Below are 54,082 nucleotides of genomic sequence, written 5' to 3'. Positions count from 1 at the left end.
ATACCCACTCCCCAGATCCATATACCCCCACCCTAAGTCGAAAACTATAGATGATGGAGGGACGGGGTGGTTTGCGCCATTGAATTTCTCGACCCCAAAATAGGGTAAAAAACTACATCACAACCCCTCATACATCCCAGAACACGTATTTTATACCCACTCCCCAGATCCATATACCCCCATCCTAAATCGAAAACTATAGATGATGGAGGGACGGGGTTTGCGCCATTGAATTTCTCGACCCCAAAATAGGGTAAAAAACTACATCACAACCCCTCATACATCCCAGAACATGTATTTTATACCCACTCCCCAGATCCATATACCCCAACCCTAAATCGAAAACTATAGATGATGGAGGGACGGGGTTTGCGCCATTGAATTTCTCGACCCCAAAATAGGGTAAAAAACTACATCACAACCCCTCATACATCCCAGAACACGTATTTTATACCCACTCCCCAGATCCATATACCCCCACCCTAAGTCGAAAACTATAGATGATGGAGGGACGGGGTTTGCGCCATTGAATTTCTCGACCCCAAAATAGGGTAAAAAACTACATCACAACCCCTCATACATCCCAGAACACGTATTTTATACCCACTCCCCAGATCCATATACCCCCACCCTAAATCGAAAACTATAGATGATGGAGGGACGGGGTTTGCGCCATTGAACTTCTCACCCCGAAAATAGGGGGTATCCATGGTTTTGTACTGCTTTATAGACAAAATTTCGAAAGCTATATACATTTAGTAAATGGGGGGGGGGGTGTCGCCCCCTTACAGGTCAAGGAGGGCAATATAACTGTTGTAAAGGGTGTATTTGTATTTAGGAAAACATAACAAATCAATATAATAGGGAAGAAAAAATATTTTGGCTGGGGGGGGAATTCCCCCCCTTGTAAGTAGGAAGGGGGGGGGGTTAGGTCGTCGGCGATGGTTCCATTGGATTTCTCACCCCAAAAATAGGGGATATTTATTATTTTTGTACTGATTTACCGACATATTCTCCAAAATTATATATATTTAGTCAAAGGGGGGGGGAGGGTCTTGCCCTTACAGTACAAGGGGGCAGTATAAGTGTTAAAATGAGTTTATTTGTATGGAGGATAATATAATAAATAAATACACATGAAAACAAATATATTTTATTCAAAGAATATCCATCTACCCCTTGTAATTAGAAAGGGGGGGCTCGTAGGGGGACGGCGATGGTCCCATCGAATTCCTCGCCCCAAAAATAGTAGGGCTACATGGTTTATACAGCTGTAGGTACAAACTGGAGAAAATCCCTGAAAGGGATCAAAAGTTTGAAAAAATTTCCCCGAATAGGGATAAATCTCGCTTAAAAAATCCCACTCCCCAGAGCCATACACCTACCAGGCTTTAAAATAATGTGTTGTAAATTGAATATAAGCCTACTATGAAGTTAAGCTGTTATATTGAAAGGTATTACTAGGGTATCTGTAAACAAACTAGCTGAATCAAGAACCTTTTTTGTAAGTTACGGTAGTAACTTACACGTAATATGTTAATTTATTTGCAAGGATTAGGACATAATTTGAAAGCAAAAATAATCTTTTGCTCTCGGCAATACTGTAAAGTTCCAAAGCACCCACACTACCCATGTTTTAGCAAGAGAGTTACAAAAGAACCTGTCGAAATTGAACTATCATCAATTCGTTACTTAGAAAGACTGTCACTAGTTAATTTTGGAAATAAAGAAGGAATTCGAATACTAGCATCTTCAATCAATTTTGCAGAAAACCTCCTGCAGAAAGATACAACAGGAATACAACCCTTGTCTACAGTCTTAGAAAACAGGTAGGCCTACAGACCATCACAATTATTTACGGGATAGGTAGATAACACAGGCTTTTTTCCTTTACCGTCAAACCAAAAGCCCCATACCATGTTAAAATGTGTTAAAACCAACTAGGCCTAGTTCCTAGGCGTTGGTAGCAAAACCGACTGAGTTTGGATTGCCATGTTGTAGTGATGTGCGATACGGGTCAATGTATCGATACTGCGTATCGATACATATCGGAACGTGGTGTATCGTATTGTATCCTCATGTATCGATTTTGATCTGTATCGGATAAAATATCGGATTGTATTGTTTATTTATAACTTAATAAAAAAAAATTAAAGATCTCAAATATACAAGCTGCATAGACAAATACTATGTTACTTACAAGCTTGTAAAGAGGGTTAGTGCTTGTATCTTACCTCAGAAAAGCCGTTTCCTTCCTGTGTCTTTTTATTTGTATTAAACATACATAACTTACATAACCTCCAAATTCCGGTAAACCCTCAAAATTGAAAAACATTTTGTTATTCTTTTCTTAGTTTTTACACAGGGATAATTAATTGAACGAGTTAATTGAAATGAATTAATTGAATTAGCCCAATTGAAAAAGTACTAATAATGATGGTGGGTAGGCCTATGCCACTTACTCATTAAATAGTATACCGTAATATGGATAATGAGGGTCCCCACTTACATTAATGGTGGCCCTAGTTTTGAGGTTATTTGCAAAACATAGCTGAAAATACATGTTTTATCAGTGTTTTTGAAGATGCTAGGGTAAAATATCAAATTTCCACTACTAATTTTGAGGGGAGGAAGATGGGAAGACAAATTTCTTAGCATAAAAATAAGATTTATATTAATAAATAAACAATACGATATTCGATACGATATTGGCTATAGGTGTATCGATACGGGCATATCGATACACTCCCACGTATCGATACAAAATATTGATATTTTGCGGTCCTTGTATCGATATCTGTATCGATACGCACATCAATACCATGTTGTGCAGCTTAGGACCAGCGCGCACTATCCGTGACTCCGACTGGTCGAATACGGCCAGTTTTATTATAGGCGTAAATGGAACAGCGCACACTGGTCGACTGGTTGGAAGGAAGAGTTACTAAGAGACTTTTGAGCTAACATTGGATGTACCCTCCAGTATCGTTTCTTCTTCCGCTTAACGTTCCTACGATACAAATGCACCACAGCAGCTACTTCTTAAACATCCATCTTGACACTGAAGTTTATATAACATTCGTTGCCTTGGTCGGGTCGTGGTCTGGTCGCATGGTGACGACAACGACTGGTCGGGCCTTTGGTCGTGGTCGGGATAGTGCACGCCGGCCCTTATTTGGTTAAGCGGCTGGGAAACATTCCCTCGCCTCTTACTTGCAATGTGCTGATACAGAACCTAAACACTACCCTCTCTGACCATTATTAGGATTTCAAGAAGGATGCTTTATTCTCAGAGTTAAAAATAGCCTAGATATTTATTTCCCTAGCTTGTATGGTAAACTTAAACATAGCCTAACATTAATAATTAGGCTAATATTATTGTTGATATTATTAATTAGACATATTTTATTAATAACTCCAGGTAGACTTGACTTTTAGCGAATTTCCCTATAGGGAAGTAGGCTAGCTATTGCCGTAGGTCTCATGGTAAGACCTAGGCCCGGGACCGATTTACTTTATCATTTTGATGTCCCCAGAGGCCAAAAACACCATTCGTTCAAATTTTTATATATCTATATACCTATATATGTGTGTCCATCCGCACGATAACTTGAGTAATTTTTTCCGATTTTGATAACATTTGGGTAATTATTTGGACGTAGTGACTACTCGCAAAAGTGAAATTTTTCTTTTTCATAATGACCTAAATTTCACGCTGAATCCGAAAATGAGGTTTTTATTTTTCGGAAAATACCGGAAATTCCCGAAAAAAGGGAAAAACGGGAAAAATATTTTTTTACTCAAAATATGTCATGTGGGTACTCAAATTATGCGGAATATTGTGTAGATTAAGAATATGCAAGAATTGTTTTGATCCGATGAAAAACACCGGAGATATGACGAAAAAACTGAATAATCTGTTAGGTTAGGCTTGGTTAGGCTAGGTTAGGTTAGGTTAGGTTAGGTTTGGTTGGGTTTGAATAGGTTTGGTTAGGTTAGGTTTGGTTAGGTTAGGTTAGGTTAGGTTTGGTTAGTTAGGTTAGGTTAGGTTTGGTTAGGTTAGGTTAGTTTAGGTTAAGTTTGGTTAGGTTAGTTTATCAATAACATGAGTATTGTAAGTAAACTAACCTAACCTAACCAAACCAAACTTAACCTAACCTAATGATGAGGTTAGGTTAGGTTTGGTTAGGTTAGATTAGGTTAGGTTAGATTAGGTTAGGTTAGATTAGGTTAGGTTAAGTTTGGTTTGGTTAGGTTAGGTTAGGTTTGGTTAGTTACTTACAATACTCATGTTATTGATAAACTAACCTAACCAAACTTAACCTAAACTAACCTAACCTAACCTAACCTAACCAAACCTAACCAAACCCAACCAAACCTAACCTAACCCAACCAAACCTAACCTAACCTAATGATGAGGTAAGGATAGGTTTGGTTAGGTTAGTTTAGGTTAGGTTAAGTTTGGTTTGGTTAGGTTAGGTTAGGTTAGTTTACTTACAATACTCATGTTATTGATAAACTAACCTAACCAAACTTGACCTAAACTAACCTAACCTAACCAAACCTAACCTAACCAAACCTAACCTAACCTAACCAAACCTAACCTAACCTAACCAAACCTAACCAAACCCAACCAAACCTAACCTAACCTAACCTAGCCTAACCAAGCCTAACCTAACAGATTATTCATCGTTTTTTCGTCATATCTCCTGTGTTTTTCATCGGATCAAAACAGTTCTTGCATATTCTTAATCTACACAATATTCCGCATATTTTGAGTACCCACATGACATATTTTGAGTAAAAAAATATTTTTCCCGTTTTTCCCTTTTTTCGGGAATTTCCGGTATTTTCCGAAAAATAAAAACCTCATTTTCGGATTCAGCGTGAAATTTAGGTCATTATGAAAAAGAAAAATTTCACTTTTGCGAGTAGTCACTACTTCCAAATAATTACCAAAATTTGGTTTGAAGGTGTAAGGCGGGATAAACTAGAATGAGTTGGTTGAATGATCGGACTATGGGAACGGGGGGGTTTACGGGGGGTTTTATGGGGTAAAAATAGGTTTTTCCCATTTTCGACCCTAAAAACACAAAATTTCACAATTTCTTTCTAAACCATTTTGTAGAGCTTAAAAAAACAAACAATTTACTGTAGTATATTGAAGCGTTTTTATGCGCCTAATTGTTACGGATAAAATTCAAAAAAATTGTAATTTTAAAATTCCCATGTTATTCTTATGGAGAATAAGTCAACTGTTGTAGTTTGCTTGTTTATGAACATATTTTGATAAAATTTGGAAAATACATTAATTTCTTACTAAACTACAGTACCTTTTAACATTTTTCATTAAAAAAAACTTTTACTCTTCCTGTTGCAGCAAACCTAAGTACTCGTTAAACTAATTCTGTTTGAATCTAGGAGAATTAAACATTAAGGAGAGGGCACGCGAATAGGAATACACATGTTGCGGTGAAGCCAGCTTTAGCAGAACACTAGAGGGGCACGCGGAGCCGTAGAGTGGCAAAAAGCCGCGGCTATAACATAGGAGAGATAGGGAAAAACGCGACGCGCGCTGTTTCGAATTAAAATTGTCGCTAAACTAAAACACCTGTGTTATTCACCGATGGCATTCTTAAAGTAAATTAAATTTCCTATCGAACAGTGTCAATCATTTCTATAAAAACTATTGTTTATTATTTATTACTTAAGATCAAAGTTGAAAGAATTGGCCTGTATTTTGAACATATCATTACTTTAATGAAGTTTTTGAAAAGAATATGATGTATCTATACAATTTAACAATTTATTCGTATTCCTTAATAGTTTCGCGAAATAAAAAGTATATGTTTACCTATATTTAAGAGTGGTATTTAGAAAAATAATTACAATAAATCTTTTTTTAATTTTTCCAGTTAATAAAACAATCTTACTAATTATAGGTTAAAATGAAAAATTTAATTCGGGTGGTGAAATACATTTTAAATTTGCATTTTTCATAGTTCTCTCGATTTGTAAATACCATGTTTTACTAGTTTTAAGGGATTTATGTGCTAGGCAGGTGATTTTAAATAGCTAAAGTTTAGAAAAAATGTAAAGCCGCTCTAACTTTTTTTACACCAACAGCCGTTACAATTAAATTACAAACATAAAAAGTAAAACAATTTCTTGGCAATCAAATTCTAGATTTTTTAATATCATATTGAACTATATTTGATCTGTTTGCCCAAAGAAACTTCAAGTAAAAAGTGTAAAATGTTCAACAATCATCGCGTCTTCTAACGCCAAAGTGCGTTTATCATTCTTTTAAAGGATTAAAACTTATTTTATATTCTAATATTATGGTTAGAATTTAAGTTTTTAATTTTCGTATCATGATGTAGTCTAAGTTTTAAATAGTTAATTGATATTTCTGTTACCAAATCTCCCACTCCCAGTAACCCATACAACGCAGTATGAGAGGGGGAGCGGGAGAGTAGCTTCATGTTGTATGTTGTTTTACTGAATCACTGATGATAATATATATATATAAGGTAACATTACCTTGATCGCCAAGTGATCCATGTGTCCAAAAAATAGGATTACGCGCGTTTCGACGTCAAAGCGTCATTGTCAAATCGTACTACAAAAACTTTCTAAACCATCACGGTCACGTCACGGTCTTTCCGACACACACAAAAACACATTACCGGTACAAAAATACATTTAAAAGTAGGCCTACTAACTAATTCGTGGTGAACGCGACAGATCTGCTCGCATGCCGAGACTCGACTGATGGTGCGCCGCTTCCTGGTTTATCAACTTGAACTTTGTCCTCTGCCACCTGTATCATCTAGTTGTGAGCTCTTAAGTTTTATGAAGGATTCAAACAATGCATTTGACTGGAAAACACATTTGTCATTCAACAGATTTTGAGCCTGGTTCCTTGTAGCTTTATAAATCTCATAGTTTTCCAATGCTGTTAGTCTATGTCCTTTTCTGCAAATGTGTAATGGTTTTAAATTCGTATTTATATTTGTATAATTGTGGTTGCTATTGGTCAGATGGGCTGCGAAGTTTGATTTCTGTACACTGGTGGCTTTAGGCAAATGTTCTTTAAACCTCTTTTCAAATGATCGTCCTGTTTGACCTATGTAGAACTTCTCGCAGTCGTCACACGTTATTTTGTATACACCACATTTCTTATTTACATCAGGGGTTTCTTTCTTTTTATTCAAAATATTACCGAGTTTGTTCGATGTTCTAAACGCAACAACCTTACCATGTTTTTGTAGTTCATTTTTTAATGTTAAGGGGAAATGGCTGCCGAATTCGGTTGCTACATAACCTGTTATATTGGCTGTGCTTTTTGAAATTGGGTTTTTGGATTTTCTGGAATGTTTGTTTATTAATTTATCTATTATGTTAGGATTGTAGCCGTTAGATACTGCAATATGCTTTAATATGTTTTTCTCAGTTGTGAAGTCTTCGGGACAGAGTGGTACAGATAACAACCTGTTTACAAAGCTGTTATAAGCCGCCAGTTTATGTGACATAGGATGATGTGAAGATGCGTGAATGGTTGTATCAGTTGCTGTAGGTTTTCTATAAATCTTGAATGAGAAGTTGTTGTTGGTTTTGGTAAGAGTTAGGTCCAAAAAATTTAGTGAATTGTTTGTTTCAATTTCTGTAGTAAACTTCATGTTCGGGTGGAGGCTGTTCATGAAATTATTGAATACCTGAACCTGTCTGGGGTTACCGTCATATAATAGTACTATGTCATCGACATACCTGTAATAAAATACTATTTTATTTCTGTAACGGTTGTTATCGGACCATAAATGTTTGTTCTCAAACCTGTTTAGGAAAACTTCTGCAAGAATGCAGGACAAGGGTGAGCCCATAGCTAAGCCTTCGTGTTGTATAAAATATTCGTTTTTGAAACAGAAATAATTTTGTTTCAATACTATTCTTAGTAATACCATAAGCTCTTCACGTTTTTTACTGTCCATTTTAGAATGTTTTTCTAGATTATCTTGCAGGATATCCAAAGTTTCGTTTACTGGGATGTTTGTGTAAAGGTTTGAAATGTCTAATGAGGCCAAAGTCTGTCTATTGTTAAAACCTACGTTCTTAATATTATCTATTAGTTCTAAGCTATTTTTTAGACTTCGACTATTTTCTAACTTCAATTCGTTTTTAATTGTGCGTTCCAGTTTTTTGGCTAGTCTATAAGCAGGTGCAGGCATGTAGTTTACCAAAGGACGTATCGGTACACCATCCTTGTGCAGTTTAGGAAGTCCTTTTAAGATTGGGGCTTGAGGATTGATTGGTTTTAAGTATCTGATTTCATTGTCAGATAAATAGCTCTTACATTTTGATATAGATTTGTTTATCTCAGCTGTGAATGATGATGTTGGGTCTTTGGTTAATCGTTCTATGTTGTTTTTATCTATAAATTCAGTGACTTTTTTGTTGTATTCTGTAATATGCATGATTACTAATGTGTTCCCTTTGTCAGCTTTTGTGATATGCAGATTGTTGTTATCTATTTTTTCTTTGATACTTTTTAGTGCCCTAACTTCATGAGCTTGTGGTCCATATTTCTTAGGCTTTTTCAAAATGAGATTTAGTTTGTTGTTTACCATTACACGTGCAATATTTTGGTTGTTGGAGTCACTTATAGTTTGGATCGCTGATTCAGCATCAATTACTTCCGAGAATAGACTTTTTGGGCCCTTTCTGATGAAATTGTATTTTAAGCCCTTGTTCAAAAGAGCAGTCTCGTCTGGATCAAATGTTACATTTGTTAAATTAATTGTTCTAGGGAAGAATTTGTGATTTATTTTTTCAATGTCATGGACATGTTTCTCATTCAACAAAACATTCAGTTTTTTTATTTGAGTTCTTTTCTTTGCTGCAATATCTTTTGTTATTTGAGGTTCAATAACTGTCAGTACATTTTGCAATTGAGCTGGATGGATTTCAGTCAAAAGATTAATATGTGCTTTAAATAATAATTTATTTAACATTGCCTTTTTCATGTGTTGTTGTTTTAATTCATGTTTTAACCAAGCTAACTCAGCCGTTGCTTTGGCCTTTTTAGCTGCTGCTGACTTGTTGTTAATTTTAATACATATGTATTTAGGAATTACTTGATTTTTAATGCATTCATTGTTAAATATTATGTTTTGTGCGGTCTTCAAAACCCTTGTTTTCAAGTTTTTGTATGTATAAACAACTTTTGCCTGGCTGGCTGATAACTTCATGTTGTATGTTGTTTTACTGAATCACTGATGATAATATATATATATAAGGTTACATTACCTTGATCGCCAAGTGATCCATGTGTCCAAAAACATGGGTAGGGTGAACATGGGGGTAGCGCTGCCTCTCCCCCTCCCCAGTACGCTGGCTTCAACGAAACTACAGCGTGTCCTCTCCTTAATGTTTAATCCTCCTAGGTTTGAATAGGGAACTAGGGCCCTATTTTTGAAATGGTTGACTGTTGAGTTGAGTGTCGAGTCATTCTATTTCCAATCGTTTCGTATTTTTGAAACGGTTGACGGTGGACTTAAACAACCAAAACTACTCAACACCTATCGAGCTGTTGAGTGGAGGTTGACTGCACTTTCTTCTTCCTCTCTTTCGGCAAAAAATTACTCTTTTTGAGACGACGCCATATTGTTTTGTTATTGCTTTAATTTACTAATTGCGATTTAGAGGTTATGTATTTTGTTGTCAATGTATTAGCACCCAATTATGCGATTGTTTTCTGTAGAATAATCGCATTTTAATTTTATTTACTGTGTCAATACTAGACTATTTAATCAAGGGTTTTATTCTTGTTGGAATGTTTGAAATAGACTAGGCATACTAATTGAACTTATTATAAGATAATTATTGTTATTAGACCTATGATTTAAGGTATTAAAGATTGTGGTAGAGAGAAACAATATCATAGTTTGTTTCAATACCATTCGCCTAATAAAGGGATCAAATTAAGTTACGATATGCTTTCAGTGCAATGGCAAATAGCCGCTTTAACCTAAATAAAAAACAATTAAAAATAACATAAAACAAACCGATGAAGGAAATAAAATAAGGTGATGTGTTCCGAAATAGAGACGAAGAAAGCAAATAATAATGTATTTAGGATGAGTGTAGGACCTAAAGTAAAGTGCAGCCTATGCCTAAACTTATAATTAGCTACACCCTAAAACAAACATCCATAGTAAATTTGATTTTTTATACTTAAGTTTATTACTTTATTTAGTTTACTTTAGTTAATTACTTAAGTTAAGGTACTTTGCAATCACTAAGATTAAGCAAGACATAACCTCAATCTCAATCTCTCAAGAACGGAGTTGACAGTTTACCTCAGTGTCTCGAAATATGGCAGATAGGCAGATTGAGATTAGCTGCCAGATTTTAGAGTAAGAAGAGGTTAAATCGAAGTCCGCAAGAACTCTGCATTGTGATTGGTTCAGAATGACGTCATCTGAATTTTTGACGGTCGTATGCTCTACATTTCCACCACGAGTCTCTCAACTAGTGATTCCCAACTCGCTTCCCAACTGTTGGGTTTCAAAAATACCAAATCATGTTGTTGGTTGAGTTGAGTGCTGACGATTGACTCAACTGTCAACCATTTCAAAAATAGGGCCCCAAATGTGATATTTTTAAGGAGACATTTTAGTGTAAATCCAATCAGGCAAATGGAAATTCGCTAAGTCTGCAGGTTTGCTGCGGCGGGGTTATTTATTATTTTTTACCAAGAACTGAATAATGTGTCTTAGCAACCATAAAAATAAACGGTATCAGCATTCTGACACATACTTTCTCCCATAAGTTTGTCAACAAACTTTATCATGTGCAAGCGGTGAGAGTAAATTTACAGAAATGGCATTTGTACAATTTTGTTCAGAATTTAAAGGACTAGGTATAACATACTAAATTTTTATCAAAATCGTTTAGGCCATTTTTGGGAAAATCCTATTTATCTGTTATTTTATGGGGTTTTACGGGAAAATGACATAATTTACAATAACTTTTGAACCGTAATTTTTACAGAAATGGGATTTGTACAATTTTGTTCAGAATATAAAGGACTATAACATACTAAATTTTTATCAAAATCGTTCGGGCCATTTTTGGGAAAATCCTATTTTTCCGTTATTTTATGGGGTTTTATGGGAAAATCCCCATTAAAAATAAAAATTTCAAAAAAATTGAAAAAACTATCAAAATTTTATGGACCATAACATACTACCCTATGTTAAATCAAAACTGGATTTTTTTCTAAAATCCTATTTTTTGTTATTTTATGGGGTTTTTATGAGAAAATAACATATTTGACCATAACTTTTGAACCATAATTTTTACAGAAATGGGATTTGTACCATCTTATTCAGAATTTAAAGGGCTACAACATACTAAATGTTTATCAAAATCGTTCAGGCCATTTCTTTTTAAATCGGATTTTTCCGGTTTTTTGATGGGAAAATCCCCATTAAAAATCAAAATTTCAAAAAAATGAAAAAAATACCTGGAGATACCATGGATTAGAACCTACATACCAAATTTCATCGAAATCGGACCACAGGTGTAGTCCCTAGCTCTGTACACATCCAGACACACACATAAGGGTCATTGCCCGCGATCCTCACGTCGTCTTTTATTAGTGTAACGATTTTTTTACATGCAGTTTTTCCAAGCTCCAATAATTTTGACAATTTAAAGTCAATGGACCAAATGAAATGTCGTGAGGATTACATAAAACTACATGCTATGTCGTTGGTATTTTATCGTCACATTATATGTATGGTTTACAAACTTAGATACTTGGATTAAAGGCCTTAATGTGCTGGGTAAATTATCAGTTTCATGGGAATGTACAAGAAATTTACCTTAAAACACGCAATAAGAGTGACTCCGTTTTTTCTGTATGAATATAATTAATTCATGGTAATGTAAAAGTATGTGTAACGAATTTTTCACCACACTATGATGTTTTAGCTGTTTTACATACGTTAATTGGTGGCTGAAAGTTATGTTTTTCTGACCATGCCAGCTGTCATCGTCATATAGGGGCCGAGCATGCGTTTACATCCCTAGGGCCGCAAAATCACTTGTTCGCTTATTTACTTAAAAGATTAATGTATATTAAATGCACAAGCTGTATCCATGGCATTGCTATAGACTTGTTTTTTTTTTGTCACAGCTGCCTAGACAACTATTTATTGTTATTTTTGATTTTGCTGATTCCTCAAAATATTTCACATAAATAAGAGGGACGTTTTATTGCAAAACATAATTGGGTAAAAAATAGCGTTCGTACCACGAGCCAAAATGGGTTTGCAGCTCTCGATCGTTTCACGTTCTCGAATTCGTCTCGAACTTAAAACCCGATCTCGAGTCGGCAAAACCTCGCTTTCGGCCCTAGGTACGAAATATACTATTTTTAGGGTAGATTTAGAGACCCAAAGATTCTCACCCCGTTGCGAAGCACGGGCAGAAACACTATAGTTAATTATAAGATTATAAAGTCTTAACTGTTTTGTCTGTACATTGCGTAGATTCATGAAGTGTTTGGTTATTTCTACGTGTTATATAATAAGAAAGCCGAAACACGAGTCTTCTGTCAATATCTGTACGTTTGTTTGATTGTTTCTGTCATTGTGTCTGTAATGCCAAAATTCGAATTCACGTGTCCTACCTTGAGAAAACTAGAGTACTGTTCATGATCCAAATAGTTTTGTAATTGTTTAAATAAATTTGCCAAGTTTGATCAAAATATATCCATAAACAAGCAAACTACAACATTTTACAATATTCTTTATAAGAATAACATGGGAATTTTAAATTTACAATTTTTGAATTTGTCCTGTTACCAATAACCGTACAAAAACACTTTGATATACTAAATTATTTGTTTTTTTAAGCTATTTAAAAAGGTCTGGATATAAATTGGGAAATTTTGTATTTTTAAGGTAACGTTTTTCTCCATTTCATATATTTGTAACAATATGTATAGTATCAAATTCAGTAATAGCATTGACTACTGTATTTAAACCTTAACACAAGTGTTTATATATTCATTGAGACAATAGATAGAAATATGCAGTTTGCGGGAATCATCTATTGACGTAGAGGGCCCAATTGTTTTGAATTCTACGTTACATTCACATTCCCCCCCTTTCCCCCCCTGCCCCCAACTTAATTTTTTTAAATAGCAAGGTACCCCTTGTGACATATCAAATAAAAGAGCATGAAAAAAGAAAATGTTTGATGAAAAAATTGAAAATCGGTTCACAAATTTGCGAGATATTTCCCCCTACCCCTACCCGGAACTTAATTTTTTTTAATAGCAAGGTACCCCTTATGACATATCAAATGAAAGAGCATGAAAAAAGAAAATTTTTGGTGAAAACAAAATTAAAATCGGCTCATGAATTTGTGAGATAATCCCCCCCCCCTTTCCCCCACCCATAATTTGTTTTTTAATAGCAAGGTCACCCGCCCTTGTGACATATCAAGTGAAAAATAAATTTCACCAAACATTTTCTTTTTTCATGCTCTTTCATTTGATATGTCACAAGGGGTATCTTGCTATTAAAAAAAATAAAGTTCCGGGGAGGGGGAGGGGGAAATATCTCGCAAATTTATGAACCGATTTTCATTTTTTTTCATCAAACATTTTATTTTTTCATGCTCTTTCATTTGATATGTCACAAGGGATACCTTGCTATTTAAAAAAATTAAGTTGTTGGCAGGGGGAGGAGGCGGGGGAATGTGAATGTAACGTAGAATTCAAAACAGTTGGTCCCCCTACGTCAATAGATGATTCCCGCAAACTGCATATTTCTATCTATTGCGGTTTTTCCATAAATAAAGATGCAAGTTTAAAAAAAAAAACACCCTGTATAGTCAATGAGTACTGGGGCTACCGCTGATGGCTTATGCATGTGTCTGTAGTAGCTAGCAGACAATTTGCCAACTAGGAACATGAAATCAGCTGTTCTCCGTCCTCACTGTCGCGATTGCTCGCCTAGCATGTCAACAGCTGACTGCTGTAAAAATTGGATGAGGCGACAGTAACTTTTTCTAGTACGCTTCTTTACCATGATATCTGCCAATTCAATTTTTTCCTAAAAAATGTATACACATCTCTAAGATTTGTTGCCAACTGACAAGCAATTCAAATAAAAAAAAAACTATTGTTTATCGTCCCTGCAAAACTGCTAATAATTCATGTTCAAATTTTCATCAGAATTCCGTTAGTTTAAATCAACGATCACGTAAGACCAATAGATGGAGCACGCCTATCTAACTAACATACAAGCAGTTGAAGCCAGGTCCGCCATCTTAGTGCAGGTTAGAAGTGGTAGATGCCAATGAAAACGGCACCAAAACTCAATGTCCAGCTTCAAAATAACTTGACATTTAGACTAAATGTAAATCGTTGAAACTTCGTATGAAAGATGTTAATTAGTCTAGGACACTATTGATTCTAATTAAAAGCTTAAAAGTTTATATTTTCTATTTTAAATCTTGAAATAAAGTCGGTACTTTTAAATGAGTTTTAAAATATGACATCAGGCCCGGTCTGGCTCCATTGGAGGCCCTCGGCTAGATGTTGATTTGAGGCCCCCAGCCAGAAATAAAACAAGGACCATGGGGTGCTCTCACGGCAAAAATTAGTTAGCATATATGTTTGCTGCATGCCGCAGGTTCATAAAAGAGGCCTAATGTGGTTTTAAATGATTAAAAGTTGTTGTTAATTTTGATTAAATTAATAATTGCTAAATTTCCATAAATTAAAATCTTTGTATTTATAAATTTAATTCCAAGGTATCACAATTTAAATTTTATATAAAATTTGCTCGTATTTCTATTCATCTCTACAGCTGCCATAAAATTTAAAGGCCTATTCTTAAAATTGTTTTAAGTCTTCAATTTAAAAATAAGACCAAAACCTAGTTCTTGGAGTTTTTGCCATACATGGTAAAAAAGCATATCACGTACCACTTTTGAATTTTGAATACATCTATGAATGGACCACATTTACTGTTTATCACACACTTTACTCCATAGTTGTACTTCAGCAACAAAGACAAACAGAAATAATCTAAAGTATTTTAATTTAAACGTTGTAAGGCTTACAAAAAACTTTTGATGATTTCTGCCTGCCTGTTTGCGACTTCTCATTGTTAGCAGAATCGGAACTGAAACCAGCTAACCTGCTAACCATAAGTTCAAACAGTTTGAATTTAATTTGTTTTTATTTTGAAATATTTCCTATCCATTTTTATTTTACTTACGCCACTTGGGTGCACACGTTTCATTTTATAAACTGAACGATTCACGTGTTAGTAATCTTTCAAACAATACGTCATAACCCACTACTTAGGAATGACTGGAAACAGTCGTCTGTGATTAAACTAGTTGTAACACCATACTCGACCTTTTGGTGTTGAGGCTGACTGGTCGAATAAAATCAGTTGTAGATAAACTGACGGATAGGAATTGGGAACAGTTTTTAGGGATGATACATAAAATGTAATTGCATTTATTTTTGTTGTTTAAAAAAAATATAAAATTGCCAAGACACTGTGTTTTATATACTGATGATTTAGATTTTTATGCCTGTAGTAAAATCTGTTTTAAAAACCAGGTAACAAATAAATAGGAATATTTGTTATACTGAGTTAGAGACATTAGGTCTACTGAATAATTTAAATCTTGCAGTCATGTAATAAACTAAACATTTTTAATTAATTGTAAATGTTGTCATTCTAGTACGTTTTATACCAAAGTAACAAAATATTAATGCAAATGACAACAAACAATAGGAATCAATCGGGAAAACTCCAATGTTTAAAGTAAAATTATATTCGATAATTTTATTTTCAATGACTGAAACCACTGCACCGATTGAACGCCACCAGTTGTTGTTGTAGTGGAATTCTCTCGGTTTTTCATTCAACTGAAAAAAAAACCACTGGTTTTAAAAACAACCGATTGACAAATTGACTAGTCGATAGTTTTTTCCAGTTGGTTGTCCCATCACTATACTAGTACAAGCGCTAAGCTGTCTGCTTGAGTCCAGAAACCAGACATATCGCAGACGCGCCGGCACGGCAATGTCTCGTCACTACCGCGGAGCGCTGGGCACTGAGCTGATTCGAACGGTGCGTTGCAGTGAGAACGGTGACTATCACTATCCTTAGGGGCTACCCCTAACTGTAATTCAATTAAAAAAAGAGTATTGTTTATTAAAAATAGTTTTTGCAAGACTACGTCGCTGTGAAACAGTTAAACAAAATATTTTTTTTTATTACAACTAAATTTTTTTTGAATTGATTTTTTGGCTTTTGGAGGCCCCCTTGATACGGAGGCCCTTGGGGATCGCCGACCAGCCGCCCTGGCCAGACCGGGCCTGTATGACATAAAAAAGTTCGTCAGCTGCTACTGTTTTAATTTTTTGTCAGGTAAGTTAAAAAACGGTGGATTTTGTGGCTAAAGAGCTCAATTTCTTGGATCATATTTTTTTTTAATTGTATAAAGGAGAGTTGTATAAAGAGTTTCAGAAACCATCTTTGTGACTTTGAAAATACATTGTAAACCAAACGACAAACCTTTAATACGATATAGATACATATATTATAAATTAATTTGTAGCTTTTGATAATTTTTCTTTCGTCCAAAAAGTTTTTGTTATTAATTATGTAAACTAACTTTTTGTAAGATACGGTAAAGGCTAGAAAAAAAATTAAAAGCGTATTTTAAAGGTCATTGTTCAACCGTCATGAATTGTTACATACCAACCTTTAGGGCCTATTGGTGACATTGGGGAGGTGGAAGTCTAAATTTAGTTCATTACAATTACGTCAGTGACCTTGAGCTCTGCTAGTAAGATGCTGTGGTATGGTGGCGTGTTGGGGAGAAGGGTAAAGGGGATTAATTATTGTTCATGCTCACTCATTCGCTCTTACCCACAAACAAACTTATTTCAAGCCTAAAATGAAGAATGTACATCTAACTACTATATTCATTTGGAAAATGTCAGTCTTAGAGGCAAGATGCCTGCGCGGTTCATCACAAGTTACTGTATTTACTACTTTTTTAGTAAGCCTATGTGTCGATTATGTATCTTGTACAATGTAAAATCAAGATGACGTTGTTCAAACTAAGATATAAGTTTGGACTTCCTTGTGTGACCAAAATAGTCGCCTACAGAGCAACAGAAGAATCTACCATTTCTTATAAAATTAGTTTTATCGACATTTGCAGACAGTTCTATATAATTGTTTTTAAGGAAACCCAAAATCTATTGGCAATCATAAATTAATATGATTTGAATATTTGCCTCCTACAAATGAAATACCATGTGCATATTGGTCCTCTGGTCTTGTTAATACAATTTTGTGAAGGGGTTCTTTTATAATTTAAAACTATATCATTGCACAAGCATTTTCAAGGACTCTCTGCAGTTTTGCATACTCTTGCAACCACTAATTAAAAAATTCAAGAATCAGTTTGGTGACCAATTAAAAATAATGTGTTGATACGTTATAAAAATTCAACTATTAAATATCATAGTTTTTGAGGGTGGGACTGGAAATTTATACTATATTATAGATTTGCATTCATAGTAGAACATTATACTGTAGACTTTAAGTAAACCAACAGAAAAAGATTGTTTAGAATTTCCAAGTTCATTTTAGAACAAACTGTTTGCTCCGCCTCCCAGTTAACTGAGAATATCAAGAAGTGAAAAAAATTTGATAAATAATAAGTGAAGTTAATATAACATATTGTGTTTTTAAAAAACATTACACAAACCTCACGGATGCCAATACATATTTCCAACCATACTAGGAATTTCCTTGTATGTTGTATGTCCTTGTTTTTTTGTATGTTGAAATAGGATTATTATTAATAAAGTTGAGAATACTAAAGGTTCTATAAAACAAAAATTGAATAATAAAAATACATTTGTATTTAAAGTAACAGATAGATTTAGTGTGGTGGCTTAGAGACAAAATCAGCAAGGATCGTGACCTGATGGATTAAAGCTGCAGCTTTTGCACATTTCTTCCATACCCTAAATACAAACAATTAATGGGGGGGTGCCCGATTTTTAGGTCCGCCATCTTGAAATACGACGCCATCTTTGTTTTCTTTAGAGGAATTGAACAAGTCGTTACAAATGGCTTAATATCACCCAAAAGGACACTTTTACGCCATTTTGTATGTAACGTGTTTTGTTTACAATTAAATTTGCTATAAAATGAGATAAAAACCATTTCGATAACTTAAATAGTCTTTAAGATATAAACTTTTAAAGTTGAAAATTTGATATATTCCTCTACGCTAAATGTAGTTTTTGCTATATATCACCCAAACGGTCAACGGCACGTATATGTTATTGAAATATATTTTATTCTCAATTAAATTTGCTACAAAATGAGAAAAAAATCTCTAAGGTAACTTAAATAGTTTTGAAGATAGAAACCGTTAAAGTTATAAATGTTATTAATTCCTGTATGCAATAGGTCCGTATATCTTAAAAGTCCTCACCCTTTGTTTTTCCTGCACGTATTGCGTTAGAAGACTGCAACTTCACACATCAATACTGGATCTAAAATAGTATTTTATAAAGTACTTCTTGACTTTTTCCCCCAAGGGGGGTCGGCCCACAAGGAGTTAGTTGAAAATCTAAAATAAAAGCATAGGCCATAATTAAACTTGACGAGATAAAGTCGAGATTTTTAGGATACTGTTTCCCAAACGACGTAGTCTTGGTAGCATGCTGTTGTAGTTATATACTGTAGAATGATATCATCCCCTTTCAAGTAGGTCCTGGGATCAGGATGGTCGTCTGGAGCATCGACAATTGATTCTGCTCAGCAGCTCCGGAGAGTCAAGTTCTGCAATGATAATCTTTCTCAGGAAAACCAGGTCAGCAATACGCCTTAGAGAACTCAAGTGGTTTAACCGAAGATGCTGTCGAAGATCCTGAATGGGTACATCTCTGAATGGGTGTCCCAGACGAAGTCCTACGATTCTTAAAAAAAGAGCTGCACTCTTTCGATGTCCTGTGAAAGACCAGCTGTATAAATGGGGACCATACAGGAGAACAATATTCCAACAAGGGTCGCGCTGGCTGAACGAATAACGCCCTTAATGCACACACAGAGAAGCCATTTCTTGATACTCTCAGAATGAAACCAAGGGCTGAGTTCGCTTTCCTTGTTAACCTGTTAACTTTATAATCAGGGTTGAGAGATGATGTGAATTAATGATACTCCAAGGTCGTTGACAGAGGTGGATCTAACAAGTGCTTTCCCATTTATTGAATAGATAAAAGGAGAGTTTGTTGATGTCCTGTTGAATAAAACTACCATGCACTTGGATTCATTCAAAAGCATTATATTTTGCATAAACCACATTGAAATTTCAATGATGTCCTGTTGGAGGCACTGAAAATCTTGAAATGACTTCACCTCTCTGTATACTTTTTCATTGTCAGCAAACAGCAATTGTCTAGAATCTTTGACAACGTCAGTCATACCATTAATGAATATTGAAAATAAAATTGGTCCCAGTAGCGATCCTTGAGGTACACCAGAAGAAGCTTCAAACTCACAAGACTTCGCTCCAGCAAATGTCACGGTTAAAAAGCGATTCCACAAATACGAGTATGATTCAGTGATCCCCAATCCACCAAGCTTTGCCACGAGATAAGTGTGACTGACACGGTCGAAAGCCTTGGATAGGTCAAAATAGACAGAATCGTATTTATGGTTACGAGAAAAGGCTTGTACAGTATAATGTCATCATGGTCCAGAACTAAATTGGTCGAGGCAGATCGCCCTTTCTTCAATCCATGCTGACAGGGCACGATGACATTGTCCAAAGAGAAAGAGGGTCTATGAAGTAGAATTGCTTGAAATAGCTTAGCCAATGTAGGTTGTATGTAGGTTTTACTAGACGATAATTATTGACATCAGATGGGCCACCTTTCTTGAAAATTGGTAGCACATATCCATTTTTAAGGACCTGAGGGAACTTTCCAAGCTTCATCAAGGGGTTGAAATACACCGTAATATGTGGAGCAATCACACTGCAACAGTATTTCAGTATTGCTGGAGGAATGCCATCAGGGCCGGATCCATTCCTTGCATCCAGATGAGATAAGCGCTCCTCAACTTCACGACACGTAACATGAAATTCAGTCAAGCAGAGTCAAAGTCTGATTTGAAGGTAATTGTATCCACTGACTCCTCTTGATATGCAGATGAAAAAAGGTACGGAAAACATTACACATCTCCTCGGGGTTTTCAGTGACATCATCGCCGAGTCATACTATGGTTGGAGTTGGCTGTCTTCCTTTGGTTCTATTAAAGTGACCCCAAAAAGCCTTAATATATATAATTTACTCTGTTGATATAGTGTTAATAGCAAGCCTGATACATGCTCTTGCACCGACTATGGATATTACAGAACTATGTATACGTGTTCATTCGAGTACTTTTTGTATCGCTTATATAGTCTCATCTAAAAAAAAAATTGTTCTTTCAGTTCAGGAGAAAACCAACATGAGATTGCACTTTTCTTGGTGCTCTTGAAGGGGGGCGGGGGACACATCCTCAAGATCTCTGAAATATATTTACACAGATCTGAAAAATGTTTGGTCAACATCACTAGCAGGGTAAGGAAATGTCTGAATAAGCTAAAAATTCCCCTGGGAATTGCATCTTTTTAAGTCAGGGACCATTGTAACATTGCAAGACAATTTGTACAAGTAGTTTCAAGTTTTATCTCCAAAGGTGAATGATGCTCATTTACAATCAGGCTATGCTGCTGTAACTGAAAAAAGACGGCAGATCTCATAGACAACATTGACGGCCCGAGAGCAAGAAGAGGGTTCCATGTCATGCCATTTTGCATGTGGCAGATAGAAGTCCCCAGCCAGTAAGACGTTTTTAGTGGATTTGTCAAGCATGATCTCCTCAAAAGTTGAACAGAATTCTAAGTACTAGGTAGCAGGACGATTTGGATGCAAACATACTCCACCTGCAATAAGTGTCTGAAGAGGTAGCTTAAACCGCACTCAGTCTCGGTAGAGCAATTTTATATGCATTTATATGTATTCACCTATGCTTTTAATTAAGATTTTCAACTTACTCCTTGTGGGCCGACCCCCCTTGGGGGGAAAAAGTCAAGAAGCACTTTATAAAGTATTTTTTTAGGTCCAGTATTGATGTGTGAAGTTACAGTCTTCTAACGCAATACGTGCAGGAAAAACAAAGAGCGGGGACTACACGGACCTATTGCATACAGGAATTAATAACATTTATAACTTTAACGGTTTCTATCTTCAAAACTATTTAAGTTACCTTAGAGATTTTTTTCTCATTTTGTAGCAAATTTAATTGCGAATAAAATATATTTCAATAACATATACGTGCCGTTGACCGTTTGGGTGATATATAGCAAAAACTACATTTAGCGTAGAGGAATATATCAAATTTTCAACTTTAAAAGTTTATATCTTAAAGACTATTTAAGTTATCGAAATGGTTTTTATCTCATTTTATAGCAAATTTAATTGTGAACAAAACATGTTATATACAAAATGGCGTAAAAGTGTCCTTTTGGGTGATATTAAGCCATTTGTAACGACTTGTTCAATTCCTCTAAAGAAAACAAAGATGGCGTCGTATTTCAAGATGGCGGACCTTAAAATCGGGCACCCCCTCATAAATTGTTTGTATTTAGTGTATGGAAGAAACTTGCAAAGTCTCTAGCTTTAATCCATCAGGTCACGATCATTTCACTAAGCCACCACACTAATTGACAAATATGCAAATATGGTTTTGCAAATATGATTGTGAGATGATATATAATCTGAACTAGTTTATGCGTGTTGATAATAATATGTATTTTAATTTAAGTACTTTATTACTTTAATTGATTCGGTTATATGTTTACCTCATATAACATTTGAATGGATTGAAACATTAGATATCTTTGGAATACTCTGAGAGTGAGAGGCAAAACATAACTTTCAGCAATGATGCATCGAAATCTACCTTTACTGAGTGATTCAGAAATTTAATTGTAAAATATTTTGTCAACATGACTAGAATGTTAATAAAATAGATGTATCAGCACGAAATTTTTTTAAGATAAAAAATTGCAGCATAGGACAACTTAAATAGTGTTCTAACCTAAAACATTATTATTGTTTCAATGTAAAAATTCAAATGATACAAAATAACTACTTTACCAATTTATGTTTGTAAATAAAAATAATGTTTTTAATGGTGTCATAAAATCAATTTAAATAATTATTTACTAAACAAAATATTTGTAATGTAAAACATTGTTCACTACTCGGAGCAAAAGTATATTATTTATGGTACTCAAATTGTTTTATAGGACGTGTCAATACAGTATTATTATAGTTTATTAGTTGCTTGTTGCATTGTTCTACACACTGCTCAAGCGCTACAACTCATTAAGTGGCATCCTGTCCACACACTGATGATATATACAGAATTGCGGCGTGGTGCCACTATTTAGAGTGTAGGCTGGCACGAGAATTGGCAACATAGCATTAGGGAAGTTATAGTTCCAGCGGACGGCGCTAGGCGCGCTAGCTACCGGTATGGTTTCGTGTTCCACAATTCGGCGTGTACCTGCGCTACTTAAACTCACATCAACGAGTTCAAAAATACTCAATTGTGGCATGTGATGTTTAAACGACGTAATAATGCTGGAAAACCCAAAAAATGATTGAATTAGCTGTGGCACCCTGAAAAAGGTGCCACAATTTTTTAAGGTGCCACAGTACGGCCGTGTGCCTGTGAAGGATTCCACTATTCGGTGAATACAGACACACACTCACACACACACACAGACAGACATCACTTTGAAAACCACTTTTTTGGGTCCAGGGGGACCCAAAACGGATATATCCACTCAAAACTGAAACTCGAAAGTTTTGACGAAAACAATACTTTCTCCATATACTATGGTAAAGGGGGAGAAAGTAATAAAATCCAAACAAAACAAATCAGCTGTAGAAGTTAAACATAGACTAGACAGTTACCTAATTAGTTACATACTAGCTGTTTGCCCATTCTACGTACGGGAATCTTGTGGTAAGTTGAAACCTTATATTCAGAACAGGAGTTGGTTTGCATATTTAGTGTGCATTTTTCCAGATATGCTGGCAAAACTATTACTGTATAGGAATACAATAAACTTTTGCAAATATACAATATCTGACAGTTTCAAAGCCAAAACGCATGCTTCGCAATTAAATGTCACCCGATCGTGTTAGTCCATATTTTATATCTAATGATAAAAGGTTTATAGATTGCTTTATAGATCTATGAGGCATAGCCCTAAGGTAGGCCTGTAATTGAAAGTTACTTTTCACACTGGTTAAAAGTAGTTAAAATACTACCTCAACCTCACTACTGCACACTTTATTCGGGTTGAAATTTTCATTAGCAAAGGTGCTCTTGTCTTTTCCAAGAAACACTGAGAAATAAGGACAATAATGCGTTACCAACAGACATACACACACAATAACAGAATTGAATTAGGGGATTTGCTACGCTTTAACCAAAGCAAATTACAAACAAAATAATTATTTGAAAGTTTTGATAGTGTCATCAAATGTTATGATAATCGTTTTTAGGCCTAATCAAACTGTAAAATTTGTGTAAATCCGTTGGCAAATATATAAATAAGTAAATAAATACACAGTCCACAAAAAATTTATACGTTAACAACGCCAAGCTTTAAACATTCATGATGGTTTGCTAAAAAATCTTTCAATAATGTTTTATCATTTCATAGCATAAACTAACATTTTGGAGTCCAGACAGAAAACGCAAAAATTATACAGTAGGACATCAATTAAATTTAATAAGAAATAAGGTGCAGCACTAACGATAACTATAGTTGTAAATAGTGATGTGTTTGTACGTAAAAATGATTCTTACTGCTACCACCGGTTCTAATGAAAAGTAGCAGTACGATAAACCAACGTTTACATTTAAGAAAAGAACTATAGTACTTACAACCAATTCAAACTGTCCTTCTAATCAAACTGTTTTATAGGTGTTAATCCGTTGGCAAATATATAAATAAATAAATACACAGGCCACAAAACATGTAACGTTAACAACGTAAAGCTTTAAAACTCACTATGGTTTGCTAAAAAAAAAACTTTCACTTGATGTGGTGCAGTACCGAAGTTATTAATCTCCCTTGGTTTTAAATGTCTTTTAAGTTTTCGAAAATCAAAGTTATTTCCCATTAATAGCATTATTTGTAAGCAACTTTCAATGCTAACATATTAATGACAGTTTGAAGAAACCACCTTTATCCAAACAAAGGTTTCTTATGTAAAAGAATACGTAATCTCTAAACGATAATTGGTACATAGTATCTAGCAAACATTCGGAGGAAATGTGACAAAAAACGCACAAATCTGGGGTTTTGGACGTTTGTAGTTTTACTTCCTAATTAGGAAAAGTACCGATATCGTTGTCGAAATGTAAGTAGTAAAAACCAAAAGTGACACATTGGAAAAGCGAGTTTAGCTACATCTGTAAGTAAAACCTCTGTTACGATCACAGCAAAATCAGAAAGATCTTCCAAGATCGCAGCAACATCCACGATCACCCAGTCACCCACTGCAGTTGTGATTTTTTACTTTGCACTTTACACAAATGTCATTGAAGCGCCGTCAATGAGTGGAAACCTTTTTGTAAGCTACTTGCGATTAATTAAACCGGTTAGGTAAGGCACAACGTTTTTAATCTCACTTGGTTTGGATGAACAAAACTTGATCGGAAATGGTTGCGGTATTTGTGAACAACTTTTACTGTAAACATATAAGTGACAGCTAGAAGTGAGAACTAATCCAAACAGCTGATCGTTATTTCATCAAATGTAATAGCAAACATTAGGAGAAAATTTTACAAAAATCAAACAAAATTAGGTTTTTGATGGTTCGTTATTTTTCTTTCAAGGAAGCGAGGCCATGTTTTTATAGCCAAAGACACTCTCACCAATCCAGTTAATACAGACAAATGATTAGAATCTTGATCGGTACTCTAGTTTTCTAGGAGTAGGCCGCGTAAAATGAAATGTTGGCGTTACAGACGCAACCACAGAATGGACAGACAAACAGACATACAGACAGAAATTGAGATAAGACTCGTTTCGGCTTTCTTAGGCTATGAAACGTAAAAATAACCAAAAACTGCATGATTCTAAGCAATGTACAGACAAAACTAATTTTATTTATATAGATTCTCCCCCTCCGGATAAAACCACTAACTTGGTAAGGGGCCTTTTAAATGTCGCATATGAAGTGGTTACGTCAAATTTTTCGGACTTGTCCATCTTTCCTGGGTATACCTAGCTGATATTCGTCTAAGAGGCCTTGCAGGTCTTCCTTTTCATAGGTACAGCTAAGTACTGAAGAGTGTTCGAATATGAGAGACAAGGTACACTTTACACTTGAACACTCTGGGGCAAATCTCACAGAAGAACTTCTTGCCCGGGTGAGAAGTGAGATGAGAGTGAACATTTTAAAACGTACCTTCGTTTTCAAGAAAAGCACTTTATAACATTATTTTTCTTTTTTCAAACGTTTTTTTTACCTATTTAAAAAATTTTATCGACTTTTCAAGTTTCATAAAATATCCGTGGTAACGCAATATCTTTGGTGGTTTTTAGCGAATTTCCCATGTAGGAAATAAGCTATTACCGTAGTACTCATGGTAAGACTTGGACCCGGGACTGATTTACTTTTTCGTTTTGAGGTCAAAGAGGCCAAAAACACCATCCGTTCTAATTCATCTATAAATATATTAGTGATGGGCGGATCCAAGAAAATGTCCGGTACCGGATCCAGATTCAGATCTTAAAAAATTTGGAACTGGATCTTCGGATCCGGATCCAGATACACAATGTCATGAGGGTGGGTAAAAAAAAACTTAATATTAACAGAATGTCAATTTAAATCATACTGTTTAAAATTAAATTGGTCATGTTTAAAGGTTAATATATCTTATATATAGAATAACCTCCAGTTGAGCCCAAAATCCCTCATTTTTGGGGGAAACATTGTGCTAGGTTTGCACGACCACCAAAAGGTCGTTATAAACATAAATATTATATATATTTATATATGTGTCCGTTAGCGCGATAACTCGAGCAAAAATGATCTGATTTTGATGAAATTTGGTAAAAACGTGTAAACCTACGTTTATTTGAACGAGGTCGCGAACCAGCATAATCGGACCATGCAAACGGGGGTTTATGGGGGCTTTTATGGGGTAAAAATGGATTTTTCCCATTTTTGACCCTAAAAACAAAAACTTTTACAAATTCTTTTGAAACCGTTTTGTAGAGCTTAAAAAAAGAAATAATTTAGTATATTGAAGCGCTTTTGTATGCCCAACGGTCACGGAGAAAATTGAAAAATATTGTAATTTGAAATTCCCATGTTATTCTTATGGAGAAAATTAAAACTGTTGTAGTTTACTTGTTTATGGATATATATTGATAAAATTTGGCAAATTTATTTATTTCATCCTATACTATTAAGGTATGGTCAAAAAACACTTTTTACTTTCCCCGTAGCAGCAAACCTTAGCACTCGTTAAATCTAATGTTATTTAAATAGGGAATAAATATGTCTTATTTATGGGGCCGTATGCATAAAAAGAAGTAAAACCTTTTACTTGTAAAATTTTGAGCAAAACCTTCACAAGATATGAATAAAAACTAGAGCAAAACCTTTTACTTGGAGTAAGAAGTAAATGAACAGTGATTCAGATCATTTACTCGGAACAGTAGTAAATGAGTATGCATAAAGTCGACCTTTTACTTGTACTGGCAAGCAAATCCTTCAAATCTGATGCATCAAGTTAGTAGTTGACTCATCTCTCAAGTAAAAGGTTATTTTTGTGTTTGATATGGCAAGTATGGTAAATGTTCGGGAAGTAAACGTGTATTAACCTCGTTGTAGTCCTAAGGACATTAAAAGTGTGTTTTGTTTTGAAGAAAATAACGTGCATTGGTTGGCAAATAAATTTGTAGGGGTGACTGTAGAATCTCGGGGCGCGCTTACCCCAGTACATAAAATGAAAATTTGTTTTAAGATATCTGTCTGATCCCGGATTTCAAAAAGGTATTGAATTTACGCAATGTTTGGGTTTTAGTCTTCAAAGCCAGAAGAAATTTTTCTCCCATTCCAGGATTAATTTTTTTCAGTTTCTTTAGTGTCAGTTTTTATCGTTAATCGTGTTTTCATGATTATTTTTTCATAATTCATTTTCCATCTATTTTCATTCCAAACATGGATGTGTACTTCAAAAAGACTTAATCAATTGATTATTCAAGTTTCTTTACTTTTGGAATTTGGGATTTTTCCAGTATTATGGCAAACAAACATAATTCATTAGCTATAAAAAATACCTCATTATTACAATCTACAGTTTGCACACCACCCGGTTTGTCATCACTTGATGATATCATGACTTACGAAACCCAAGTTAAACTACACTTATTTAGAGAATCCCCCAGACGCTAGGTTGAACCTAGGGCCGCAAGCATAAGGGGCCGCAGAGGATAAAAACATCTTTTTAGACGAAATAATTTATTTTTCTAAACCATTAGTTTGCCACGATCACAGGTGACGATAATAATGTCCTCGTGACTGCGGACCTAGGAGACGTTCAAGATTTAGCCGCTGTCGCGAGTATCGATGGTGATGTCCCTGTGATTGCAGCCCACGGGAGATATTCACGATTCCACTGCGGTTGCGAGTGTCAAGGATGATGTTCCTTTTGTTGCAGCCCGCGGGGGATGTTAATGACTTGGCGCGGTCACATATACCTATGATGGCATTGATTTGATTTAGGAGAGATGTCCACGATTTATTCCTTGATCATGAGTGTTGATGATGATGCCCCCTTATGCATAGCCGCAATCGCAAGGAGTTTCCATCACAGGGGGGAGCTGCAAGTACGCTAAATCCGGCACTGTGAATAAGGCACATAATCCCTTTATTTACAGGAAAATGAGTGTATTGCTGTTGTGTGTGTTGAGAAAACAGCTGATCAGCTGTTAATATTTAATAAATCAGATGTTGCATTGTTAAATCAGTGCGCCTAGTAGTTCATTGGTCGCGCGAATTTTACCCCCTGGGCTAAGCTGACGTCACTCAGACGTAGTAACCTGAGCACTCTAATGTTTGTTCATGGGCGGAATTTCACCCCAGCAAAATCGGAAGTCTAATGAAAATAGACAGAGCGTGATGAATTAGATTTTCAATAAAACCTGGAATTTTACCCCCTGCCCATAGAACTAGTGTTTATGCAAATGTACGGCCCAGATTTTTCCCCTGGATTTTTACCCCCAGATTTTTACCCCCCGGAAGTTTACCCCCTGGCCATATATAGAAATTATTAAGAATGATTAATTTTCTTCTTTGGGTTTTAATTTAATAGTAGACATTTTATTATTAAATTATTTTGATATTCGGGTTTGGGCCAACCGTTGGTTAATATGAATGTAAAATGTTTACTACTTAAACTGAAAGAAGAAAATTAATCAATCTCACTAATTTTTATATCTAGCTAGGGGGTGAAATTCTGGGGGTAAAAATCCGGAGGGAAAAAATCAGGGGGGGTAAAATTCCTGGGGTAAAAATCCGAGCCGTACATTTTGAGCTGACCTCATAAAGAGGGTAAAAGTCTGGGGGTAAAATTCCAGCCCATACACTCTAGGTTTTATAATTTGATGTATTGTGATTAAATTCACAGTGAAAATATACGTTTAACTCCACCTTTAATCTATTGAACTGATGTTGTGCAGCTCAAAAGTTTGCGGCCGGAATTTTAACCCCTGGTTTGTGACGTCAGTTTCGCCCAGGGGGTTAAACTCCAGGCCAAAATTCCGCTACCCTTGTTCTTTTACTTGTGATTCGAAGGATTTACTCCCTAGTAAAAGCAAATCATCTATCTATATATATAATACGCTAAGCCGATTTTTGTGAACAGAACTCCTCCCTCATTTTTGGACCGATTTTGATGATTAAAGTGTCAAAAGAATGGCCCTGATCTGTAGTTTTGCAAAGGGTTTTTATTTTTTTGAAATCTTTATTAGTTCGGGCTGGATCTTCCATCAAAGTTGGGTTTTCTCCCATAAGATTAACATCGAGGAATCTAAATATTAAATATTTAATTGGAAACTTTGTCCCCACTAATTTGAGTGAACTGCTGGGCGTAGAAACTTGGTAGAGGTGTCCAAAGAAAGGTCTTTGTCTGTAGATGAGTTATCAAAAGAAAAACTAAGTGAATTCGCTCAGGGCTCTGTCCCAGTAGCCTTTAAGGATCCCTCCACAGATTTGTTTACATTTTGGCCATGTGGATAATAGTTTTTATTTTTTTATTTATTTTATTTAACAGCTGTTAATTTTTTTAAATTGTATTTTAAACAACACACAGTTACTGAATTGTGCAAAAGAAGTATTTGCAATGTTATTTTCTGATTTTAAATTGATTTTATTCTGTATCATGTCATGTTTTGCAATATAACGTTCCATTACGAAATCAGTTGAAAATCCTTTTATCACTGTAACTCTTACAATTATTTCTTATTGAACTATCTTATATCTATTTTACGGGTTGGTGTCTGCCTTTTTCACCAACTTTGCCTATATACTTTCATGCGTTCAGTAGTGATCCCGCTCTTAACAACTCCGTCCTGTTTCTTGGCCCTTTTACAACTCAAATACTTAAACATTGCAGCCAGGAAGAGGCCCAATCTGAAATGGATACTTTAATGTTTATGAAACATAATTATGTTTTATGCTGCTTGAACGACAGCCTTAATCCTGACAATGATGACTCTGGCTCTCACTGGAGCCTTTTGATTTTTGACAACATTAGAAAATTGGTATACCATTTTGACTCTAACTCAAACTTTAATAAGTCCAGTGCCCAACACTGATGAATAAACTCAACTTTGATAACAGTACTCTAGTGAATATCCCCTGCACTCAACAGAAAAATAGTTTTGAGTGTGGCATAAACGTCTTGGTTAACACAAAGCTAGTAGCTGAATGTTTCTGCAGAAGCCCATTAAACAGTGCAATGCCTCTTCATGAGTGGTTCAATTCATTTTTTGTTGGATCCTCCTGTGATAATGTGGCCTCTGGTGTTAACAAAAACATGAGTGAGATCTCTCACCCTGTTAAAAATGGGATAATCAATGAACATATAGAGGAGACATGTGACAGGACCACTAAAACTAAACATGATTACACATGGAAAACTGTAAGAAGATTAGGAAGAAAAAAAACAAGGAAAGAATTTGAATCATCAATAAATCACACTGAAACTAGAAACAAATTTAATGTCCTGGTTGAACTTCATGAAGATGATGCGGAAAAATATCCTCACAGTAAAACATCAAGAGGACTGATTAAGCTCAAAGCTCCACAAGCCACAGACCAACAAAATGGAATCTTAAGAGCAAATAAACGCTACAAAAAAACATACAGAACTAATAAGTTTATAGTTACAGAGGCAAAACCACCAATCACTAAAGAAAATAAGGACAAACCATCAATAGAATCTCGTGACCGATATTTAAATGATACAATAAGTCAAACCAGAAATGTACAGCCCCCTACTAAGATGGAAAATAAACCCCGTTTTCACATTGCAGGGGACAGCCATGCAAGAGATTTAGCTCAATTCCTCACTCCACTAATGCCCCAGTACTCCGTCTCATCCGGCTACTATCCAGGTGCCTCACTGCTATACGTGGTCGAACAGTTGGAGAAGTGCAACAACAGATATAAGGAGAATGATTGTATCATACTTATTGGTGGGTCCAACAGAACAGATGCAGACCACTTTCGAATTGTACTGTCCAAAATAGAAAATCTAATAACAAATACTAAGGATAAAATTATATTGACAGAAATACCCTATATTTATCAACAACCAGAGAATGGTGAACAGTTTTTTGAGATTGAAAACTGTAATTCTTGCCTATTATCCCTGTCAATAAAACAAAATGTTAAGTACTTGATGTTCAGCCATTTATTAAATTATAAAAAGCATTATACTAGAAATGGAATGCACTTAAATAAAGCAGGAAAGATAGTAATATCCAAAAGCATCGCAAACTGGCTCTCTAAACCCTTGAATACTGGATCTGACCAAAAAGTCAAAATAGCTCCGCTTACTGCTGAATTAAATCCTTCTCCTACTGAACAAGGTCCAATTTCTCACATCAGAAATGTTCAAATTAATAATGCCCACATGTCAGGGATGATTAAACAATTTTCTGATCAATCAGACACAGCCTTCGCACACTGTATTTCCGCAGATATTGGGGACAGAAACAATATGTCTGCAGGTGTAGCTGTAGTGTTTAGGAACCACTTCCGCAAACCAACAAAGGATGACTTTATAAACCAACACCTAGCAAGGCAAAAAGTAAAGAATGGTTCTACTATTTACAGTTTAGTAACCAAACAAAAATACTTTTAAAAACCCTCTATTACCAGGGTGTCTACCAACCGGGAAATCCGGGAAAACCGGGAATTGTACTTAAATTTTTACTGGCCATGAAATGTACAGGAATTGTACTTAAATGCCAGACTACGTCCTTAAATTTTTAATGGGCCATAATTTTATTGATCGCTAGTTGGTTAGGAGCACATAAAAGGTTTATCAGATGTTTGTTTACATTTTCATAATTTATTACTAGAGTAATTATGCAATAAAAATCCCATTAACAATCTCAAACCCATTAATATTTTATCACGACAATCAAGTTTCAAGTTAAGTACTTCCAAGAACTGTTGACTCAGCAGCTAGCTCATAAAAGTTGTGTCACTTTTATTCCTTTACAACTTCTTTTTTTATTACTAGGGTAATTATTATTAGATCCCAAACCTATTTTATCGTGAAAATAATAGCTTTATAATGGCTGTTAAATTTCACTTCTTACTTGTACTTTCTGAAGATTCAATTTGCCGCGGCCAGTGCCTAGTGCCATAAAACTGTTTATGGTTTCATATTAAACATGTAAATAATCTACAGTCTTATTTTGTAAGTTAACCCCTTTTTTATGGACAAAACCTTCAATTGACAAAACCACAAGCATTGTTGTTTGCATTAATGTTTTATCACTATGTAAGACTGCTTGGTTTCAAATTATGTCATTGCATTTTCTGTATCTTTGTATTATATTGTTGGCTATTCAGGTTTCAATGTTTTTTGTTTCCCATATATTTATTTATTGAGTTGTATGCTTTAAGCAATCTAAATCTTATGAACTAGAATGATGATAGTGACTTTGCTGCTATTATAACCTCATTGTTTGTTACTCAGTTTATATAGGCCCTCCTAAATAATTAGGTCTAGGCCTGGGTAATTTGACTCTTGAAAGAGCTGTAAAATATATTAAGAAAATGTAATTGAGCCTAAGATAAACAACTAATGATTGCTATGTGTCGATATTACTTTGCAAATGAAAATACAATAATCCATACCTTGATTTTGTACTAAGAATTGAGTAACAATATGCATTAAAGATGTTTTTCAAACGTAGTCAAGAACCTAACGTTGTGCCAGGGCGAATCATGCCAAATTAATCGGCCTGGATCGGATAAGCTATGTTATCAAGTTTACATGACCGATGGAGATATTTATCGCTATCGCAGGAGACAATGTTTGCATTTCTCTGTTACACTATACAAGCTTTACCTAAAGTATAGGTAGGCCTATGTTTGTTTACTTTCAATCAATTTCTATTTTGTAATTTTTAACTCTTATATATTATTATTTACTTTTCTCTCTGGTACAACTACAGTGAATAACAAGATTAATACAGTTTGACAAATCAGGAAAATTATTCTGTAGGCATAATGACACCGACAAAGATTACGGCAAAGTGTCCTTAAATGTACGGGAATTGTCCATGAATTTTTTATCCAGCATGTAGTAGACACCCTGATTACTGATTATGAAAAGGCGTTTGAGGAGATAGCAGTAGACATTAAGAAGAATAGCCTCAAACAACTAATCTGTTCACCACTCGGATGTATGAGGGACAGAATACCACCTGAAATTTTTATGAAGAATTTGTTGAAACTTCAAGAGTATACTGGGGTAAATATTACAGTTGCTGTAATTGACAACAAAAGGCACATGGCTCGAAGAGAAAATAATCCTAGTACTGGAAGCAAGTCACCCAATATGGCTACAAACCTACAAGATGTACTGATGAGGAACCTAACACAAATGACACCTCCTACATTGTCCGACCCAAGGCGCTGCAGCAGCTATCCTGATGACAACAACCATGAGCCGTCTGATGTGCACCAGTCCAGCCGTAGTAGCAGTAGCAGCAGCGTCTCTGTGTCCAGTGAAGTGAATGAGCAGTCTGAGAAAGTATGTGATAAAGTTAAATCCCCCCCCATTATCACTCCTGGCCCCTTCTCCTTCTCAGAGATAGTAAAGGGAGTAGATACTAATTGTCAACCCACATCTTATAGTGAAACCTCAAAAACAAATAATATTCAAGAATGTAATTTTTTAGAGATAAGGCAGGCAGTGTTCACAGCGGAATAACAGCTATACATAAAAATAAAATAAAACAAGGATTTTTGAAGATGAGAGTCTATTAATATTGAATATTAACATACAGGGCCTGAGGAGCTCAAAAATTGATTTAGAATTATCTCTAGATATTAACAAACTAAGTCCAGCAGTGATGACTATCTGTGAACACTGGCTCAATGAGTCAAACTACTATGTTGCACGTACAATTCATAACTATAAGCTAATTTCAATAAGTGTAAGAGATACAAAACAGAAGGGAGGTGTATGTATATTGGTTAGGAATGATATAAAAGCAACTGAATGTAGCAGCATAAAAAAGATTGATGAGGAATCGGTTTTTGAATGTGTGGGGGTAACTCTCGATTTATCTGTAGGATGCAATGGAGAAAAATGTTTGGTTGTAGCCATATATAGAACACCAAACAGCAGCTTTAAGCATTTCATAGATAAACTTACTCATCTTCTAAACCTGTTAGCAAACTAAAAAAAAATAAAAACATATTTTCACCACACTATCATGTTTTTGGCTGTATTACATACGTTAATTGGTGGCCGAAAGTTACGTTTTGCTGGCGATGCAAGCTGTCCATAATTTGGGGACCGAGCAGGTTTTTACAGGCCGGGGCCGCAAAATCAGCTGTCCGCTTACTTACTTAAAACATGAATGCATTTTAAATACACAATCAAAATCCATAGCATTGCAATAGAATTGTGTTATTGTCACCGTTGCCTAGCAACTATTTATTTTTATTTTTGCTGATTCCTCAAATTATTTCTTCACATAACCTTAAAGTTGTAGTTGTGTTGACCATCAGTGTGCATTATTATAGTGGTGAATAGTGGTAATAGGGTAAAGTGTGGTGAAAAATAGTGTTCGTACCACGGACCGAAATGGTTTTGCAGCTCTCGATCGATTTAAGTTCTCGACTTCGTCTCGAACTTAAAAACTATCTCGAGCCGGCAAAACCTCATTTTCGGCCCTAGGTACGAAATATACTATTTTGTGTGGAGATTTTAATATTAACCAGCTGAGTAATGACATAGAAAACCATTCTTTTAATTCTGTTCTGAAGTCTTTTAATTTCAAAGTTGACACCTACAAGAATAACAAAACTTTCTAGGACATGTATCGACAACATTATCACTAATATAGGGACCAGAAATGTACAATAGGGGTAATAGAATTGGGTTTATCTGATCACACTGCTCAGTTATTGTTCGTAAAAAACAAAGATATAGTTACTAAGAAGGAAATTATTTCAACCAGATTGTTAAGTTCTAAGAAAAGAATTGAACATTTTTCTAATCTGTTAAGTAAGGAGGACTGGTCTATGTGTTTGTCTTCGACAGATAGTAATGAAGCTTATAACAGTTTTTTCTCCGTATTCTATGATTTGTTTTTGCAATGTTTTCAAACTAGAACATTTACTTCAAATAAAAATTCTAAATATGGGTGTGACTGGATGACAAAAGGAATAAAAATCTCAAGTAGGAATAAAAAGGAACTCCATAAAAAATCAAAGCAGACTTCTGACCCAAGTTTTCAAATGTAGTATAAAAACTACAAAAAGATCTTTAAAAGACTTGTATTTGCAGCAAAAAAAAAGTATATCTTCAAAAATCAAGCATTCCAATAACATTGCAAAAACAACATGGCAAGTAGTTAGGAAAGAGACTGGATTTATCTCAGATGGTTTTCATTGTAATGAGTTGTTAATTGGTGACAATAACATTGTAAAGGATCCAAGAGATATAGCTGAGGTTTTTAATGACCATTTTAGTAGTGTGGGGCAACAGTCTTCCATAGGGGGTTCAGTTCAGGATGCAATAAATTACATAAATAATGCAAAGATACAAAGCTTAACTTTTTCATTTAGTCCAATCACAAAAAGAGATATGATTAAGACTATAGCAGGCTTGTCGGCTAAACAGTCATCTGGATGGGATGAAATTCCAGTTTCATTAATTAAAGAAATTAGTAGTATCATTTTGAATCAATTTGTGTACATCTCAAATATTGTATTACATACTGGAGTTTTTCCTGACAAACTAAAATTTTCCAACATTTTTCCAATTTATAAGAAAAACTGTAATAGAAGTTTAGATAACTATAGACCAGTAGCACTTCTTCCATCATTTTCAAAAAATTTGGAGAAGATCATATTAAATCAAATGTTTACTCATTTAGAAAAGTATAATCTTATTAACGAAAAACAATTCGGTTTTAGACAGGGAAGATCAACCCAGATGGCAGTATTTGAGCTGGTGAGTGACTTATTGAGGGCCTTGGATGAATCGCAGACAACATTTGGAGTTTTCTGTGATTTGTCCAATGCTTTTGATTGTGTCAGCCACGAACTGCTGCTATCCAAAATGAGTTATTATGGATTTAGAGGCATAGCACATGACCTGTTTGAATCTTATCTGACAAAACGATTCCAAAGAGTTAAAATGTTCGATGATGACGGAATTGCTCACTTCTCAACTTGGAGGGAGGTTGTCTGTGGGGTGCCGCAGGGATCTATTTTAGGGCCAGTATTGTTTCTGTTATACATTAATGATTTGCCAATCAACATTAATACTCCACTTTACCTTTTTGCAGACGACACTACAGCAATAATTATGGGCCAAAACAAACAAATAACAAAAGTAGAGCTTTTAAATACTCTCCAAGAAATATCTGACTGGCTATCCAAAAACTGTCTTAGTTTGAATTGCTCCAAAACAAAAATCTTAGCTTTCACTTCTAACAATAGAAACAAACAAATAAATGAGGAATTCCTCATGCCAAATGAAGAACTTTGTGAAAATTCCCTTAGTGTGAACTTTCTAGGTTTTACGCTTCAGGACAATTTAAAATGGCATGATCAAATTCTGACCATACAAAAAAAACTTAATAAATCTCTTCATGCTATTAGAACTATTGCCAACATCTCAGATATAAAGACATGTCTTCAGGTTTATCATGGTTATTTTTTATCAATTGTTAGGTACAGCATCATCCTTTGGGGTGGGACATCAGTAATTGACAAGATATTCAAGTTACAAAAAGAGGCCATTCGAGCAATGTTTAAACTAAAATTTAGAAAATCATGTAAACAATATTTCAAAAATTCTAAACTATTAACTGTACCAGCTCTTTATATTTTTGAAGTTCTGAAATTCTTTAAAAAACATCAACAATATTTTTCAAATAACAGTCTGGGGACTCAGGGTACAAGAAACACAGACACTCTGCGGTACCCTAAACATCATAGATTGTCTCTTTTGGAGTAGGGTCCATATTACATGGCAATTAAACTGTTGAATCACCTTCCACCAGAGATAAAAAAAGAAAAAAAAAACTAACACATTAAAAAAAAAACTGGAAACTCATCTAGCTGCAACATGTCCTTATTATAAAGTGGACGATTTTGTTTTTAAATGAGCACATCTGTCGGAGTCAGGGGTGTTGTACTGTATACAGTATATTCTAATTTTTGTTAGACTATCCATTATATTTTATTTTTTAATAATTAATTGTAATAATTGTAATTGTAATTAATTGTAATAATTAATTTACACTCTAGTTATAATTGACATGCCATCTGTTACATGAGCTATGCTCAAATTTGTAATGTTTTTTATGGCAAATAAAGAGTTTGAGTTTTGAGTTTATATGTTATCATATTATTCTAGACAGATCATCATAGGTTCATGAGATTATGGTCATACATGTTTCCAATCATTGGAAAACCCTTCGATTGTGTAATACAATACAAAATAAAATAATACAAGTGCAGAAGGGCACGCCGAATGGGTGCCCAAATGGGTGCCCATTTGAGCCGTGTCCATATTTGTTAAAATAATAGTATTTACAGCAACTGGATAAAACATTTTACAATATTTATGTAGAAATATGTTTATGATTTAGAAAGTCATTAAGCTGGAAAACTGCAATGTACTGCAGACTTCAGAGAGGTTACTTCGATGTATTCATTCAGCTTAGTGAAAACGTAATTTATAGATATGTATAAAAATAAGAACTTGAACTCTTAGAGAGCCTTTGAATGTTATTAGACGAACGAAAAGGATTGTGCATGTTTACTAGCGCTACTCAGCAACAAAAACCATTTAATTTATCTCTAAAATATATATTCTTAAAGTGCACTGACCAGCAGCCTAAAAAAAAAAAACTATGTTTACCCATATAGTTACAAAATGGTCAAACTCGCATTGTGACATTTATAATTCGGCTTATTTTTCTCCAACATGTATAATTCATCTGCAGAAGAATTTTATTGTGTTCTTACCGTGTCTAAAAACATCCAAACACAGAAACCTTGCCTAAAATGGTACCTATCTTGACCTTGACAAATTATTTGCAGTGACCTATATTACGGACCGTGGCCCACTGGGTTGGTAATATTATTGAAAATAACACAACATTTTGGATGTAAAAAATGCCACCACCAAACTCTCTCTGGTCACCAACTCTCTGGTTTGTCAGTTACTCAGGCCGTAGCCTGAAGTAACCGTAGATCGTTCGATCTAATATTTGTGAGCTTCATTTATTACGCTCCCAATGAGTACCCCAATGAGATACCCAATGATGTTTACCCAATGAGTAAACACTATTTAAGCAGCTACTGTAATGCCAGAAAGGTTATATTCCTTTTAAACTAGATCCCATCATCCTTTATAAGATACATTGATTAACAATGTATGTAAACGTCAATATTTACGTAACAGCCAATTAAAATTATTTTTCCTTTTTGGAAATGCCACATTGCTTTGTCATTTGCATTCTTTGTTGCCACACGACCATATAAATGAGGAGGCCCCTAACGCCCCTAACAGTTCAAGAATAAAAGCCAACTTCACTTCAAGTATATTCCACTACACCTAACATTCCGTAGAGACAACTTTATGATATAACTTATATGAGACTTATATTATATTATTATGAAGTTGTGTTATATGAGATAACTTTTTAGGGAGAGGAGGGAAAATGCTTTTACGCACACAGGTAGCCAGCCTGTAGTGTGGAGACTCCTGAAAATTATCAGACTACTCACTAAAAAACCCCCTCTACTCTGTTGGACACAGACCTGGAATTGTTTGTAACATTACTTCAAGTCAGGCCAACATGTGACCTAAGCCCTCAGGGCTCGCACCGTTTCTGGCATTTAGATTCTTAATGACCTACACCGCATCCCGGTCAAGGTCGATCTTCTTGGCGCGGAGACACTCTTGCCAATCCAGTGAATACTTTAAAATGATTTGGATCTTGAATGATAGGTACTCTCGTTTTCAGGAGAAGGCCCTTAAAATGGTTCTTGGGCCGTGACAGACGGACAGAAATTGAGATGAGACTTGTTTCAGCTTCTTTAATGTATTACACGTAAAAATAACCCAAAAATTTATGATTCTGACAAAGCAATGTACAGACAATACTCTAATTTTATTTATATAGATTGATGACATAAAAATATGGCACTATATATTTCGGCATGAATAATTAGTCTAAAAACAGCTTGAAAGTTGAAAAATGTACCCTAGGGACATGTGATGGTCGTGAATTTTGAGACTTAAAAAATGTGAAAAAAATACCTAGAAAATATTTAAAACCAAATAAATGTGTGTAACATGTTGCCCCGTCCCAAAAAATATTAAAACCAACATATAATAGTATACTACAAATACAGTATCTACGAAGTAAAAGGCCAGGGACATCAAAACGTACATTTCAAAATTTTAACTTGTGAATGTCCAGTTTAGACTTAATATATCTCGAATCTTTTGATCTACTTGATGGAAGTTTGGCCAATGCCGGCTGACCGTGTCTGCGGCTAACCTCTCCTCTTGAACATGTTGTTTGTTGCGACAGTCTTTTATATGGGGGTTCACTCTATATAGTTCAGTAAAATAAGACATTGTGGTATGCAAAAGGTCGGGTAGTTCTGATTTTTTGATATGTTGTTAGTGTTGGGCCCATAACATAAAATCCAAGTTATCCACCTCGAGATACCACCGCGCGCCGCGGGGCGCGCCACTTGTTAACGAAATAGCAAAAATCTGACCATTCCATTATGGAATGTCAAATAATTTACTGAAAAATATTATTTATAGTTTACATGTACCTCTTGCTAATTGTATAAACTCATTGTTAGAAGCTGGAGTATTCCCAGACTTGTTGAAGGTCTCACAAGTTTGTCCAGTCTATAAGAAGGGTCCAAGAGATAAACCCCAAAGTTATCGTCCTATCTCAGTAATTCCGGTAATTGGTAAATTAATTGAAATCTTGGTCTTTGAACAGGTTAATGAGTATTTTGAGGAGAACAACTTGTTTAATATATCCCAATTTGGATTTAGAAAGGGAATGTCCACTATTGATGCTCTTGATAATCTAATTCGTCAGATTCATGGGGCATTTGAAAATAGGTTATTTGCTCAGGGCACTTTTTGTGACCTGAGCAAGGCGTTTGATTGTGTTGATTTTAAAATTCTTATAAACAAATTACAAAATTATGGGTTTCGAGGGCCATCTCTACAATTCTTTTCATCTTACCTAAACAATCGTAAACAAATAGTAATTATTAATGCCAATACGTCACAAGAAAAGAATGTAAAATGGGGCGTTCCCCAAGGCTCAGTCCTTGGTCCACTTTTATTTTTAATTTATTTTAATGACCTTCCATTGGCAGTAAAGAGTCAAACTATTCTTTATGCTGACGATACAACATTTTTTCATGTAAACCCCAACCTAACAGAACTAAAAAATCTTGTCCATGAAACAAAGCTAAAAGCATCAAATTGGTTTAATGCGAATGGATTTTTGCTTAATGAAGAAAAAACCCAAAACATGATTTTTACACTAAAACAAATCCCCACTATGTGTGATCTAAATAATAGCACAGCTGTAAAATTTTTGGGCCTTCAAATTGATAATCAACTCACATGGAATGCTCACATAGATTATTTATCTTCAAGATTGTCTCGTGTGGTGCATCTTTTAGATCGTCTGGTAAATCAGGTTCCTAAGAAATATGTAAGGACGGCCTATTTTGCGTACTTCCAGTCAATCATGAGATACGGATTGGTGCTTTGGAGTGGTAGTGGTAGAATAAAAGAAATTTTGATTCTCCAAAAAAGGGCTTTAAGAGCTATGACAGGGACACACCCTGATCATTGCAAACCTCTTTTTATAGATCTGCAAATTCAAACTGCAGTAAATTTGTTCATTTATGATCTGATTGTTTATATATTAAAAAACCCTGAATATCTTCAATTTAATAATCACAGTCACAACACTCGTTTTAAAAATACTGCGCTGTTAGAATCCCATCGTCTTAGTAAAACTAGTAATTGCCACATAATTTTATCAATTAAAGTGTATAATTCAGTAAAAAATAATATAAATTTTCATTCAATTAACAAATTTAAGGCTATGTTTTATAATTATCTACTTCAGAACCCTTTTTATAGTCTGGATGATTATTTTAAACTGGGAGAAATTGTCCTTTAGTTTGGTTTTAATTTCAGTTAAGAATGTGAATGGATTTGAATGTTAATTGTAATATTTGGCCTGTAAGAGTATTTTATTGTTTATTTTAAGACTTGGTTTGAAAACTGCAAATAGACTTTGTCAATGATATGTAAATGTATCCTTATGGCAAATAAAGATTGATTGATTGATTGATTGATTTGGATTAGGCTCAGAAATATTGATGTCATAGAAAAGGAGATCAAGAATAATTGGGAATCCCGATTTTAAATTACCACCACAACCTCAGCCGGGGTTTATCCAAAGATAAACTGATGGATGACATAGATTGAACACAGCGGCATCATTGACCTAGGATACTGCAATTAATTAGACAAACCATCCTTTTATGAAATAAAAAAAAAAATTGTTTGGCATGTGTTTAGTTGTGGTTGCGTGTGGGGGCGCTGATGTAGGCAAAATATCACTTTTATTTCAACTATAAATATCTTATACTTTTAATAAATCAATATGGGAAATTACGATGTAGGTTGATTCAATAGGTGGGTAATTATGACAGATATTAGAACTGATAACGGTATGAATTATTAACATAGATAATTACGTCACTAGCTTTACTAGCGTGTTTACTTTTTAAATTCCTTCAACATGTGACCAGTTCTTTTTTCAAATGAATGTTATTTTAACCAAACAGCTAATTCAAAACAAACTATATGTTATTGTTTTTACTTTTCTTTGTTTACTCTTATTTATTTAGCAATTGATTCAGTGCAATTGATACGTTTAATGATGTTAGGATACCAAATTAATATTATGTGTAGGCCTACTGTGAATTTTATTGGATAATATCGTTTTATTTTAGGTAGTATCTATTCAGACCTACTGGAAATTGTGTATAGTATGAGTAATTGAATTGTGGTGATAATAATTATGGAAGAGGCAGGTATGCGATGGAAGGTGGTATTGTTGACTAGGTCTATACACTTCTCAATTGACTATTACCATTGACTATTGGATTCTGAATTATTATATTAATAGTCAAAGCTATTACTCTCTACTGTAGGCTACTTATCAGTGTGTGAATCGGCGCAAATCTCACTTCAACGCTTTTCACATCGTCACAATTGCTGTTTTATTGTAAAATTATCGGATTTAAAATACATATCGTATAGGCCTATGATGGAATAAAACATATTTGGCCTCTCAACATTTGTTTACAAGATGATTTTAGCGAATTTCCTTATAGGGAAGCAGCTATTACCGTAGGTGGCACGGTAATACCTAGACCCGGGACCGATTTACTTTTTCATTTTGATGTCCCCAGAGGCCAAAAACACCATTCGTTCAAATTTTTATATATCTATATACCTATATATGTGTGTCCATTCGCACGATAACTTGAGTAATTTTCGTCCGATTTTGATGAAATTTGGTTTAAAGGTGTAAAGCGGGATTAAATTGAATGAGTTCGCGAACCAGCAAGATCGGACCATGGGAACGGGGCTTTACGGGGGGTTTTATGGGGTAAAAATTGGGCTTTCTCACTTTTGACCCTCAAAACACAAAATTTCCCGATTTCTCTTTAGACCTTTTTAAAGAGCTTAAAAAACAAATAATTTAGTATATAAAAGTATTTTTGTTCGATTATTAGTAACGGAGAAAATTAAAAAAATTGTACCTAAATTTAAAATTCCCATGTTATTCTTATGGAGAATATTGTCAAATGTTGTAGTTTGCTTGTTTATGAATATATTTTGATCAAACTTGGCAAATTTATTTATTTTGTACTAAGCTATCAATATTTTACTCAAGAACACACTTTATTAGTTTCCTTGTAGCAGCAAACCTAGGTACTCGTTAAACCTAATGTTATTAAAATATATTTAACTGAAAATAAATTCAGACAAATGGAAATTCGCTTAGTCGGCAGGTTTGCTGCGGCGGGGGTATTTCACATTAAAACTGCAAGAAAATATTTTGTCTTTATAAGTGTTAAAAAACTAGCTGTTCTCAATTGTACACAGTTTAACTGACTACTCCATTCCCGTACGTAGGAAAATAAATGAAAGTATGAATAAAAACACCCCCACCTCAGCAAATCTGCATACTAAGCAAATTTCCATTTGCTTGATTTGATTTTCACAAACCTATTAAATAACATTACGTTTAACTAGTACCTAGGTTTGCTGCTACAGAAAGGGTAATATAGTATACCGGTATCTTTTAATAAAATAATAATAGTATGATAAGAAACAAATATTTTTACTCAATTTTATAAAAATGTATCTATAAATAAGGAAAAAACAATAATTAAAAATCTTCGCTATTAGAATAATATGGGGATTTTTAATTTGCATTTTTTTTTATTTTCTCCGTAACCAATAACTGTAAAAAACATTTTTATGTAGGCTACTAAATTATTTGTTTTTTTTAAGCTCTACAAAATGGTTTGAAGATACATTGTAAAATTGTATCTTTTGAGGGTCAAAAATACAAAATACCCCCGTCGCAGCAAACCTGCATACTAAGCGAATTTCCATTTACCCGGCTTGATTTCTACTAAAATATTCCCTACAAATTTTCAGATTTGTTTCCTATTTAAATAACATTAATTTTAGTGAGTACTGTAGTTAGGTTTACTGCTACGGGGAAGATGTTGAGGTGTGTTTTATCAATTGAAATATTGATAGCTTAGTATGAAATAAACCAAATTGCCAAATTTGATTAAAATATATCCATAAACAAGCAAACTAGAACAGTTTATTTTTTCTCCATAAGAATAACATGGGAGTTTTAAATTTACAATTTTTTAATTTTTCTCCGTAGTCAATGAACATTCAAAAACACTTCAATATAATAAATTATTTGTTTTTTTAAGCTCTTCAAAATAGTCTAGAGAGAAATTTAGAAATTTAAAGTTTTTAGGGTCAAAAACGAGAAAAACCCATTTTTACCCCGTAAAACCCCCCATAAACCCCTGATCCCATGGTCCGATTATGCTGGTTCGCGAACTCGTTCGAATAAATGTAGGTTTACACGTTTGTACCAAATTTCATCAAAATCGGATCAATTTTGCTCGAGTTATCGCGCTAACGGACACATATATAAATATATATATATATATACAGGGTGGGGCAGAGTGGACTCCCTGATTTGATCGGTTAACTGTATAAAAACCATACAAGATTAATACAAAATTTTTTTATTTCTGAAATCTAAATACAGTGCCATTTATTTTTCATTAAGTTTTAAAAATGATATCATCCAGGTGAAGACCTTGACGAGCGATGCACATATTCAGCCGTTCAATGAAGTTTTCAAAAACTCTACGCAGCATATCTGGCATTATTCCAGTGATAACATCAACAATTGCTTCCTTAAGGGCTTCCAAGGTCCTTGGTCGAACTTTGTAAACCTCAGTTGCAGATTCGGTCGCCCGTACACTTGTAATCCATTTCCTTATGGTTTTAGCATCGGGAACACTATCATGACAATTCAAACCAAACCGTCTACGAAATGCACGCTGGGTCGCCACCACACTATCCTTATTTTTAAAGAATGTTTCGACTACAAAACCACGATGCTCGCCAGTCTACGGCATGGTGACTACTAACAATGGTGTCTTTCCCCCCACCACATGAAACCTCTCCCACTCTGCTAACTCGTGCGCACGCTCTTCAGCGACTGATTGAAACTAGGGAGTCCACTCTGCCCCACCCTGTATATATATATATGAATTTGAACGGATAGTGTTTTTGGCCTCTGGGGACCTCAAAACGAAAAAGTAAATCGGTCCCGGGTCTAGGTCTTACCATGAGACCTACGGTAATAGCTTATTCCCTATATGGGAAATTCGCTAAAAACTGTTCTTAACAAAAAACCTCATAAAGCAACTGTTCCCATGGCCTGATCATGCTTCGCGAACTCGTTCTAATAAATGTAGGTTTACATGCCGAAAAACAGACCTTCAAAATATACCTTCAAATTTTCAAAAAAGCCAGTTTTTATTGAAATTAGTTGGTATGTGATGGTCCTTATAATTCTTAACAACATAGTGCAATCCCCATTGCTTCAAAAATTACGGTTCAAAAGTTATTGTAACTTATGTTATTTTCCAATAAAAACCCATGAAAAAACAGAAAAATCAACGATGAATTTGCCAAAAAAAAAAAAATAACCGGTACTGATTAAAATTTGTCTGTTATGGTCCTTATAATTCTGAACAAAATAGTGCAACCCCCATTCCTGTAAAAAGTACGGTTCAAAAGTTAATGCAATTTTTGTGATTTTACCTATTAAATATCATATATGCTCTCATCGCTTACTCATGATAACGGTTGATGACAAGCTAATGGGAGACAGTGTGTGTCTGACTGCTGATACCGTTTATTTAACTGTAATTTTACTGCAATGGGGGTTTATTTAGAGTCAAAAGAACCTTAATATAGTACCTAGGCCTACTGAATTATAATCGAAATCGCAGAGCCATTTGTTTGAAAATCAGAATTTGCTGTTACTCTGTGGGAAAATCTCCATTAAATATATGAATAAAAAAAAAAAAAAATAATAAAAAACCACTAGAGCTATCATGGATTAGTAGGCCTACCCACATACCAAATTTCATCAAAATCGGACTACATGTGTAGTTTCTGTCCCTACAAATCCACATACACACTCATACATATACAGGCATCACTTCAAACACCACTTTTTCGAGTTCAGTGGGACCCATAATGGATATTTTCTACCTAAAACTCAAACTCGTAAGTTTTTGCGAAAACAATGCTTTCATACATATACACAGAGAGGGAGGAAGTTAAAGCACAGCTATCATGGACCTTAAATCCTACCACAAAGTCGACAGCATTAATAACTTAGCCTGAACTTAACGTGAATGTTGTTCTTTACTTTGATGGGTTCTTATTGTTTACAGGACTATTTCGCTTCGGGAGGACATTATAACTGAGGGAAACAACAGGCATGGTGTGATGAGCAATGCTAAAGTGTCAGAAGAAGAATATTTTGTAGCACCACCAGGCAACATTCCTCTAGAACCTCATGAATCACTTCAAAAAAATTTAAAACAATAAATTAGTAAGTAGAGGAACCTAAAAACTACCTGTATATCTGTTTAAAATGGTACCTAAATCAGAGTGGAGATGTGAATTATTTCTATAGGGAATTTCACTACAGGAGTACCGCAATTGAATAAATAAATTAATGAATAAATTAATTTACTTCCTATATTACAAAACACAGTACAATCATAATATAATTGTTGAGATATATAAACTGGTCACTTTTTCAAGTAGTGTGACCAGTTAAGTAAAAAATATTAATAAATAATCTATATTAATAAGCAAGCAGTTTTCTTTTTGGAGTCAAAATTTGATAACGGATGGACGGATTTAACATTTTAGGTGTCAAATTAAGAGAATTTTCCTTGTAGTTGTGCAAACACATCTAAGAATATTAAGAAAGGGCAAGACTTAAGTACACAGTAAACGGCTAAAATTTCAAACGGTGGCACTATCCGTCGACATTGAAACAAACTCAATTAACTTGGTTTACAACTAAACATGTGGGCATGTTTTGAAATAGTTCTTAAAGGTTAACCACAGACTGCAGGACTTATTACTTCCAGAGAAAAGCCGGAATTTATTATTTTTATTTAAATATCTGTTTACCGAGTCTGGCTCATAAATTTCATAGCAGGACTTTACAACAAATTGTTTGTAATACAGTAATTGAATTGATCTACCTTTCATCGTATTTTACTAAACTTGTCCTTGGCTCGCCCCCTGGCCCCAGTTTTTGATTGGGGGATTGTTGGAAATATCCTAGGAGAAAAATTCTGCTACTGGTTAAAATAATACAATAATAAGAAGTTGGTAAAATACTAAGCACTGTAGTCGAATTCAACTGAGGTGTTTTTGAATCAGAAATATTAAGGGGTGTTGATTTTCGGAAGGGGGGGGGGGTGTAAATTTTATACGCTTTTCTAAATCATTCCTTGGTTTTAAAACAAAGACTAGTAGGCCTAACTGTAAAAGATTTTAAGTCCATACTACGATGAAAGACAGTGGGCCAAGAACTGTTGAAGGGGGGGGGGGGGTTCAATTTTTTGTTGATGGGTACACATAACAAATTTTAAATATCTTTATTGTAGGGGGCTTATTAAATAGGGGCTTTGAGTTATCTTATATAATTAAAAAATTTGGTTTTTCTTTTCCGAGTTTGTTTGGATTTTCATGATTGAGGTCTCAAATTGAAGGTATGCACGCACAGATTTGTCATCAAGCATCGGCATATATTTATCTTTAATCCCATTCGGCTTATACGTAAACGAAATTTGCTCCCTATATATTTCTTATGGGAGTTATATTTGGTTTTTCTTTGCCGAGTTCGTTTGGCTCTTCTACCCGACCGATTTTCATGATTGAAGTCTCAAATTGAAGGTATGCACGCACAGATTTGCCATCAAGCATCAGCATATATTTATCTATAATCCCACTCGGTTTATACGTAAACTAAATTTACTCCCGATTTATTTCTTATGGGAGTTAAATTTGGTTTTTCTTTGCCGAGTTTGTTTGGCTCTTTTACCCGACCGATTTTCATGATTGAAGTCTCAAATTAAGTACGGTTTTTTTAGGGGTGAAGGGGTGTTTTTTCCCCTTTTTTTCAGAAAACGCCTCAAAGGGTTATGTAGAAAATTTAATTCCTGACCATGAAAATTCTTTCAATTCTTTTCTGGCTCGTACGGTTTTCGAGTTACAGCCGTAAAAAAGTGTTTTTTTTTCAGATGTCCGCCATTTTGGATCTTTGGGGGGATAAAAAATCTAGAAGTGGGTAAACATTTGTATCACCAGTGATTGAGTGAGTGTTTATGTTTTAAGGATGTAATGAAAGTAAAACCCCAGATTAATTACAAACAGAATAAAGGGTTTTATTCATCTTAAAACTGAACTATCAACAAGGAATTGCATTATAATGGAATATAAACAAAGCTGAGTATTTACTAATAACATATGACAATAAACATACTAGGAGTACGCTCCGAAGTCACGTATGAGAATGAACGAAGACCATTTCATACATAAAAATATGTTATTTAACAGTAGGCCTATCCACATTCATATCAGTTGATCAGCTGCTCAAGCAGTTTTAACTACATTAAGGCACTAACACCAAATCCATAATACTTTTTCACCAAAGCATTTTCTTTACTGTACTTTGGACTTGCGTCATTAAAGCAGGACCAGGAATCAGGGAGTTGGTATATGAAAGGGACCTTGGTGCAAGGTCATTAGGCTGGTTTGAGAAAATTCACTAAGGAACTATGTATAATCACTGAATGTATTTCGATGTATTTAAAAGCAGCAATATTGCTCGAAAATGCTAAATAATATTAGGTTTGTCAATCTATAGAAACTCCAACAATTACTTTGTGATGTTTCATTGCTCTACAACATTCAGAAATAAATTATAACAGTGAGAACCATTATACATTGAGGGTAAGGACATCCCTTACATGACCCATAAGAATTATAAACATTTCAAAATACAATAATTTAAACCTTTTAGGTGTTGCATGGGAGGAAACACTATTTTTGAACCATCAGATACTGCTGAATTTGTTGTGTGAATGATCAAACAAATGTTTACCCGAAACAGTTTTAAAACTTTATATATTTGGATTCACATTTTAATACATTTACCTACGACCGTTTATTAAAGCCGTTTCAGTTCAGTTGTTAGAATTTAAAAGTTTCTCATAACATCATAGTTTTCTCATAACACAGGTAACGGACCAATGAGGTTCAAGTCATGGTGGAAGGAAAATACATAGGTGTGCTATTCCCGTCATATTCTGACGTCACCCAGATTGCAAACGAAAAATCACCTAATTGTACAGTATTGCCATATTTAAATATATATATTTGTTTTTGATTTGATTGTTATTGTTTATATATTTTTGTTCTAAACGGTGAAATGGTGTTTGCAATCTTGGTGACTGTGACTTCAACAGCAAATGACGGGAATAGCACACCTTTGTATTTTCCTTCCACCATGGGTTCAACAAACTATTGAGATAGAGGAATTAAAATTGTAATGATTCGAACTAATCGGCTAATTTAATTGTCGAGTGGTGCTTAACAATCAGTGTTTGGTACAATGTTTCGTTGCATAATTTTCAGTGGCAATGATACTATAAACGAAAACATAACCTCTCTTCTTAGAAGTTATGAGTAGTGATTTTAAGTAATTATAAAAATGTCTTAGGTAAAGTGGTGTACGCAACTCGCGTAAATAGTGTTAACGACACTCGTAGAAGTTTTTAAAGCCCTCGCCAAGGGTCGTACCTTAAATTTTCTACTCGTGGCGTTAACACTGTATTTACGCATTCGTTACTACTGTAGCCCTACTACTTTACTTTACCATATCGTAAGATAGTCAGTATGTTGTAGAGATGGCAGCCAGGCTACCTTCATATATCCTTAATACAGGTGACATTTTCATCATCTGTCACCCCTGGCAAGGAAAGATGATCCCTAACATCTCTCTGGCATCTGAAGCCCTAGCCCACCAGTCACGGACTGGTGAGTCTCCAAGGACTACTCTGCAAGGGACTTATCAGGCAATCGTCTTCAGGGAACTTCCCGAGCTTTCCTGAGTTGGGTATCCATATGCCAATTCAGCTCATCCGTCTCAATGTTGGGACCTCAGTCGTCTTTGCCAGGCCACTTTTCAGGGTTACATCAAAAATCAAACTGTTGGGGACATTAGAAGTGCCGAATTTCAAGCCACATTGAAGATGCGTCCCACCATCTTCGGCATTTGACTGTTCCATGCCTAGGACTTTCGCCCACCACAGAAAGAAGCCACTGGGGTTTACTGGTGGAAACCCAAGATTGCAGGACCCCAGAGAATGTGCCTAGGGCTCTGACGAGCAGCGCAGCATGCCAGAAACCGGCCTGAAGGTAATGCTAGATCGGCAGAGCACAAGGCCCCCATGCGAGATGACCATGGTGATATCAACTGGAGTAACATCAGGTGCTGGAAGCAACTGTATCAGGACATCCAGAATAATCCTTGGGTGATAGGCTACAAGATTAAACAATTAAATCATTTGAGGTACAGTAAGTTTAGTTGTATTTATCATTGACTATTGATTTTATTCACTACATTCTCCCCTCCTAGATAGAGAATAGTCTTTCAGGTATTTGGAGGAAATCTGATTCTTGATGTTCGCCTCAGTGTTGCTTGACCATCACTTAAACTATTCAACTGGCCAGCTTTGGTCTGGCTGGTGTTTGGTTGAGATGGATAGACAGTTGGAAGCGACTGAACATGTGTGTTCAGTTGCTATTGTTTTGTCTGAGAGACGGTGTCTTCATTTATGGTCAAATGACATTCTTCCCTGATGTCAGCAAGCTCAGGTTCATCTACACTTTGCTCCGTACACTCTTCAGAACGGTTTGTGAGCTCAATGTCTCCTCTTGGAGCCAACTGTGTCTAAGAGACACTGTATTTTCTTCTCCGTTTGTTAGTCGTATTGTTGCGTAGTTAGGATTTACGTCAATCAGATCAACTTCGTCAACCAATGGATCATATTTACTTTGTCTTACATTTATTTTCAATCATAGGCCTACTTTTTGGGATTCAAGAAGCCAAGTTGGTAAGGACTGACCGTTTGAGGATTTTCTCGAATGAATAAACATCCGTTCATGTGGAGTCTGGTTTGTGGCTGTGCATAGAAGCGAACGAATAGCGTGCAGGGAATCATTTAATACAAGTTCCCAATTATGTACTGAAAGATTGCGACTTTTTAACAATAGTGTAATTGCTTTCCAAATTGTACCATTATACCGCTCGATTTGACCATTTCCTTGTGGGTTATATGGTGTGGTTCGGCTTGTCGCTACACCTTTTGAGTTTAAGAAATCTTTTAGTTCTCTTGACATGAATGATGCACCTCGATCAGTGTGAATAAAAGAAGGCAGACCGAATAAACAAAACAAATCACTGTGTTAGTCGTCATATTCTGGCACGGAAACGCAAATGGGAAGCGTGAAAATTCATCTACTATAGTCAGCAAGTACCTATTTTTAGAATTTGTCGGCAATGGTCCTTTGAAATCTATATTCAACCTTTCGAATGGAGCAGTTGCTTTTATAAGTGTTGTTTGTCGAGGTCTGTAAAAACGAGGTTTTATTTCCGCGCAGGTGGGACACAAAGCAGTCATTCTCTTTATTTCTTCCAAAGAGTATGGTAAATTTTGACTTCTCACCCAATGTGCCATCCTTGTGATTCCTGGATGACAAAGTTGAGCATGCAGTTGATGCAGCTTGTTTGAATTGGTTGATCCACAGACTCGGGATAAGGTACCAGCAACATTATTTTGTTTTCCCGGCCTGTAAATAATGTCATAACTACAGCATGCAAGCTCCAATCGCCACCTAAGTATTTTTTCATTCTTGATTTTGCTTGAGTGGGTGTTATCAAACATGAAGGACACAGATTTTTGGTCCGTAATGAGTTTGAAGTGTCAACCAATACGGAAATGTCGCCACTTTTTCAGAGCTTCGACAATAGCATTTAAGCTTCTTTTTCAACAGCAGAGTGTGTTCACCGATGTGTTGTTCACTTGATGATAAGGTTCTTGAGAAAAATGCAACAGGTCGACCGTTCTGGGAAAGACTTGCTGCAATTGAATGCTCGGATGCATCAGTTTCAACATCAAAGGGGATATCCTCATCAATAGCAGAAATAGCTGATTTGATTATTTCTTGCTTCAGATTTTCAAAGCTTGCGGCAGCCTGAGATGAAACTAGAAATGTTTTAGTTTGTATTAAACAATGGACTTTTTCTGAGTAATGGGGGACCCACTTTGAGTAGTGAGACAGCATACCTATCACCTATCACCTATTACCTATTACCTATACCTATTACCTATCAGCATATACATCTGCTTTTCAATGAAGCAGTGTCTGTAGGCAGCGGTAGATTCTGTAATGGTTTCAGTCTATCTTGATCGGGTCGGATGGTTTTATTACTTATCTCATATCCCAAGAGGTTATAATATAAACAAAGCTGAGTATTTACTAATAACATATGACAATAAACATATTAAACAATTAAATCATGTGAGGTAAGTTTAGTTGTATGCAAGGCGTATCAAAGAAGGTGTGTGCATAGTGACGTCAGTGCGAGTAAAACTTGTTTTATTTTACCAAATCATATGTTTTCTTGTAGGCTAATTTTCCAAAGACTTTCGAATGACAATCATTACGAATTAGCATTGAATATATAACACTATTTTAGCGTTTTATATCCAATATAGTGTTGTATTCAGTATTGAATATAGCCATAGTGTTATACAGTATATTCAATGGTGGGTAGTATTAGTATATAGCATTTTGATAGTGAGTACCTTTTAATCGAAAAACAGTAAAGCAGTAAATATTGTAACTGTGGCTGCCTTAACAGGCAACTTATTTTTAGGTGACAATATACAAATAGTTTTAAGTATAATACCTTTTTTCAGCTCCTACTTATGTTTTATATAATTGAAAATCTCTCATTTAAGTAGCCTTAGTGGAAAATAAATAGTTACAAATAAATGGGCAAGATTGTATTTACATATATTTAACAAAAACAGCACAAAATGGCATACCTATAGCTTAAGTTTATAACATTTTAATGACTTAAACTAAACATACAGTTTGGCCAAAACTTCTGTGCGCGCGGACAGGTCGCTAGCCCAACTAAAACTTACGGATACCGGTTATTTGCAGTGCTGGGGTAGGGGTGAGTGAGTACTATAGACAATAGACAATAGACAATTAATCTTTATTTACACATTCATTATGAATAGTAGTAGCGTCAACTACTAGTAGTACTAGAGTGAGTAGTAGTTATACCTTCCGCAAAAATTTGTTCGTTCTTCGTGACGTTCCAATCCAGAGAGCTGAAACCCTACTGGACTGAGGCTGTTTTAGGACTTAGTCCTCTTCAGCCAATAAAAGATTCGTGGCGGCTGAAGGATTAGGACGGTCGGGTGGTGTCCCAGCTCCCAGCCCCTAAATTAGCCCTCGCTCGGCTGCTCGGAGCTTTAACAATGAGTCACCCACTGGGCTCAATGCACAGTTGGTAAAATGTTTGTATATCACCATAATGTGTATTAAATAACGTCATTTTTGTAACCTGCATCAAATAACAAGAATATTGAGTCCAAACACAAAATCATTGCGATGATATTAAGCATACCACGACATGAAAACTGTCTATTATTTTAAAACCAAATGTATACTTAATATCGTCGCAATTATTTCGTGTTATATATATAACTAAATAGTGTTATACACAAATACTAGAAAAAAAACATTTGTCTAGTATTCGTGGTGTTATATATTCAATGCTAATTCGTAATGATTGTCATTCGAAAGTCTTTGGAAAGTTACAAGAAAACATATGATTTGGTAAAATAAAACACGTTTTACTCGCACTGACGTCATTATGCACACACCTTCTTTCATACGCCTTGAGTTGTATGTATCATTGACTATTGATTTTATTCACTACAAAGGATCAAAAATGGGAAAAACCAATATTTACCCCATAAACCCATAGTGGTGTTCCCATAGTCTGATCATGCTAGTTCGTGAACTTGTTTGAATAAACATAGGTTTATTTTTTCAAGTTTCCCGCTAACAGACAGATATATATATACAAATAACAAATATATATATATATAAACAAATACATAACAAATATATATATTGTAAGATAGGGGATTAACTCTATACCCACGGTGCTCATCTACGCAGACACTCTGTTCACATCTCTACACTTATCTGCACTTATCTGTCTACACTTAGTCAACCAGTTGGTGTGAACAGAGTTGAACAGTAGCATGAGC

General features: G+C 35.0%; 1 protein-coding gene across 1 annotated transcript; it reads left to right on the top strand.

The window, feature by feature from the left end:
- Positions 1 to 1,395: 1,395 nt before the first annotated feature.
- LOC128984066 (glutamyl-tRNA(Gln) amidotransferase subunit C, mitochondrial) lies at positions 1,396 to 50,021 on the top strand. The gene is made up of 3 exons (XM_054403352.1): positions 1,396 to 1,829; positions 46,091 to 46,251; positions 49,668 to 50,021. The coding sequence occupies exons 1-2, from the start codon at positions 1,534 to 1,536 to the stop codon at positions 46,245 to 46,247; spliced, it is 453 nt and encodes a 150-aa protein (XP_054259327.1). The 5' UTR covers positions 1,396 to 1,533; the 3' UTR covers positions 46,248 to 46,251; positions 49,668 to 50,021.
- Positions 50,022 to 54,082: the final 4,061 nt, after the last annotated feature.

The sequence above is a fragment of the Macrosteles quadrilineatus genome, unplaced genomic scaffold (assembly GCF_028750875.1).
Source record: "Macrosteles quadrilineatus isolate MER2022 unplaced genomic scaffold, UCM_ALF_1.0 Scaffold_1__1_contigs__length_201487025, whole genome shotgun sequence".
Classification (NCBI taxonomy): Eukaryota; Metazoa; Arthropoda; class Insecta; order Hemiptera; family Cicadellidae; genus Macrosteles; species Macrosteles quadrilineatus.
Note: the sequence above shows the minus strand (reverse complement) of the source record. Positions and strands in the feature narration are given on the sequence as shown.

Coding starts and splice junctions, on each gene's coding strand:
- LOC128984066 (XM_054403352.1), top strand. CDS start 1,534: ATGTTAATTTATTTGCAAGGATTAGGACATAATTTGAAAGCAAAAATA. Junction 1,830..46,090: donor TCTACAGTCTTAGAAAACAG/GTAGGCCTACAG, acceptor TATTGTTTACAG/GACTATTTCGCTTCGGGAGG.